The following is a 56,052-nucleotide window of genomic DNA, read 5'->3' as shown; positions in this document are numbered from 1 at the left end:
TCAAGGCGCTTTACAATATATAAGTGCCGTGCAAAAAGTGATACCAAAGAAATTGAAATGATAGTATCATGTGGTGTGGTGTTAACGCCGTAAAAAAGAAATAACAAGTAACAACATATCACACACACACACACACACACACACACACACACACACACACACACACACACACACACACACACACACACACACACACACACACACACACACACAGAAATTAAGACGTACGCGGTCAACATCATGCTGCCCTGGTGTCTCGATGCCCGCGGCAGTGCGGGTCTCCAGAGAGCGAATAGGGAGAATCGAGCGGTGAGAAAAGTCCTCCACATCTCAGAACGTTGTTGCCAGTCGCAACGTTAAGCCATCTCAGTTTCAGTTACAGTTTCAGTAGCTCAAGGAGGCGTCACTGCATTCGGACAAATCCATATACGCTACACCACATCTGCCAAGCAGATGCCTGACCAGCAGCGCAACCCAACGCGAGTTTGTCAGGCCTTGAGAAAAAAAAATATATATATATATATAATTAAATAAATAAATAAATAATAATAATAATGTAGCCGTGTTACCAAGTGGTTCTAATAGGGTACGGCACAAAAGACATAACTAAATATGATTGACTGTATTAAAGGATACTGAGAAGAATTCCCGTGCACAGGCAAGGAACATACAGAGGCCAGTCACAAATGGGTTTTTCTATTGTTTTATTTACAATAGTTATGAGAACATAACAAGAGAAAACTAAGAGGAGAAGATGACAAGAAGAGAAGATAAGAAAGAGAAGACTAGAAGAGAAGAACTAAGAGAAGAAGACAGTTTGGCAATACGTAGCGAGATGTTAGACGTTGTCGGAACACACACGACACACACTCACACTGCCCGCGACGCAGCAAAAGAGAGAGAGAGAGAGAGAGCAGGCTCCGGTCAGATGACTGACCAGGTATGAAATGACCACTCATCACTCACTGTGCCAACTTATGCAAGTTAAGCGGACTGCAAAGACCGTCACGTGTGCTGCAAACAGATCGTCACTAATGTGGCCAAATCCGATGACAACTGTGTTTGTTACAAGGTGTTCAGTGACAGATTTCTAATGATTCCTGAACCGATTTACGTCGGATAAGTTGCAAAAGAAAGAGCTCAATACCTACTTTATAATGAGTATAAAATGAAGTGTTGATTATTTAAGATGAATTTATAATCTTTTTTTTTTTTCTTTTTTCTTTTTTTTGCTGCCTCATCTGCACCGTTTCAGTGGCATTACTCCCACGCCGCTCATTTAGATTCCCCCATACACGGCCACACCCGGGTTTGTCCGTCGCAGTTCCAGCGTCGGCAGTCCACAGGGAACCATTGATGTTAGGTCGCCAGGAGGCCACACACCAGAGGAGACCCTGCACTGCTGCTGAGTCACTTCGGTGGTGTTCAGTGGTGCCTGTTCTGTTTTAACGTACTTAGGACACCACCTACTAAGCCCCCTACTAATGACAATTAGTCACAGAGCCAGATTGAGTGAGCGTCCCTCACAGAATGGAGACCGCCACCACATCCCTCAAACAACAGCCCCCCATGAATCTGCCGAAACTGACGACATTGACAGGACTCACCCCAAGCACGGAAGTGCAGGGGTATCAAAACTGAGGTCACCATGAGAGCAGGGCATGAAAGGCCACAGACTTTGAGACTATTTTGTTTATATTGATGACGATGAAGGAAGAGGAGGAGGAGGAGGATTTACGATGTTGCTATGGAGGTCCATTTTGGTTTGGGACTGTGTGACAAGGCTGTACTCTACGCTTCCTGTCATAATGATATCCCGGCATCAACCAGGCCCGAGAGATACAGACACTTGCAGTATTGGTTAGGTAATTAGAGCAACACACCCAAAGACGCATCCTTGAAGTAGATGACATTCGACTGTGTGGTCCCAGTCTCCCCATTTAAGCCCACAGCACACTCAACTCTGGGTAGGAGCCAGCCACGGGCCGAAAAACCCACCTCCGCTGGGATTCGAACCCGCGTCCTCCCAGCCGTCAGTCCGCGACGCTAACCACTTCGCCACGGCGGCTGGTGAATTTATAATCTTAATTTAAGTCACCTGAACAGGGTCAGTTTTAACGAGCTCGTCGCTGAAAATTACAAACTGCGTTAAATCATTTTGACGTAGGTAAACATAAATAGAATAGATTTAAAGATGGAATTGCGATGATTCTGCCAGTATATAATACTTGAAGTTTACTGATCTGACAAAAGAGTTATTAATTAATTAGGGTGGAACAGAAACACAAGTTTCCGCTCAGCCAATGACGCACCGCGATGCGACACTGGGCGAGCCATGAGTAGGTTGTCTGGCGAGGAGGACAAAATGATGTAAGCGGAGTGACGTCACACATTCTGCACGTAAGTTAGTTGGGAAAAACGTCGTCTGATGTAGCTCGTGTGTGAGCAGTTTTGGGAGCAAGCATAGAGCGCTTGGTCACACCTCCCCCCATCTTTTGAAATCCATCGTCCGCGATGGTTAATTAAAAGTAACTCTTGTAAGCATACTTAGCTGGGCAGCCAACAAGAATTATTGATCAAATAAAGGGAGATAATTTGGCTGATAACTGATAACTAAGCGAATGTGAAATGACTGCAACATTCTTAGGAACAATACCCTACTCCTGTATTCAAAGTAGCTTTAACCAGGTTAAGTTAAGAGTTTGGACTTTGTCAAATGCATCCTAACTTAACTTTGAAGAGTTTGATATAGAGAAGGGGTCCCAATTTGGTAAAATACACTATGAAGTTTGAGAGCATTCATTTGTGCCTATCAATCTATCATATCACTGTCAGACGCGCATGTAAACAAGCATACATGTATAAAAGCATAAATTATAACACAGTGAATTATGAGAGCATGGGATGGGGCGGGATCTTGGGGGGGGGGGGGGGGGGGGGCGGGGAGGAGGGGGGAGGGTAGTGGGAGAGTAGTGGGGTAGTGAGGCTATTGAAAGTAAAACTTCTTTATTTTCCTTCACTAATTGCAAATTAAACCTTCTGAAATCACTATTAAAAAGGTATGGGTTGTGCATGACCCACACGAGCTTTCGAGGGGTGACCATGTTTTTTCCTCTTTAAAAAGGCATGGGTCATACACGACCCACACGGCAAGCGTCACGGTGTGTAGTTAAAACGCCACCTTTAATTACTCATTAACCAATTAATGATTTTTTTTCAATTTTTGGCAAAAGTTGGACTTTTAGGTGTAGGAAGCATTTCTGAAATTTCGTAGAAAAATATTAAGAATTGGCTGAGATATTTGCGTTTTTGTACCCTTCTGGGTCGTGTACGACCCCACGATAGCCAGCGAAGGTTAATACCTGAAATGCGTTTTTTAATTCTAATTTTTGTCTGGTGGTTATCATGTAAACTAGTCTCTGTCGGTTAATCATTCAGTCGTGTGATGATTATGACCGAAATGACACGGTGACAAAGTGAGTAAACGGAGACTCCGTCGGAGAGAGAGAGAGAGAGAGAGAGAGAGAGAGAACGTCACTGAAAGGCGGGGGAAGAAAATAACAACAGCTTTGTCAACCGGCCGTTTGTCTTACAATCCGGCCGCGCCGTGCCCCTTTTTACATGCCTATACAAGCCGGAGTGAATTAAATAAGCGGCCAAGGCCTGCAAATGGTGATTTAACGTGACATTGAGCCGTCCCCCCCCCCCCCCCCCCCGGCCCCTCCCCATGCACGGCACACTGACATGCACGCACACTGACACTGACGCCGCCGCACGCATACAAGCTCGCAGGGCACACTGCACACACTGACAACAGACACACGCTGACTGACTACACATACTCTCTCTCTTTCTCTCGGGCACACACACACACACACACACACACACACACACACACACACACACACACTGACCGGCTGGCACACACACCGACACTGACCGGCTGGCACACACACACACACACCGCGGGCTGGCACACACTCACACACACTGACACACACACACACACACACACACACACACACACACACGGCAGAGAAACACACACACACACACACACACACACTGACACACACACACTGACACACACACACGCGCGCACGCACGCATGCACGCACACACACAACCGGCAAACACACACACACACACACACACACACACACACACACACACACACGGCACACACACACACACACACACACACACACACACACACACACAGAGTCAGTGCACGAACGCACGGCACAGCAAGCACAACCGACGCCATCGGCTCAGTGGCACGGCCCACGACATAATTCACGTCTAAACTGAAAAGTTAAAAGACCTACAGAAAAACAGACCCAAACTGAACACCAAAACAAGTATCAAATAAAATTCAGTCATACAAGTGACACAGACACGTCTTGTATGTTCCGACAATACACATCAAACAAATATGATAGATAATGCCAGGAACATTTAATTGACTCTGAAAAAAGGTGACGGAAAAAATAAAATATGTAAATGTGAGAAGTGGATGAGAAAGATGTTGACAGAGACAGGGACAGGGGCTGGGATATTTCGTGGTGTGGGAGGGATCACGAGTGGTTAAGTGCGATCTCCGTTCTTCAGTTAAGAAGGCGGTTTAAAAATAGGCCAAATCTTCATCAGTACGGGTCAAATAGACATTAAAAAGGAAAAGGAAGTGGCGCCGTAGACATACTTTCTTCATCGTCATATCTTTGTTGATATCTTGATACATCAATAAGTGTGGAATCTCGTTGACCCAACATCCCATCGTGATGGGATGATGACACACAAAGGAAATTGAAAAGTGATGACGAACAACGGATTTTCCCTCAATGATGGAACTCGCTGAGCCAAACTGGCACCATGCAGGTCTGAAAATGGTATACCAGGAACATGATAAGTCTGCATTTAAGCCTTCAGTTTCAGTTTCAGTAGCTCAAGGAGGCGTCACTGCGTTCGGACAAATCCATATACGCTACACCACATCTGCCAAGCAGATGCCCGACCAGCAGCGTAACCCAACGCGCTTAGTCAGGCCTTGAAAAAAAAAGGTGAATAAATAATAGATAAGCGTACATAAATAAATAAATAAATAATAATAATAATATAATAAAGGTAGTAGTAGTAGTAGTAGTAGTAGTAGTAGTAATAAATAAATAAATCAATAAATAAATAAATAAGACAACAATGATGATAAATAAGCAAATAAATGTAAAACATGAAGACACACATTCACACATAAACCCACACATGATTAACAGATATGCACCAAACATGCAGTTTCACAGATATGAAAGCACAGTCAAATACACATAAAAGTACATGAGCTCCAACACACACACACACACACACACACACACGCCACACACATGACCCTCCTCCACACACTCATTTCTAGGCTACGTATCGCAGCTTCCACGGCGCGCAAACACACACACACACACCACACACACACACACACACACACACACACACACACACACACACACACAGATGAACACTTACTTGTACAAGCACACACACATACGTCCATATCCCCCACCCCCAACCCCACACACATATATACAGTGATTGTTTAGAAGGTGCAGACATCCAATCTCCGAGGCGTACGACGACGGTTCTTTCCTGAAGCACTGCTGCTATCCATCTTGTCAGTGTCAAACTTACTCCATACCTTAGTAGCAGCTCCATGAGGTGCACAAACTGGACTTTATTGTAGGCATCTTCAAGGTCGATTGCTACTGGTAGTGTTTCTTCTTTTCTTTTAAATCCTTCATACTCCTCATATGCAAAAGCAGCTGCATTTTCCCATGTGGACTTGCCTGTTCTGTAACCACCTTGATTTGAAGGGAGAATGTGCCTGTGTTCAAGACCCCTTGCAAGTTTCCTGGCTATCATGCGTTCCATGAGCTTTCCAGCAATGTTTTGCATGGTTAGGATCCGGTAGCCGCTTACCTGATGATGGTCCTTTCCTGGTTTTGGTATGGGTTTTAAGAAGCTGTGTGTCCAGTTCTCCGGCACATGTCCATTGTGGAAACTGTTTTGAGATAGATTGAAAAGTTTGCTTCTGTCTTCTTCCGATAGTTCCTTGATGTCCGAGTAGCGAACTTTGTCTGGGCCAGGAACTGATTCTTTCTTGCATTTAGCTATTGCTTCGTTTTGATCATCTATTGTATCACTAACAGTATGATCACTAACAGTAGATCACTAACACTAGATCACTAACAGTATGCAATTATTGAATTGAGGTTTCATAATGTAATCAAGACGACATGCATATTACATGTTTGAGTTGACTGAACTTATTGAAATAATGAGAACTTTGCTCTGAATGTAAATCTGACGCTACCATCCAAAACGAAACACTAATTTGGATTGAATAAAAAGAGGGATAACAATTACAGCATATAACACATTCCGCTCAGAAGGGACTATTCACGGAAGTAAACATAAGTTGAGTAGGCGTCCGTGACCTAACTGGCCGAAAACAAGTCATTCGAAATGGATGGTCAAAGAGAGTGTGCCAAAACTGGTAGGCCATTCGCAGAATTTCCAATACCAGTTTTCACGGACAAATACCAGTTTGGGCTCGGTTGTACGTCACGTGACTTTATGCGGTTCTGAATGAACATGATGGAGCCGAACAACTTGTGAAACAGAATTTGAATGACACCGTGTCATCATTCTTAATTGTTATGCAGTTTGTTTAAACTCAACGCTTCCAACGAAGTTAGAGTAAAACACGACATTGCCCGAAAGTAAGTAATTCATAGAGAGGGAGAGAGAGACTGAGAAAGAGAGCGAGCAGGAATGACCCTTTCATTAACATGTGACGTTATGAAGCTGCCTATTTTGTTCGTTTGATTGTTTGCATGGTTAGGAACCTAAAGTTATGCACGTAGGAAATAAAATCCAGAAAACAAATACCATGCGAAAATAGAAGACACCACACAGGATATTGAGAAATGTCAAAGTGATGTAATCAGATGATTGGAGTAATGAAGAGAGTGTATACATATTTAGATAAAGACGTTTTTTTCTTTATCTATATAAAGATTTCTTTAGTTCACTCATAGAATATGGTAATCGACCATTGGAGAGTTCCGCGGCCATCTTGGATCTTGCGCATACGCATTTAACATTTACTCGAAATCGCGAGCAGTGCCAAAGGCGATCGACAAAGGCAAAAGCAGCAAACATGAGCTGTCCCCCATTTCTTCAGGTGATTGCCTCCATTGTTACAACCAAACTCTGTACAATATGTGCGCAATGAAAAAAGAACAAAATATGAGCAATTAATCGAAGAAAGAACCCTTCTGTTTCGCACGTTCTGCCTCTCTCGATCGCCTTGTTGCTCGAAATTTTGGAGAGCAATCAACTTATAGAGCACAGAGCATGTGACGTGCCTCTTTTTGTCATGTCAGCACGGAACTCTCCAGCGGTCTATTGTGTGGCACCAGTACCTCAAGAGACAATCTGTTGCAAAAGATTGCAAAGAGGAGCAACAGAATTATCAAAAGAATGTAGATTAATCTATGAGCTACCAACAGCGACTTGCGTTCATAAATCTGCATTCACTAAAGGGTGGAAGGTTAAGAGGAGACTAATCGAAACCAACAAAATATTAAATTGCTTTAACGATGTAATGTAAATCAGAATGTCAGATAATGAGAGTACAAGAAACTCAGTGATGAAAATTTTTAAGGAGCACTGTAATACCAACCTGAGGAAAAATTCTGTAGCTAACAGAATGGCACAGCTATGGAATGCACTACCAGTTGACACTAAACTTGCACAGAATACTAATGTGTTGAAAAATCTCCCTGATATGAACACCAAATAAAAAGAAAAATGTTTTGACACTGATGAATGAATTAAGAGTGAATGAATGAAGCAGCAACATAGTGTATGCATATCCCACAAATAAGGAAAAAGAGACAGATATTGAAGCAGACATAAAAAAAAGAAGAAAAAAAGGCGGTTGGGCCTAGGCAGACAACTACTACTACTATTAGTATTACCAATACTTCTTTAATCATTCCTGTGGAAAATGTTTCCTCTTTAGTTGAGCGCTCCTTCTCCACTCCTTATTATTTTGATTACAGTAAATTAAAGGACCTATGTAAAAGAAAAAATTAGTGCAGTACAGGCATATGAGAAATGTTTTACAGCTTTGAATTGTTTTATATTGACTTCACTACCATATTTGTTTGATACATTGTGCAAGTGTACAACAAAAATGGGTGTATGCATATGGGTGGGTGTGCACATGCGCTTGTGTGTGTGTGCATGTGCTTGTGTGTGTGTGTGTGTGTGTGTGTGTGTGTGTGTGTGTGTGTATGTGTGTGTGTTTCATATAGTGGATAGGTGATATTTGCTGTGATTCTGTTCAGTGTGTACATGTTGTATGCCAAATGTTACTGTTTTGTTTGTAATCTTTATGTATCAGACTTATTTTCTCTTAGATAGTACAGTTTCTTTCCCAGTAATTTTCCACTTAGAAGACAGAAAATTGTAAATTGGTTAATACCAGTGTATATTTATACTCTACATTTCTTCCTGTCCACTCTTTGACTGGCCTTTACGTCATTCGAGGAGGGAAGAAGTGTTGAGTATACAATGTTATTAACCAGATTACAACTTTTTCGGTCTCTGGGACAAAACTGAATGGAAAGAACACAGGGGAAAGAAATATGGATACTGCCAAAATTATGATTCTGATTTTATTATCAACCCTTCTGATCATGAATTAGGCATAATACTAATTGATAAGATGTGAAATGACCTTATATTAACATTATCATGATGTCATAAAACCACCTTTTTTGTTTGTTTGTTTACCTTTGCATGGTTAGGAGCGTAAAAATGAAAAGAGTGGCTCTCTGATTGGCACAGACTGAATGAATGTGTCTTTATAGATGATGTTCTGGTCCTTGCAAGATGGCTACACAATAGCAGTAACACTAACAAGTGACAAACAGGTGACAAATATGAGTTTGCATGATGTATATCATTGAATTAACACTAACAGGTGATATCAGGATGAGCATGATGCATATAAAATATTATGATTGAAGGCAACATCTATGCAGGTGACAGATTAGGGCATGCACACTGTGTACATGTATATGAAGTAACATTGATAATGTTGTATACATATATAGTAACAGTAACAGGTGACATATCAGGACGATGATGTTGTGTACATATGTAGTAACAGTAACAGGTGACATATCAGGGCAATGATGTTGTGTACATGTGTAGTAACAGTAACAGGTGACATATCTGGGCGATCATGTTGTCTGCATATGTTGTAATGGTAACAGTTGACATCAGGGCGATCATGTTGTGTACATTAATACATATGTAGTAACGGTAACAGTTGACATTAGGGCAGTCATGTTGTGTACATTAATACGTATGTAGTAACGGTAACAGTTGACATTAGGGCAGTCATGTTGTGTACATTAATACGTATGTAGTAATGGTAACAGTTGACATCAGGGCGATCATGTTGTGTACATATGTAATGACAGTAACAGGTGACACATCAGGGCGATGATGATGTTGTGTACATGTGTAGTAACAGTAACAGGTGACATATCAGGGCGATCATGTTGTCTGCATATGTTGTAACGGTAACAGTTGACATCAGGGCGATCATGTTGTGTACATTAATACATATGTAGTAACGGTAACAGTTGACATCAGGGCGATCATGTTGTGTACATTAATACATATGTAGTAATGGTAACAGTTGACATCAGGGCGATCATGTTGTGTACATATGTAATGACAGTAACAGGTGACACATCAGGGCGATGATGATGTTGTGTACATGTGTAGTAACAGTAACAGGTGACATATCAGGGCGATCATGTTGTCTGCATATGTTGTAACGGTAACAGTTGACATCAGGGCGATCATGTTGTGTACATTAATACATATGTAGTAACGGTAACAGTTGACATCAGGGCGATCATGTTGTGTACATTAATACATATGTAGTAATGGTAACAGTTGACATCAGGGCAATCATGTTGTGTACATATGTAGAAACAGTAACAGGTGACATATCAGGGCGATCGTGTTGTCTGCATATGTAGTAACAGTAGCAGGTGACATATCAGGGCCTTCATGTTGTGTACATTAATACATATGTAGTAACAGTAACATGTGACTTATCAGGGCAGTCATGTTGTGTACATTAATGCATATGTAATAACAATAACAGGTGACATATCAGGGAGTGCATGCTGTGTACATGTGTAGTAACACTATCAAGTTACATACCAGCGCATGCATGCTGTGTACATATGTAGTGACTCTAACAGGTGATGCATCAAGGTGTGCATGCTGTGTACATGTATAGCAACTCTAACAGGTGACATATCAGGACATGCATGCTGTGTACATGTGTAGTAACTCAAACAGGTGACATATCAAGGTGTGCATGCTTTGCACATGTGTCGTAACATAATAGGTGACATATCAGAGTGTGCATGCTGTGTACATGTGTACACACTAACATGTGACTTATCAGGGCGTGCATGCTGTGTACATGTGTAGTTAACACAACCACAACAGGTGACATATCAGGGTGTTCATGTGTAGCAGCAGTAATACTATCAGTATCAAGGTCTCAGTGGCTCATAAAAAGGACTTGGTCTTGATTCCAAGTAGGGTTTGATTACACACATTCGGTAAATATTGTCAGTTAGTATTTTAAAATGTTCTGCCAACAGGTTAGGGAACATTGTCCAGAAGATTTTAGTATTTGATGCAAAGTGCTTCTGGACATGACATCACTGTGTGTAGACTGCCCTTCAAACGGGTTACAACTACAACACCACAGGGAACAGGGGTTACAACATTTTAGAACTCTACTAGAGATAGAATTTATAACATCCTACAACACTACAGCAGATAGGGATTACAACACCTAAAACACTATAGGAGATAGGGGTTATAATAGCCACTTACAACACTGCAGGAGATATGGATTGCAACACCCAAACCACTACAGGAGGTAGGGGTTATAATAGCCACTTACAACTCTGCAGGATATAGGGGTTACAACACTGTATAACACTACAGGAGATGGGGTTCACAGCTTCCAATAACGCTACAAGAGATAGGGGTTACAGCTCTACAGGAGATAGGGGTTTCAACAACCTACAACACTTTAACTTGTATAAGAGATAGGGGTCATAACATCCTGTAGGAGATAGGGGTTACAACGTCCTGCAACACTATATGAGATAGGGGTTTCACCATCATACAGCTCTACAGGAGATAGGGGTTACAACACCCAAAACACTATAAGAGATAAGGGTTTTAATAACATCCTACAACACTATATGAGAAATGGGTTTCACCATCATACAACTCTGCAGGAGATAGGGGTTACAACATCCTACAACACTATCAGAGATAGGGGTTTCACCATCATACAACTCTGCAGGAGATAGGGGTTACAACATCCTACAACACTATCAAAGATAGGGGTTTCACCATCATACAACTCTGCAGGAGATAGGGGTTACAACATCCTACAACACTATCAGAGATAGGGGTTTCACCATCATACAACTCTGCAGGAGATAGGGGTTACAACATCCTACAACACTATCAGAGACAGGGGTTTCACCGTCATACAACTCTGCAGGAGATAGGGGTTACAACATCTACAACACTATCAAAGATAGGGGTTTCACCCTCATACAACTCTGCAGGAGATAGGGGTTACAACATCCTACAACACTATCAGAGATAGGGGTTTCACCCTCATACAACTCTGCAGGAGATAGGGGTTACAATATCCTACAACACTATCAAAGATAGGGGTTTCACCATCATACAACTCTGCAGGAGATAGGGGTTACAACATCCTACAACACTATCAAAGATAGGGGTTTCACCGTCATACAACTCTGCAGGAGATAGGGGTTACAACATCCTACAACACTATCAGAGACAGGGGTTTCACCGTCATACAACTCTGCAGGAGATAGGGGTTACAACATCCTACAACACTATCAGAGACAGGGGTTTCACCGTCATACAACTCTGCAGGAGATAGGGGTTACAACATCCTACAACACTATCAGAGACAGGGGTTTCACCGTCATACAACTCTGCAGGAGATAGGGGTTACAACATCCTACAACACTATCAGAGATAGGGGTTTCACCGTCATACAACTCTACAGGAGATAGGGGTTACAACATCCTACTACACTAGTCTGAGGAAAGGAAATTTTGTGTTTATTGTCAATATGTATAAAATGTTGTAACATTTCCTCTCAAGGTATTTGGTGCTGTCAGATTGCAAGTGTGACCCTTGAATTTTGAAAACAAGAGCATGGCTGTATATCATAATGATACAGTCAGATAAAAGCTTGTACCAGCCATAGATGACTGACATCAGAACTACAGTCCTGGAATGGAGAAAGAAAAAAAAACATGTCATGAATTGTTTGAAACAGAAACAATGTCTGTCATATGTCCAGTTCACATTAATGTCATAAATATCAGTGAAAATCTTGCACACCTGATTAACAAGGCCTCTGGACATCCATACTTGCTGAAAATGAAAATTCAAAGACAGGCACAATGGCTCAGTGGATATAGTGTTAGCCTTTCAGTCTAGAGTCCTGAGTTTGAAAGCAGGGTAAGGACCTGTTGAAGAAAGGGAGGAAATATTTTTTCGTATAATTTCACAGTTCAGTGTGTGTCTGTGTTTGTGAATCAGTGTCTGTGTGTACCAGTTGAAACAGGTCACCATTTGTCAGGCTGTGCTGCAAACATGACATGTATTTAGTAGGTGACGACTTCTGTTTGTTCTGCATTGTTCAGTTTGTTGATTACCTGTTCAATATAATTTGCATCAAAAGATTATTGTTGCCAAAATCTACAAACACAATTATTCCAAGTTGATGTCTTTTTTTCTTTTTGTTTTTTTCAGGAAAAGATAATCTGGTGCTTTGTCCATGTTTGTCAAGTAATGTTTAGTTGTGTGACATACCCTACATGTGACGTAAGGATTAAAACTAGTGACTAGTATGTGTGTGATATTGCTGTTATGTGTTGCAGACAAACTGAGGAGGAGGTTGATGGCATAAGACAGACTGCAGTGTCCATGATGAGTTCAGTGATGGGTAGTACCAGTGCTGTGAAAGTGCCCCCAGGATCTCAGGGCAGTATAGACAGTGCAGGCAATCTCATGGCGTACACCATCACGGATGACCAGCAGCTGATGAGGTTCCTCATCTTGGGCACAGAGGGCGGAAGCTACTATGCCAGAGAACAGGAACTGACGTCACACAGTGTGCAGTGTGTGAGCAGATTGTTGGAGGCTGGGGAGGGGGAGATGGTGGTGGACAGAGTGGTGGAAGTGGTGAGCAAAGGACGCTGCATCAGAATGAACACTCCGCTGCTGGTTCTGGCTCTGTGCTGTCGGTCAGAGGACAGCAAAACCAAGGCAGCTGCTTTCCGTGCCATCATGGACGTGTGCACCATCCCCACCCACCTCTTCCATTTTGTGGACTTGATCAAGTTGTGTCGTGACCCCAATCACACTGCGGGTTGGGGACGAGGGCTGCGTCGAGCAGTGGCCCGGTGGTACAACCAGTTTGCCAACAATCCCCAGAGACTGGCAATGCTGGTGACCAAGTACCGACAGCGGGGCGGGTGGTCCCATGCCGACATCTTACGCCTGGGCCATGTCAAGCCCATCAACGATGCCGTCGGTTTTATTCTGCGCTACATGTCCAAAGGTCTGCAGGAGGCCAGGGATTACTACCTGGAAGATGGGGTGGCAGGCTGCACGGGCCACCATCTCCCCCACCTCCTCACTTACCTGCAGGCCGTGGAGGAGGTGCGGCATCTCCAGGCCCCAAAGCGGCCAGCAGAGGGGGAAGGTATGGACTTGGGGGAGGAGGAGGATGTGGTGCAGAGAGTGATTTCCCTTGTGCAGCAGCACGATCTTGTGCGGGAGCATGTGCCAACAGGCATGCTGCGCTTTGCGGGGGTGTGGCAGAGTCTGCTGGACAAGATGCCTCTCATGGCCCTGATGCGCAACCTGAACAAGATCACCTTGACCGGACTGCTGGACACGACCTCCAACCTGGACAAGGTTGTCAGCAAACTGACCAACAAGGAGGCTGTCAGAATGTCCAAGGTACAGCGACCACTGGGCCACAGCCACACACTGCCTGACCTCTGTGTTGGAATAGCACTGTGTCTGTGTCACTGTTTGTGTCACTGTCACTTGTTTTAGAATAACAGTGTCTGTGTCACTGTGTGCCACTTTCTGTGTGTCACTGTGTGTGTATATCAGTGTTTGTGTGTCACTTTGTGTTTCACTGTCTGTATGCCAATGTCTGTGCTTCATTGTTTGTGTGTTTCACTGTGTCTTGTTTTGATGTGACAGCATCATCTGTGTCACTGTGTCATTGTGTACACATAACACCATGTCTGAGCGTGCCTGTTTGGATGTGACTATGTGTCACACTATCAGTGTACTGATCACTGAGTCCATGTGTCATTGTCTATCATTGTTTGTGTATCACTGTTTGTCACTGTATTTCTGTGTCTTTGTGTATGTCATGCGTGTTGCTGGGTCAATGTTCTTGTCACTGTGTGTTTGAGGCTGTATCTGTATGTCACTGTGTCTTATCTGTTACTGTCTATATATATCTGTGTGCATTTGACTGTGTGTGCAGACAGTATGTGTGTATGTGCTAGTGTGTTGATTCTCTTACTAGTCTCAGCAGTTACATTGTCCACTTCAGAAGAGAAATTGTCCTTTTTATTTCAACATATTTTTTGCTCAATAGACTTATATAGCAATCTGCTTTTGGCAGACAAGTGACGGTGCCATGTATGTGCGTGTTAGTTTTCCACAGTTGATGGTTTTTCTTGCAACCAGATAATGTCCAAGCTCTGGAAAAAAAAGATTAAGAATTTTGGGTTAACTCCATGTGTACCAGGACTTTATACTAATGTTTATTTCTGTTAGTTTTAGCTTCAGTACAAAACAAACTCCTTTATCAGTTATATCCCTTTCTTTTTAATCTGGTGTTTGGTTGTCTGTATGTGTGTCTGACTGTATGAATGTCTGTGTGTCCGTGATAAACTCTAACATTGACATTCTCTCTGGAAATACTTTGTCTGCGAAATACAAAATTTGGCTTAAACATAGTGAAAAAAACAATAACAAAACCTTCACAGTCATACCAATAACAGGTTGTAAGTCTCCCAAATTAAGCTGTCTTTCTAGATCATTAACGCTTTATTTCATTGAGGCACCTTCCGGAATCCAAAAACATTATTTACCTCTTCCCAGTTGCCAGAACGTAGACTATGTTTGGGAAGACAGCATGACAGGTTTTTTTTTGTTCGCAGTTACAAGAAATGAAATATAAATTCTGGACAGAACATATACAGTAACACTAACTACACCACTGTCGTGTTTACTGCATGTGAATATTTTAAAGTAGATACTTAATTAACTGGAATGAACATAAAAGAAAAATTGACATTTTCTTTCAGTTTCGGTCAGCCTCTTGTTGGAGTGGTTTGTGCAGGTCTAGAGATGTTTCAGTGTGCCTGTGGCAGTGTCAGCGTCTCCTTTATGGCTGAATTAAAAGAATTTCTTAAGATGTTAGAGATTTGTCAAGAAAACATGATTTGAATGGTGTTGTTACCTCAAATACAATAATATTTTTATAAGACAACTTCTGAATAGAACGTTCTTGGTTCGATCCTGCTAGCAGGCCTGTGTTTTTATATATGTATATACATATATATATATATATATATATATATATATATATATATATATATATATATATATATATATTAAAAACAAAAAAAATTTCCCAAAGCTTACTGATATTTGTTTATTTTTTTTAATACAGGACTCATTATAAAGATTTTCACACTTTTTTTTTTCTCTCTCATGGTTCCTTTACTGGATACAGTGTGTGTCACAAATGAGTCTTGAAGGCCTTGCCTCTCTTGTTTTAACTGTACTCTTCATGGCTCAGGATGCACAGCTCTTTACCAAATCCTTAACCCATTCTGTGCCTGAAAGATGGCTGCAGATGTCCTTGACAATGTGCTTCGCCAGTGTCACTGACGTTCTTCATCTGTTCTGATTTTTCCTCATCCAATTTTTTTTCAGTGATATCAAGACAAACACTGAAACAGTTAGCTTGAACAGATGTGTCTTGCAGTAAAAAAATCATTATTTATATGAGCATTGATCAGGAGGAAGACCACTTTCTTGTCAATAATGATTTGCTAACTGGAACCTGTGGAAGACCAGTGAAAAGGGGTTTGCCTTATAAAAGATCTGTGCAAAATAGAGAACCAGGGGAATGGTGTGAGATGAGAGTTTATAGGCTAGTCAGGTGTGGAAGATGGCATGACTGTGGATGTCAGAGAACTGTTGCTGTCTGAATACAGCCACTGCTTGGAGAACTGCCAATAATCCATGATTTTCATGAGGCAGAGGGTTGAAAAAGCAAAGAATGGGAACACACGTTTTTTTTCATGCTTTTTGTCACTGATCAGATTACCAACTTTCTTTCAGAGGAAGCAAACTTTTATGCACAGCGGATTCTTTATTCAGCCCAATTGTAACCCGAAAAATGAGTAGTGTTATGAAAGAGTTTCCCCCTCAGAAGAAGGAAGTTCTTTGGTGTCAGAAAGCTTTACTGTGCAGATTCTGATTATATGATTGACTTTTCTTGTTGTAGATTGAACCCATGTTTATCATTGTTGGGACAGTTATTCGTTTACATGTCTGCAAGAGTTGTGATTGTTATCATAAACTTATAACATGTTTTCCTCTCATCTTCGGGTATAAACAATAAGCATGTCATAAAATTTCCAGCTGGATGTCATTCTGTGGTGGTGGAAACATATTTTTTGTTTCACAAAAAATGATCATCCTCACTTTGATATGCTGGAACAGTTATAAATCTGCAGTAAAAGAATAACTGGGGGGAAGTCCAGATTCAGAATCCTCATTCATTTTCCTTCTCAAAAACATTTACTATTTATAGCTGTGTTTCATACCAGTTTTTGTGTTTTCAAAATTTGATTTTTTTTATTACCCCTGAATCCTCAACATTTACAAAATTCTCTGAATGAACTGTGAACAGGTTCAGTTCACTTTTCACCTTTTGAATGGTTTTTCATACTCAGTGACATACAATGATATATCATCGTAACATACAACATACTGTGGACATTGGCAGTGAGTCGAATGACACATTTACCTCGATAAGTGAAATACAGTGACTGTTTCCTGTGGTCAGTGATATACAATGACATTTTCTGTGGTCAGTGACACACAATGACGTTTTCTGTGGTGACATAGTGTCACATTTTCTGTGGTTAGTGACATACAATGCTTCATGTAATCAGTGACATACAATGATGCATATTTTCTGTGGTCAGTGACATACAATGACAATGTTCCTGTGGTTCCAGGTTCACCCCTACGCTATCCTGACGGCATGGTACACGTACCGTGCAGGTAAAGGTGCCAGGGGCCAGCTGCGTTGGCAGCCTGTCCCAGAAGTGTGCGAGGCGATGGAGCAAGCTTTCTACATGGCCTTTGGTAACGTGCTGCCCACCCACAAGCGTATCCTGATTGCGCTGGATGTCAGTTCCTCCATGGATTGGACCCCCATCACCGGTGGACGTGCGTCAGTCACCCCTCGCCTGGCCTCAGTGGCTATGAGTCTGGTGACCCTCCATGCGGAATCCTCTGTGGACATGGTGGCATTCACTGACTTTCTCCTTCCTTTGCAGCTGCAAAAGGATTGCAAGCTTGAAGAGGCTGTGGCGACAGTGGAGGGCATGCCATGTGGTGGCACTGACTGTTCGAAGCCAATGATGTGGGCCATCGACAACAACAAGCAGTATGACGTCTTTGTTGTCTACACTGACTCCGAAACCAGGTTCTCTTCAATCACGCCAGCAGCGGCCCTGAATAGGTACCGGAAACACAGTGGCATCCACAATGCCAGGTTGGCTGTGGTCGGCATGTCCAGTGGGGGGTTCACTATAGCTGACCCCAAGGACCTCAACATGATGGACGTAGTCGGATTCGACCCTGACACCCCCTCTGTGCTCCAGCAGTTCATTGCAGGCACTCTGTACGATGTCTGAGGTGGAAAAAGGTTATCAGGGTGCAGTTTTGTCAGGCAGCGTTGCAGGGGAAACAGCTCAAGTAGTTTGTTGCGGGGAAATAAATGATTTCCTATAGACATATTCACATAGTTCAGTTTGTTGTGGGAAAATAAACGATTAGCTGTAGACGTAGCTCAGGTTGTTTGTTGTGGGAAAATACAATCTGATTGATGCAGTCACTATTGTTTTTGGGGTGGGAAAACAAAATCTGATGTTGACACAATAGTGAAGCCAATACTTCATCCAAGACGATTATACATACATTATACATGTACTGATATTAATTGATTGTATTTATTGTTAAGCTTCTTTTGGCTGGTTTATGGGTCTTTTGTAAATTATATTCTTTCCTTTCATGTAATGTTGGTCCTGATTTTCACATCAGTTGGTTTTGGGTCGACATACGACACACATCTCTGCTTGTCCCTCCTTGTACTTGCAGTATCTCACTCCCTTGAGTTTTTTTGACAACATTGCTATTGTGTGTTGTCCGTACATGTTTGCCACTGAAACTCCAATGTGAACTGTAGTTGTTTTTACTGTAAATTTGTCAAATATTTAGAGAGAATAATTTCTTGTTGTTCTTAATGTAAATTGTTCTTCTTGTAAATTTGTCAGTAAATTATTTCTAATATAAGCCCACCTGTTTTGTCTGAAAGTGCCCTGTGTGAATGGCTGTGTGTATGATGTCAACCTTTGTGTTTGAGAGTATTTCTGGGAAAAAAGATGATTATATCCAGAGACAAACACCACAAAAGAAATTACTCATCTCTTGCAGTCTGTTGTCAACCCCATCTCCACAGACAACATAGACTGACAGTGTAACATGGAGTTATTGTGAAAAGTACTGTGACAGGAAACAACGCTTTGAAGTAGACATCGCCTTTCTTTCACATCCATCCTTTCCTTTTTCCACTGCCTGTCACTTTCACTGCCTGGTTTGAAACGTAAAGGGACTTGTGTGGTGGTGAGCACTTTACAGTCTGGGGACACATTGACAGTTTACATTGAGTGAAAACACCAACAGTTCACACAGTGTGAGGACACACTGACAGTTTACATTGTGAGGACACAGTGGCAGATTACAGTCAGTATGAGGACACAGTGACAGTTTACAGTGTGAGGACACACTGAGAGTTTACAGTGTAAGGATACACTGACAGTTACACAATGTGACAACACACTGACAGTTTACAGAGGACATACTGACAGGTTTTTTTTTTCATTTTTCTGGTATTCATTTATCTGTATTATCATTTTTTTTTCCTATTTTTAGTATATTTATTTGTTGTTTAAAAAATTTTTTTTAAAAATTTATTCATCTAATTTTTCTTCATTTTATTTTATTTTCCAAAGGCCTGACTGAACAAGTTACAAGTTCTAAATTAACCCTTTTGCTGCCAGGAAAATAAGATTTAAGTGAAATCTATTTGCCAGGGTTTTTTTTTTCCACAAAAAACAATTATAAATTTTCAAAAAATTCTGTGCTCTTTGTTATTGGAGAAAGACCCATAAAAGTAAAAAATTATTTTCTGAAAGGTAAATAAATAAAGAATACAAAACACATGATGTCTTCCCATTTTATATATTTTTTAGTGACATGCTGTTGTTTTGAAATCAGTGTTTTGTTTTTTGTCACATTTTCAACTTATTCATTACAAATATTAGTCAGGTAATTTGCACTAAAATATCATATTTTCTGGACAAATGGATATATGCACACAGAAAATCACACTAGAACAACCACCGTGACAATAAAAAAAATTAAAAAGAGATAGATACACAATGCATTGTGACTTCTCTAAGTGATAATGTGGATGACAGGCCACGCCCCCTCAGTCTCCATCCCCCTCCTATTCACCCCTCTCACAGGGTCACTTTATCCAGTTCTCATCAGACCACGTCGGCTGAGTGCCAAGAAAATCACTCACACTGTGTCGTGCAAATAATTCAGTCACTTTCTGTCGGCTGCTAAGGTTTGTTCAGCTGGCATCACTCACTAATAGTCATATCTTGGCCACTCTCTTGATTGATCCCTTTATTTTCTATCAAATCATCCTATACATGTTCATCACTGTCTTCTTCGAATTTATGCTTCAATTCTTTCTCAGCATCAGCTAAAGAAAGAAATCTTGGTTGATTTTGTTCGCCACGATCGCATGTCTTAAGCACCGCGTCAGTCCGACATTTTGTTGAGCGAGCGAGGAGAGGAGCCAGGCAAACACTGCGGCCAGTAACCCAACCAAAACGTTCAAATAAAGGACTGCCTCATGACGTTGATGGTGTTTCTAGCTATGAATAGAATCTAGAAAGATTCCCCAAACTAAAGCTACCAGCATTTTTGTCAACGAACTGAATGCAAAGCAGGGAAAAGTCAGAATATTTCGATGATGAGTGATCTCGTCATTGTGGCAGCGAAGCATACATGCTTGCCATGAAGAGTTATCTTGTCATATAGGCAGCCTAGGGGTTAATATACTGTAAAGTCTATCCTGGGTCACCCAAAATAATTCCCACAATTTGTAAGAAATCTCTTCAATTTGGACTCAACAGACCTGTCTACTTTTACTGTTAGCCTTTCTAAACCAGCACCAATTGCTTATCCAAGGGTTCAGTTCTGACATATTTGATTATTTACACCAACCCCACAACATTGCTTCACAAATGTGTGATAATGCACACTTCCCACTTCATCATTTTAATTATCAGGAAATTTGCCATATTTATAATAAATAAATAAACAGTCCAGTGTCCCCCCATTTCCTCTTCTTCTTTTCTTTTTGCTTGTGTGTGTGTTTAAAAAATATTTACAGAGAAAATGAATTAAGTTGACAACAGACAAAACACATACATAATTTTATATATATGTACACACAGACAAGTGAAACAGATTCATTAGACACTCACATGTGTAATAACACAAGTGAGTCAACTGGGAACAGTGTTCTTAACATCATCACACAACAAAGACAAGTCTGATACATTTGGTGCTTATTTTTTTTTTATTCTGATGCAGATCAAAAAAGCTCATTACACATTCACACACACAGTAATTAGATAAAAAGCACCTGGGTACTATGTTTCAGTGTAGTACTTGTATGTATTTGCTGTACCAGAGCACTTGTGGATGTAGATGCACAATTCAGTGTTGTCAAAATAATCCCACAATACACACACTGCGTTCAGTTTTCCTCTGGGTCAGGTCAGTGGTATCAGACAGGTGTAATGCTCTGCAAGTCAATTCTTCTTTCAGATATGAAATGTTATCTGCTGACTGAAGGTGTGGCACTGTCCCTTATCTGTGCTCACACTTCAGGAATCCCTGGGTTCAGATCTGAACGGGATTCACTTGTAGACAATGCAGACGGCCCATCCCCTCCCCTCCCCTACTGTGTCCAACAAAGTGGATGTTGCTGTGAACAGGCAGTGGATGTCTATCTGCTCACAGTGGACGTGGCCATGATCTGTTCCATGCGTTCCAGGTCTTTTGAGTCTTCTTTGATCACATCTATCAGGTGTTGCAGTCCTTCCTGCTGCTGTTTCAGAATCTGAAACACATGGCATTAACCCTTATTGCAATACTCAGTGACAGGGAAATTCCCCATACTCTGAAACATTCCCTTACTGGGAAATTCACCAGACTGTACATCACTTATTGACGGAAATTCACCTCACTGCACGCCCCTCAGTGAATGAAAAATTCACCTCACTCTACACTGCTCACTGACAGGGAAATTTCCCTCACTGCACCACTCAGACAATGGAAAATTCCTCTCACTTTACATCACCCAGTGAATGGAAAATTCCCATCACAACTTTGCTCCGCTCACTAACAGGGAAATTCCTGTCACTGCACCACTCAGTGAATGGGAAATTCCTGTCACTGCACCACTCAGTGAATGGGAAATCCCTGTCAATGCACCACTCAGTGAATGGGAAATTCCTGTCACAACACCACTCAGTGAGTGAAAAATTCCTGCCACTGCACAACTCAGTGAATGAAAAATTCCTGTCACTACACCACTCACGAACAGGGAAATTCCCCTCACTACACCACTCAGTGAATGGGAAATTCCTGTCACTGCACCACTCAGTGACTGGGAAATTCCCCTCACTTTAAATCACTCAGTGAATGGGAAAATCCACTCACTCTTTGCCATACTGTGAATGGGAAATTTCCATTCATCAATAATTATTCAACTGGAATATCTCAAGAACTAAACATGTGACTACATTATATATGATAACTTATATACTAACAAAAAGCACATTATGTGAGCTCAACATGACATTAAAACATTCCACTTTTAAGAAGAATTCCAACCCAGGCTGATATACATAGTGCTAAACACATGTTTGGAAAACAAAAAGCTGTCTTCTTTCAGCTGAAGAATGGAAGACAAAAAGCTGCAAGTTTACACTTCTTGGAAAAATTGAACTTTTTCACTTTTAGGTTTCAAACGCATTCACATTCTTAATTTGCAATACGCTCCACCATGTACTGTATTTTAAAAGACAGAACACCCTTGCAGGTTTCCAATACCTGTTTGATCTCTGCCTGCATGTTGGCATCCATCTGGTAAGTGGGTTCATCTCTCCCAAAGCCCACCTGTGTCTGCATGCGTATCTGTGACATGAGCTCATTGAGGCGCCCCTGCACACCCACAGCACATGTCACGCACACAATTCACATCACACACAGGCCACATCACACATCATCAAACACAGCCCACAACAAATGTAACACAAATACAGCCCACATCACACACACACAGCCCACAATGCACGTTAAAAAAAGACAGCCCACAACACACGCCATACACACAGTCAACAACACACGTCACACATAGAGCCCACAAGTCATTAACAACCCACACATGTCATACACAGAGACCAAATTACAAACAGTCAATAACAGACACCAAGACACACAGAGCCCACCACACCACAGACACACATGGTGCTGAAGAGGAAGGAGGGTACGTACCTTGAACTGTGTGGGGTGGTTCAGTTCCACCTGTTGATGCTCCAGCTGAACCTTTAGCATCTCCTCCTCCACCTGTACAGCGTAGCCTAGCTTTCTGCAGATCTCCTGCTTCACTATCACCTGTTATCAGAATACAGTGCTATCAGTACTACACAGACACACTGCTGTCAGCTGGGATGTTCATCCATATGGACAATAACAAAACAAACCTGCCAAACATAATAGGACATTTGTCCCCTTCACACCAAGACAAACCGGACTTTGTGTAATTAAACGGGACTTTTACATCAACTGGTCAACACTAAACTCATTCAGCCCTGCACCTGAGCATTGCCCTGGTGTCAAAATTTGTATCATATGCATAAACTGCAAACAAAGGGAACTAACTTCTACAGTATTTCCGCCTGTGTCAATTTGGAAGAAAACCAATTGATTTCAGTATATTTTCTTCGTTTTTCCACATCAATATTGCAGGGGAACCTGGCGAGGCTGTAAACTCCTTTGGCTTGAATGGGTTAAGTCTAAAGTTGTTAATAAGCTATGATAAAAATTAACAAATCATCACTCAGTATCAGTATGTTAAGAGACTTCACTGGATGGAAATAGTCTTGAAAATGAAAAATGTGAGAAAGAAGTGCTGAAATGAAGAATATGAATATGAAGTCATGAAAAGAAAGAATGTGAAAATGTAGGCTTAAAAATGAAAAACATAAACAATTGAGTCTTTCTCAAGGTTTTCACGCCATCTGTCCTCTTCATCTCTAGATCATTCTATTTAAAGCTATTTTGGGAAAACAACCCCCCACCCCAACCCCCCACCCCCAAGTATTTTCTAAGTGGTTCTGTTCATTTCCATTACTTTGCATTGAGGAGCATTCTTTTCCCATTTGAGGACTTTCCATGAGCTGAAAGATTTCATATACAGATTGCCAACAAACAATTCTAAAAATCTTGAAGGTACGTGAAGAAGTGGATAACAGTAAGTGTAATACCTTCAGGAGGCGGTGACTCAGCTCCAGGTGTTTCCTCTTGTAGTCGTCCAGTTTGGCCAGCGTCTGGCTGTGCTGGGTCTGTAGTTGACTGAGGTCCCCCGCCATCACCTGTCACATCATCATCACTATCTGAAGTGGGTATATGGTGTGGTGTGGTGGTATGGAGTAGGGCATGAGGTGTGTGTGGGGGTGTGGCGTGTGATGGTGTGGAATAGAATGTTGTGTGGTGTGGTATGAGGTGTGGGGTGTGAGGTGTGTGTGGGGGTGTGGTGTGTGATGGTGTGGAACAGAATGTGTGTGGTGTGGTATGAGGTGTGGGGTGTGAGGTGTGTGTGGGGCTGTAGTGTGTGATGGTGTGGAACAGAATGTTGTGTAGTGTGGTATGGGGTGTGGTGTGCTATGATACAGGACATGGTGTAGGGTGGTGTGGGGTGTTTAGTGGGGTGGTGTGGTGGTGTGGGTGTTGGTATGTGTCGTGGTGTACTAACACTTACATCCAGTCGTTGCTGATGCAGCCTGGTTTCCTCCTGCTGATGTTTGAGGCGTGTCTGTAACTGCCGGAAACCCACCATGGCCACTGGCACCAGACTGTCAGGGTCAGGGTTGTCCAGTTTGGCCTGTCTCCACAGTAGGGGGTCCAGGCCTGTACACAGATAGTGTGCACATCATGTACATACTTAGCACAAATGTACATGGATCACAATGACATGTACACATATCACAGACACCTGCAAACACAAACATACAGACACACATAGACAAGTGGTGAAGTCATCAGCAGACAGACCCATAGTGGGTGTGTAACACACACATGCATACAACAGGCACCTAACATAGACACACATACAAGACAGCCATAAAGAAAAGTGATGTTGGCAGCAGACAGCAGGGGGCATGTCACACACAGAGAACAGACACACACACAGTTTTTCATTTTCAGCTTCTAAAGGAGATGTCATTTTATTTGGAAAAATCCATCTACGCTACACATCTGCCAGGCTAGAATGTGTATCTATCAGAGTGGATTTCTTCAACAGAATTTTGCCAGAGGACAACATTTATGTTGCCATGCCTTCTTTTTCCGTGCACCAAGTGTGTGCAGTTTATCATCTCATCCAATAACTTGACACTAAGTTTGATTGTCCATTCAAACTTGGTAGACTGGGATTCCAACCATGACCCTCAAGGATACTGCACTGACAGATGGGCATCTTAACCATTCTGCCACCTTCCACACACACAACACACACACACATGGACATAAGACAGTCATATAGACAAGCAACGAATTCATCAGCAGACACACCTGCAGGGGGTGTGTCAAGGTATTCCTTCAGCTGTTCTGGAGTCCAGCCCATCTTGGGGGCAATGGTGTCTGCAGCCAGGTTAGTTGTCAGCTGGGACCACTGGGCTGGCTGCTGTAGGAAGGTGCACAACTCCTTGGCAGGGATACGCTTGGCGGGACCTTGGGGCGGTCGCTCCAACACATAGATCACCAGCTCTGTTCTGAAAACAACGCATATCACAGAACAGGTGAAAAAGGCAACACACACACACAACTTACTTATCCTCAGACACAGGCCGGATACAATCCACACAAAGGTAAGGTATATGCAGCAGTCTGGTAATATATACTGGCATTCACACACACACATACAGAAACACACACACAGGTACACACCCACACACACAACTCACTTATCCTCAGGCACAGGCCTGACGCCCTCCACACAGACAGACAGGTGAGGTTTGTTCAGTAGTCTGGTGATGGTGTCCACAATCTGCTGTTGGGCGCCTGCCACCTCCTCCTGTTTCTTCTTCACCACTACCACCACTAGCCCCTCCTCCCCCCGCCCCTTGGGCATTGCTGAGTAGCCAACCGCCTGCACACACAAACATAACACACATCGATATACATAGAGTGAAGGTTCTGTTCAGCATGTTTCGTGTTGATGGCTTGGACATGGCTTCTGTTGCTGACTGGGCTTTCAGCACTCTGATTTATATATTGATCACTGATATCATCAGTCTCCACAGGGTAATACTCTGTGACTGAAAGCCACAGTCAGTCTATTCCAGTGTACTGAGTCATGAATACAACATACTGTTGTCATTATTCTCCACAGGGTAAGACCGACTGAAAACCACAGCCATTCTATTCCAATGTACTGAGTCATATAATATCATATGTATGTCATCAATCCCCGTACAGCAATACTTTGTGACTGAAAACCACTGTCACTACATTCCAATGTACATCAACCACGAAAGCTGTGACAGACAAAAGCAGCACACTGAAGTCAGAACAAAGTGGAAGAGGGGGAACAGACAGACAGGGGAAGATCACTGTGAAGACTACCTTGAATCGACAGAATGGATTATCTGGCTTGAAGTCAACGACGCCGTTCTGACTGAAGTAGCCCTTGCCTGTCCCCCAGCATGCCTGCAGCTGGTTCCAACGGGCGATGATGGCGTCCCGCTCATCCCCAAAGATTTGGGGCACCGACACGGCCATGGCCAGGTTGGCCAGGCCATTTTGTTGGGCATCCTGCTGCTGAGGCTGGGCCTGGGCCTGGGGCTGACCTGTGGGACATCATCTTTCTTGTTCTTTAAACATGACAGTGATGGAAAACAACACACACACACACACCCACATTTACCTCACAGACAACAGCCATCTTCAAGTTTAAATGATGCAATGAAACATACTCATACACACTGACCTGAAGAGAGAACATCTGTCTAATTCTTAAATGCAACATTGAAACACAAGCACACATGTATGTATACACACACTGACCTCAAGGACAACAGCTACCTTTCAGTTTAACACTATATGCACACAAAAACAGACTAAACATGGTCTTATCTCACAGACTGATGTAAGCTTTCAATTAGGCAAGCCACAGAGTGAGAGCTGCATGATCAATGGTTTCTCCACTGCAACAGGAATTCATTTACAGCAGCTATCAGTATGGCAATGTCTTTTGTAAACCCTAAAGGACTATGATTCTAAATGTGGAGGCAATACTGCACTGGCTCTTAAAGTTGCAGCCTTGTGGGCTAGTTAGTCTTTGGGGACCATCCCAATGCTGATTGTCCTATAGCTGTATAGGTAAAGCCCTCTTGCTTGAGAGAGTGGGGAAGTAACTTGGGCAAGACACTCTCCAGTCCACTGTGGTCAAATTTTAGCCCAAATATTAAGGACAGCAGTTGCCTCTTCTGCTGTTCTGATGGTCACAGATGGACATGACTGTCATACAGTATACATGTGGAGTGATGGCCTAGAGGTAACGCGTCCGCCTAGGAAGCGAGAGAATCTGAGCGCGCTGGTTCGAATCACGGCTCAGCCGCCGATATTTTCTCCCCCTCCACTAGACCTTGAGTGGTGGTCTGGACGCTAGTCATTCGGATGAGACGATAAACTGAGGTCCCGTGTGCAGCACACACTTAGCGCATGTAAAAGAATCCACGGCAACAAAAGGGTTGTTCCTGGCAAATTCTGTAGAAAAATCCACGTCTATAGGAAAAAACAAATAAAACTGCACGCAGGAAAAATTTTTAAAAAATGGGTGGCGCTGTAGTATAGCGACGTGCTCTCCTTGGGAGAGCAGCCCGAATTTCACACAGAGAAATCTGTTGTGATAAAAAGAAATACAAATACAAATACAAGTACAAATACATGCAGTTACCAAACAATGACACACAGATGCATGCAGACATAAAAAAAATGACACACAGAATGAAATATCACTGGGCAATGTAGTTCACAACAAAATACCACACTTTCAATTGATAAAGAATGAATGATGATCTTTGTCCAATGTTCACAACAAAACACCATGCAAACAAGAAAAACAAACAAACAAACAAACAAACAAAAACAACAACCCCAAAGCATGAAAGATTAAACAATTCCTCCTTCTCTTCATACAGTATTTTAAATTGTTTATGACTTGGTTTAGATTTAATCAAAACAAAACTAAACAACAACAAGAACTAAAAACACATATATCTCACCAAAACTGAATGAAGGTTTTGTGGCACCAAATCCTGTGCTGGTATTTCCAAATCCTGTAGAACCAAAGCCACCAAACCCTGCAAACAGAGTTTAAGTGAATCAGTTTATTGAATAACATGACTTGTCAACCATAAGTGATAACAGATAAGGTAAAGAAATAACATGACTTGCCAATTACAAACATATTTAGAGGAATAAGAAGACTTACTGATCATAAGCCAGAAAGGTAAAGAATTAAAAATTGCTGATCATAACGTAAAGAAATGACTTGCTGATCAAAATGCAAGAAAATAATTTAATTAGCTGTTGATAATGTAAAGAGATCCTTAACTTGCTCAACATACATAATTCAAGGAAAATATCAATTAACATCATAACATGACTTGCCAATTATAATGTAAGAAAATAACTGTAACTGAGTTAAGTTTTAACAAGATGAATACTAGTCATAACATAAAAGAAATAACATGACTTTCTGATAACATAAAGAAATACCATGTCCTGCTGATAAAAAGTACAACAAACAAACATACGGGTAAAGAAATGACTGCACTCTGAGTCTAAGTAGCGTAAGCTACTTGTTACCAAAATGCACACAAAACTTTCCCTTCCAAACTTTACAGATGATATCAGATAATCTGCATTATGTTGTGAGGACTGTATTTTCCTTTGAAATATTACACTATCTGCATCTACTGCAAATCAGTCTTATATAACACAATAAAGTCTGTTGACAGAATTCAGTCTTGAACCTAAATGGCAAGGTGAATTGGATAAAATACATGTATAATATGTATGTCTCAAAGATCTGCAAGAAGGGGGTTAGATCTTCACGTATTTAAGGCACAATCTTGTGAACTGTCCCTAAAGTACTGCCACCTTGCTAGTTATTTACAGGTGTTGAATACCAAGTGATTGGAGTCCAAACATTAATTGTTTATCTCATAAAAAAAAGTGATATGTAAACTTCAATACCCTTGGTTACTGCCAGATGACTGTGCAAGATTTAAACAAGAACAAAAGAACACAATAATCTGAGTTGAAAACCACTGATATTGTGTTGCAAAATCAACATAGGTTGAGAGGCCATAAACAAGGAACACTCATCATAAAATTGCTTTGATTCAGTCACATCAGATGTGTATTTTTCAGAAAGAATTACCAGACCCTCTTTTCAACTATCAATTATCATTGTCTAATGAAAAAATAATGGCAATATTCACATTTTTTTCTCCTGTCCTCTTCTGTTTACAAGAGAAAAAAGTTGTAAATTGGTTAAAAACATTGTAATATGTAATATATACTCTACAATTCTTTCCCTCCACTCTTTGGTTGGCCCTCTTTACATCTCTTGACACCGTATGAAATGTAGAGTATATATTATTATATACTATATTACAATGTTAATAACCAATTTACAATTTTTTCCATCTTTGGAACAAAACCGAATGGAAAGAACACGGGGGAAGAAACATGGATATTGCCAAAATAATTATACTGTTGTTTGAACCATGCATAAAAATAGCAGTTAAAATATATCCCTGAATTAAATGAGCAAACCCTTGGAGATTTCTGCGGCCTTCTTGGATCTTCATCTTGCGCTTGCACATCTAACTTTCATCCCAGATGTAAGCAGAGCCAAAGGCAATCGACACAGTCAAAACAAGCAAACATGAGCTTCTCAACGCTTTGTCTTTTCAGTTCCTGAATTTGTGGACCCTAGAGACATTGAAATCATTCTTACACATGAGGAAAAAGACAGTGGACTGGAGGGTTCATTTGATGAACTTGTCACCATGTAAGATATTTTTTGTGTGTTTTGTTCAATTGTTGTCAGTGATGAACATAAAGAATGATTTTTGATTTGCGTTTGATCACACAACTTTCATTGTCTCACTGGTCAACAGGATAAGACTTGTTAAAAAAAAAAAAAAGAAGAAAAAAAAGAGAAGAATATGCTAGAGCTTTTTATGCTCAAGTATCAGAATCACCAACATTTCATTTCATAGAACTGAACACTATTCATCATCATGATTTGTTTGTTTGACTACAACTGGTGCATGATGCCGAGCACACCAGTACAAAAGATGTACATGTGGTATCTACAGTTTTTGTAAGACTTTCATGAGTGTCATGGAGAGAGGAAAAGCAACATTCACCATCATCGTTTCCTCCAAAAAACAAATATTAACTTGTTAATTTTTTACTGTTTTACAATGATTATCTGAAAAGTGCTTTGCAGAAGAACATTGATCTCTAAGTGGAACACATCATGGATTTCAGTTTGCTGTCTCCCCTTTTCTTCAGTTGATAGCCTCTATTGCAACAACCAAACACTGTACAATTAAGTGCTATCATATGTACAATAAGAAAATTAAAATATGAAACAAAAAGTTAAAAACCCCTAAGATTGCTGTCCACATGTTCTGCCACTTTCGATTGCCTTCATTGCTCGCAAATTCGGACAACTAATCAACTTCAAGAGTACAGACCGTGTAAGCATGGAGCTCTCCAGGGGTCTATTGAAAAAATTTTTTTTTTTTTTTCCTTTTCTGAAGGACTAAGCGCGTTGGCTTATGCTGCTGGTCAGGCATCTTCTTAGGAGATGTGGTGTAGCGATATGGATCTGTAATAACGCAGTAACGACTCCATGAGTAAATGAACTGAACTGAACCATTGACTAAAGTAGAACTGCCAGGGTATTGTGATCATTATGTGTGTGAGTGTGTGTGTAGAGCAGTGGATTTGACCAACCTGTTGTTGATCCAAGTCCACTGAAACCTGTTGCACCAAATGTGGGAGCTGATGTTGTGGTGGTGGTGGTGCCAAACCCAAATCCCCCAGTGCTGGCTGGGGTAGGTCCCCCAAAGTTGAAACTGAAACCAGCCGGGGCAGCGGAAGTGCTGGCGGGAACACCGAACGACAGTCCTGTGGCGGTGGTTGTCGCTGTGGGAGCGCCAAAGGAAAATCCCGTGGAAGGCTGAGTCGTCGTTGCACCCCCAAAATTAAATCCTCCTGCAGTGCTAGTTCCCTGCCCAAATCCACCGAAGCCTGATGACGCTGTAGTGGTGGCGGTCCCCCCAAACAGCGAGGGCTGTGAGGTTGTGCTCCCGAAATTGAACGCCATGTTTTTGGTCTGCTCCGTGAGTGATTTCCCCTGCCTATGTCAACGGAAATGATCAAGCCACGTGAATATTAACTAACCCCAGCTGTACAGTTGATAAATTCAGTCAGTTTGGCACCACAACGGACTCTAGCTATTACTACATTATACATACTTTTTATACAGTTATAAAGTTTTCCTCTGATACCATTCCTTAGTAAAACAGGCCAAAGAAGATTTCGGTTAATAGAGTCAAACGCCTTTTCAAAATCAATGAAAGCGACATACAATTTTCGATTAAAGGAGAACTGTTTCTGAACAAGTGAAAGCAACGTAAACATGTGGTCTACTGTAGAATATCTTTTTTTAAAATCCGGCTTGATGATCCCCAGTGATGTTATTTTCGTCAACCCATTCCTGTAATCTTTTATTGATAATTATCCCATACAATTTACTACTTATATCACCTAAAGAAATACCTCTATAATTATTGGGATTATTTACATCACCTTTCTTGTAAATGGGCAAAATAATAGATTCTATCCAGTTATTAGGGTATACACCATTGTCAAACAGTTTATTAAACAACTTAACGAAGAAAAGAACTACTTGATCAGAAGAATATTTATACAGTTCACTAACAATTCCATCAGGACCAGCTGCCTTACCATTTTAAAGTTTTCTCAATGCCAGTAGTACCTCTTCTTTAGAAATTGGTCGATTCATGTAAAGATCTGCTTCATCATCATTTATAGCATCATCGTTAAAAATAACTTCATTTTGCTCGTTATCAGCATTTGATTGTAACAAAGATTGAAAATGTTGAAACCAAACGTCACAATTAATAGTATGTCTCGGTTGTTTTCTTTTCTGCGAAACTCTATTAATATTATTCCTTAATTCCTTTTGGCTATGTATAGATCTTACAAGCTTATCCATTAAAGATTTATTGAAGTCCTTCTCTTTTCTCTTTAATAAATGTTTATACTCTCGTCTTGCAACTACATATGTGTTTTTATCTTCCATTTGTAATGTCCGTCGACTAATCCGTAATAACCTTCTTACCTCTCTCTTACTCACAGCACATTCATGGTCAAAGCAGTCATCACGTACCTTGTTGTTATTGACACGCACACGTCTTTTCATACACTCCGCACTTTCCTTCATACATTCATTCAACAATGTTAGTGCATCATTCACATCAACATCTATTAAACTTATTGCATTGTCAATTTTTGTGCTAATCTGCTCATTCCGTAGAGTATCACGAAATATCTGAACATATTCTTCATTCCATATGATTTTTTCAATGACAATGTCCTGTTTTTGTTCAGCTGCATCAAAATTCTTACCTTTAGGAAAAACAACGTGGAGTGTTACAGGTAGGTGGTCAGAGTCAATACGTTCTGATACAATTAATTCACATGAATCAAACACAATATGAAAGAGATCTTTTGAAAGTATGAAATAATCGTTGACACTGCATCCAGCATCCGAAATGTATGTATAGCCACCTTGGAGGTCGCCCTCACATACTCCATTTAAAATACATAAATCTAAGGCAGTGCGCAAATTCAACAACAATTTAACATAATTGTTCAAGAGATTATCTTCTGAATATCGTGAATTATTGATAGAATGACTTTCATGCTGCTTGTAGAAATCAGAAAAATATTGACATATGTTTGAGGTTCTACTATTCAAATCACCATTTAGGACAATATGAGCATCATGTAATAATAAACAGTCAGTCAAGCACGAGAGAGAGAGAGAGAGAGAGAGAGAGAGAGAGAGAGAGAGAGAGAGAGAGATAGATAGATAGATAGATAGATAGAGAGAGAGAGAGAGAGAGAGAGAGAGAGAGAGAGAGAGAGAGAGAGAGAGAGAACAATATATGCTAATGAAGGGGGAAAAATTCAAATTTGTCAATAAAACAGAGGTTCTGATACAACATCGTTGTAGCCTTTTAGCTCTAGATGGTAGTTATGATCGTACAATTACATCTTTCGAGAAACGATTACAATTTCTTTGTAATTCAAAAATTTGATGCATAACAGTTCAAGTTTACATTATATATGTTAAAGCATTTACCTCTTCTAGGGTCCTGTATATGACTTCCTGATTCATGACAATTTGAAAGCTTAAACGAAAATTAGTATGCTTGGTATTCCTATACTTCCTTGTCAAATATTTTGCACTGACTACTGCCTTTTGATATTGTCTGCCACATAAAAAAAACGTGCTAGTGCTGGTTGATACATCCATCTAAATCCATTGAAATATACTATGGTTCCATTCTCGTTGAAATTTTAAACGTTTTGTATATAGAAAACAACAACCCACCTCAATCACGGTTTTGAATGTTATTACTATTCATGTCATCAGTACCAATAACTATGTTTCAAAACACTCTAAGAAACTAAGTCTTCAACTCCTTAGTTATCCCAGACACTCGAAAAACCATCTTGACTTAAAACACAAAGTTTTGATGACCACGAGCATTTACCTTTTACAGTCGATAATAATAATAATAATAATAATAATGGTATTTATAAAGCGCTGAATCTTGTGCAGAGACAAATCAAAGCGCTTTCGCACCAGTCATTCACACGCATGCATAACTGTAGAAGCTAAAGACAAGGAAGGGCAGGCAAGGGAGGCTATTTTGGGAAGAGGTGGGTTTTAAGGCCAGACTTGAAAGAGCTGAGTGTGGAGACTTGACGAAGCGAAAGAGGAAGTTCATTCCAATCGCAACATGCCATCATTCATATCAGCTATCGTTAGTCAGTACGAAATACATCTCACGAAAGAATTCACAAATTATTGGAATCTTCACAGTTCTCCATAAACCTTATCATTTGGAGTCACGGTGCTCCAGTTTACACCAATAAATCTTTTCAAAACGAACAAATGTAATTTTCGATTGGTAAATCTTTCTCAAGTCCGCATATTCCTGCTGCACATCACTTGTTGAAAAAAACAACAACAACCCCCCCAAAAAAAACAACAACAACAAAAAACAACAAACAAACAAAAAACAAAAACAAAACAACAACAACAACAAAAAAAACCCCCAAAAAACCCCACAAAAAACAACAACAACCAAAACTATATCGAGAGAGAGAGAGATAACTGGTGATGAACACGAACACGTATACATAAGTAACATACACACCAACACAAACATTGAGAAGAAGAATGTCAATAAATAAACTGCCAATACTTACTTTCCCCCCTTCTTTTCCTTTTTTGTCATTTGTACATCTTGGCCATCCGTACCGAATAGCTGCCGCTGGGGTTTTTTTTGGTTCAGCATAGTGCACCGTGTGTGTAGTCTTGATCACTCGACAACCGGTAACTTGTCACATGTGACAGCCCACTGCGCACACACCACGGCGATTGACACTGATATGGGCCAGAATGAGGTCAAAAGCTGTTGGCACTATCAGGGTTGCCGCAAATGACAAAGTGCCACAGAACATTGTCAGGGTAAAAATTTCTTTTACTTTTCTTTCCAACATCACTTTATGAATTCCTCACACTGAGGAATTTGTGTGCTGTTGATGCATGTGTGTCTGTGCGTGCGTGCATGCGAGCGAGCGTGTGAGTGTGCGTACGTGCGTGCATGTGTGTGTGTGTGTGTGTGTGTGTGTGAAAATCTCAAAGGAAAATGTCTTGACAAACGAACCGAATCTGGAAAGAGTAGAACAAAGCCTGGAAGGGGTACGAAAGGAAGTATTCCCTAGTTCTGCACCCAGTCTTGAATGCTTTACAATCGCATCCTTGATCTACAGTCTTGTATGGCCGTTCCTTTCAAAGTCACCTGACGGGTGAACCTCGCCGGATGAAGGTGAATGTATTCGGTGAAAAGACCAACAGGTCACACAGAAAATGCTTCCTCAGGGCCACTCACTGTGGACCCGTTTCTGAAAAAGTTCCGGGACTGTTTCGGATGCGAAGTGTTGTTAACCAGTTTTACTTTTTTTCCACACTGACATGATGGAAAGATGCCGAATTTCAGCTAACCGCGAGCCCAACTCCAGAAGATGTGTGTGGAATGCGGGATGGTATACACCTGTTTCAGGATGGTATATATCTGTTTCAGGTGTGGGTTGAGCCATGGAAACAGACATTCCCGCCACGCACCAACCACCACAAGAAGCATGGATGTCGGCCGTAAAGAAGACAAATGTCGTGTATTTTGCCAACAAGGCACGGAAACAAAAAGGCACACCTACATAGAAAGAATAAAAAATGATTCTTAATTGATATTGTACACGTTTTAAGATAGCTTATCGAAAGGTGCATGCAGTGGATGCCATGATAGAATGTCTGCCTGTGTGTAACATGTGCATGGTGCTGAATTACAACAAAATATAAAATCTCTTTCTCTCTCTCTCTCTCTCTCTCTCTCTCTCTCACACGATAATGTAGCTTGAAGGAGAAGAATGAAAAATGTCCTTGCTCACAACCGGGCAAGTTGAAGCCTCTTCTGTCGTCAGACTCCGGGCGTAAAAGTGAGGAAGATATTGGGGTGGAGGTGGGGACCTGGCACACTATTGCTGAGCAAATCTCACACCCAGTGCTACATCTCCGCTGTTTGCCAGGCAAAAATCGAATTTTATTACGGGAAATTATAGCAAGAGCCTTTCGAATAAAGACGGAATGAGTAGTGTTCACAACAAGGCGTGGACGTTCACTCTGCTGTCCACACAGGGGAGTGGAGGGAAAGAAATGTAGATATGACCGAAATCATTCATTTGGGGAAGGAGTGGGGGTAATTTTTCAGCTTTTTTGTTTTGTATTTTGAAGCTGATTTTGTTGAACTCGACCAAGTTCTTTATACATTTGAACGATTTACTTCGCCTGATTCGGCCTGGGCCAAACTGACCTGAATGATCAGTCCCGTCCAGTCTAGTTCTTCAAATTTACAGCCATTGTCTGAGTAAAAGGGATGGGGGAGGGTGGGTAGGTGCGGGGAGAAGGCAAAGTGACCGGATGCCAACTTCATCGGACAGCGATCCAGCGAGGAAGCAGGGCAGCATGGCTGGCAAAGAAATAAATACTTGGGAACCAGAAATGTCCTCACATAACAAAGGAGAAAGATGCATGCAGCAGGATGTCATTATAGAACATAATTAATGCAGAAGTGTATAACAGACTTGAAGTCTTGGATGACCTTCAACAAACCACAGCTAAATGATCTAAAGACTGAACTGTTGCTTGCTTACCCCAAGATATTTATGAACCACCCGTCAGTCTCCCTCATTGTCTTCTGGTAAACAACACTGTTATTCCTGTCTCCCAATCAGTGCGGAGCCTCGGTGTCAGTCTTGACCACATTTTGTCATTTCAGCAACATATTTCAAACACTTGCAAATAAGCTTAACTTGAGTTGCAAAGAATTAGTTATATTCGTCATTACCTGTTTATAGAAGCAACCAAAACATAAGTCTGTGCGTTTGTTTTGTCTAGGATAGATTACAGCAACTCTGTTCTTGTCGGCACCCCAATAACTTCACTTGATAAAGTTCAAAGAGTTCAGAACAATGCTGCTCGACTTATTTTCAGATCTTCCAGATTTGAACATGTTACTCTTCTCTTCCACTCTCTTCAGTGGCTACCAGTTTAATAAAGAATTGAATACAAGCTTTCTGCTCTGACGTTTTCTGCCCTCTCAAGCTCTGGTCCTCGTTACCTCTCTGACCTCCTTGAAGTGTACATTCCAACTCGTCACCTTCATTCTGCTTCTGATGCCAGGCTTTTAAAACGACCTATTGTGAAAAAAAAAGAAGAAGCAACAGGGTCAAAGATCTTTTTCTTTCCAGGCTCCGTCATTGTGGAACAAATTTCCAGAAACTTTGCGTCATTCTGTTTCGCTGAAATCTTTTAAGTCTGCGCTGAAAAAACATCTTTTCCAGCAGCAGTAACGTATTAAAAAAAGAAAAGAAAATCTAATCTTGGTGCAATCTGGTTTGGGGTGCATGTTTTGTTGTGGAGAGGCTGTTTGCCGTGTGTGTGGCAGGGTGCTGATGAGTGTCCGTGCGTTCGTGTGCCCGAGTGCGTGTTGCAGGGATGCTTTTTCTGGAGGACGTCATAGGTGGGTGGGTGGTTTCTAATGTTCAGTTGCGTGAGTGTGTGTGTGGGTGGAGAGGAGTATTGATGGGGAGGCGGGGGATTGGGGAACGAAATGTAAAGCGCTTTGAGCAGTATTTCTGGAGAAATGCGCTATATAAATGTCCATTATTGTTACTGATTATTATTATTATTATTATTGACAGGCCAAAATAGTCCCCATTCTGTGTGTGTGTTTGCGCGCGCGCGCGCGTGTGTGTCTGTGTGTGTGCGCACGCTCGTTAATGTGTGTCGTACATTTCTCTCTCTCTCTCACACACACACTCGCGCTCGCACGTTTGGCATACACGCACGCAGGCAAGCAAGCACGTCGCACACATTCACAAACGTACGCACACATATACGTGTGCACGAGGACACACACACACACACACACACACACACACACACCGAGAAACATATTCTTTATTGATGCAAAAGTTTTAAACATACAAGCTCCAGTGAAACAAATAAGATCATGAACATTGGTTCCAAATGTACACATTTTATGTGTGAGTGATTCTCTGTATGCTTGTGCGCGGGCGTGAAAACGCACATACGTGTGTGTGTATGCGCGCGCGCGTGTGTGTATGTATGTGTGTGTTTGCGGAGGGGACGTGGGGAAGGGAGTTTGGGCCGGCACATGAGTGGAAAAGAGTGTGTGTGTGTGTGTGTGTGTGTGTGTGTGTGTGTGTGTTTGTAAACAAGTCGAAAATACGCATTTGCTTTGCCTGAGATAGTTATATGATTGAAAAGGCCTCTCTCTCTCTCTCTTTCTCTCTTTTTTAAATTTTATTTTATGAAACAATAAGTCCAAACGTAAGTATAGTAGCATGTATAATAGTGTACTCCTTCCTTGTATGATATAGCCACATATACACACATCTCCTTCGGTACATCATTTTGCCTTTCTTGTGGGACACAGTTATCCACACATACACACCGGTGTATTGGTACATCAAATAGTAAAGAGTGGTAACTCTCTCCATTACACAAGGTGCACAATTTCAAGATGTACTGATACATCATTTTGCCTATCTTGCTGGATATAGCAGCACGTGCACACCTGTGTCATTTTGTCTTTCGTGTAGGACATACCCACACAAACACACCTGTGTACTGGTACATCATTTTGCCTTTCCTGTAGGATATAGCAACATCTGTACACATGTGTCCTGGTACACCATTTTTATCTTAGATTTTAAACACTCATCTAACGGGGCATGTGTATATTAGAACATCATGCTTTGTAACCACACACATACACACGTGTACTGGTACACAATTTTGCCTTTTTGTTCAGGGTTTTGCCAAACATGAATACATGTTATATGTTCAAGAGTTTTCCATGGCAGCTGAAGTTCTACTGGCTGATTTTTCTGTGAACATCTCTGCGAATTCAGCGTCATTTTGTTTGTCATTGTGACATATACTTATAGGCCAATAAAATTTATTAAAAAACAACAAAAAAACAACACACGCATAAAAAAAGCAGACAAAAACCAAACCAAAACAAAACAACAACAAAAAACAAACAAAAAAACAAAAAAAACAAAAAAACAAAAAAAACAGGACGGTCGGAAATGAACGATAGATGTTGATAAAAAAAAAAAACCAGCCTGAAATGATGACCTCATTTTTCGGTTACATACACCTTCACAATTGGCAGAACGGATGTAAGCTCACATTCCCAGTGATACACACATCATAGCAGGTTACAAGGTGCATATAAAGCTGTTGCTTTCAAACCTCAAAAGCAAAACCGTGAGACGGTAAATCCATGCTCACAAACGAACACACAACACCCAACATTCCATCACTGTTCAAAACTTAGGCTTTCACACACCCACTCACAACCTGAACTTCCGCAATGATAGCTGAAATGATTACAAACAGCTTTTATTTTCATGCACACAACATGGCATCTGCATCTGCAGCCAATCAGAGCTCGTCCTTGGGCATTTGGAAATCCAAACCATAATGTTTCTTTAGACCTAGCATGACTTTGAAGGGGCGGCTGGTAAAGTGCACCTGCATGTTGCGGATGATGTCTTTGCGGGGGATGTGGTAGTAGGGGTTGACCATGGCCTTTTCGTAGAAAGCCACAGTTTCCGTAACAGCCGTGTGCAGGGGTGTGGGGACAAAGCCTAGAAGGGCCTGCGCTTTGGTGATGTCCACCGGCCCGTTCTTCACGGAGGGGAACAAATGTACCGCCTGGCTGGAGTTGTCCGTCTGGATCGGCAGATTGGTGATGTTCAGCTCCGCCTGCCACAGATAACCAACAGTAATTGAGGTCATCCCTCCCCGTACCCGAAACAAAGAAATCAACCAAGACAACAAAACGTGCACACCAATGTCCAGTTAAAAAAGTCCAACAAAAGAGGGAAGCATGGAAAGATGAATGGACGGAAAGGAAAACGACTGGGAGAGACGGGCTGAGACAGAAACAGAGAGAGACAGACTGACAGAGGTATAAAGAGACAGACTGACAGACAGAGACAGACAGTTATGGGCTGAAAAAAGGAGAACCAAGAGAAAAGAATGAAGACAAACACACAGACATAGATAAATTATGGGAGGGAAACACAGACAGAAAAACAAACAAACACATAGACAAACTGACAGACAGATAGACAAACATTGTAACACAAAACAGTGAACTCAGCAAATAACCAAACAAGCCAGCTATGTAACAAAGCAAGGGATCCACAACACCCAACAACCCACAGCTGGCCATGTAACAAATCACACGACCCACAACACAACATTTAGCCCTCCGACAAACCAACTCGCCAGCTACACAGTCAACCACAGACCACCATCCACAATCCAAGCAACCAGCTAAGCGATCGGCCAGAGCCTAGAGCGGACCTTGATGAGGTCTAGCAGCTGCAGCAGTGTGGGGGTCTCCGTGAAGGCCAGGTTGAAGGCCTGGTCCAGCAGTTCAGGCCGTGGTGTCAGCAGCTGCATCAGCACGTTCGCCACGTCCCGGGAGTACACCAGACTGAGGGGCGTGTTCAGCAGGTAGCCAGGGATGGCAGGGGCCTGCACAACACTCTGTGCTCATAACTCAAAGCTCACTTCACAGTGCTCATAACTCAAAGCTCATATCACAGTGCTCATAACTCAAAGCTCATATATCTCAGTGCTCATTTTCTGTCTGTGTGGAATCATCAGCGTTACATCCCTGTCTACAGCATGCCTTGGGTTGTACACACAGTGTTCACCTGTTCAATGATAACCTTTCAATAATATAGCTTAGCAAACGCTCATGGCCAAGAATATAACGCAAGAAACGTTGACAACCAACAATATACCTTAGCAAATGTTGATAACTAAGAATATAGTCAAGCAAACGCTGATAACATAAAATATATAATTTGACAATTGACAAACGTTGACAACCAACCAACAACATGATTTGATAATTATTGAAAAACAAGTTCATAGCTTACCAGATGTTGATAACCAAGACTGTAGCAGAGCAAACGATGATCACAAATAATATAGCTTGGTAAATATTGGCGATCAAGACTATAGTTCAGTAAATGCTTACTAACTGTTGATAGCAGAGGGTATAATTTGACAACTACAGATAACCAAGACAATAGCTCGCCAAATATTGATAACCAAGGCAAGGCAAAGCAAGGAGTTTATTTCGTGTGGCCCCTGGGGGCATTGACACATTACATACATTCATTTTTTGCACATATCCTGTAAATAAAAAGAGTAATGCCAAAAAACTAGAAATAGGCTCATTCATTCAATCACTCAATATACACATTGACAAGTACTATTTCACTCATGATAGCCCCCCTCCCCCCCTCTCCCAACTGCTTCGAAAATGTTGATAAACAAAAAGTTAGCTAAGCAACATTATTGCTAATATCCAAGACTGTAACTTGGCAAACGTTTATAATGACCAAGAATATGACAGACTGACCATCCTATCATTTGGGGGTATGTTTTGCTACAGATTGACCAGACTGTCATTTTGGGTGTGTACTGCTACACAGTCCACCCTAGTCATTTTGGGGTGTGGTTTGCTACAGACAGTCCATCCTAGTCACTTTGGGGTGTGGTTTGCTACAGACAGTCCATCCTAGTCACTTTGGGGTGTGGTTTGCTACAGACAGTCCATCCTAGTCACTCTGAGGTGTGTTTTGCTACAGACAGTCCATCCTAGTCATTTTGGGGTGTGGTTTGCTACATACAGTCCATCCTAGTCACTTTGGGGTGTGGTTTTCAACAGACTGTCCATCCTAGTCATTTTGGGGTGTGTTTTGCTACAGACTGTCCATCCTAGTCCTTTTGGGGTGTGGTTTGCTACAGACAGTCCATCCTAGTCACTCTGGGGTGTGTTTTGCTACAGACTGTCTGTCCTAGTCACGTTGGGGTGTGTTTTGCTACAGACAGTTCACCCTAGTCATTTTAGGGTGTGGTTTGCCACAGACTGTCCATCCTAGTCATTTGGGGTGTACTTTGAAACATCTTTGCCGTAATCAAAGTTGTCAACAATGTCTTCATCTCACAGTGTCTGATAAAACCAAACTGAAATAACTGTTGGTTTCGTCTGTGATGACGATGATGATGATGACGACGACGATGAATATTATTATGACGATGACAACGATGATGATGACGAAGGCAATGATGCTGCGGATGATAAACACACACCTTTTCCAGGTGGTCAGCCAGCCTCAGCCACAGCTGGTAGATCCACCAGCGGTACGTGTTGTCCTTGGGGCCCACCACGTCAGGCAGCCGCAGGGACAGGTAGGGCACCCCCTCTCCCCCCTCCCTCTGGCGCGCCAGTTCCTCTTCGATCTGCAGCTTGCGGTGCCCATACGTCTCCACAGACTCCAGTTCCTGCACCACACACACACGGCGTAAGGTGTGGAGTGATGCTACCTGGAGTTGATGCTACCTGGAGTTGATACTACCTGGAGTGATGCTACCTGGAGTTGATGCTACCTGAAGTGATGCTACCTGAACGCTTCAGCTTTTAGGATAACCGTTCATGATGCTTTTAGTTATCGACGTGTTATCATTATACATTCATGAAATCATTGTTGGTTTATCAGCCAAACAAACACCACGCATTTGAAAGCACGTGAAAACCCTCGCCAGTTCCCAAAGCACCACCCAGTCACAGACAGTTCCCTGGCGCAGACAGTTCACTGACACAGACAGATATAGTTCCCTGACTCAGTTCACTGACACAGACAGTTCACTGACACACACACAGAGATAGTTCACTGACACAGTTCACTGACACAGACACAGATAGCTCACTGACACAGTTCACTGACACAGACACAGATAGCTCACTGCCACAGTTCACTGACACGGCAGATAGTTCTCAGACACAGTTAGTTCACTGACACAGACACAAACAGTTCACTGACACAGATAACTCACTGACACAGTTCACTGACACGGCAGATAGTTCTCTGACACCGACAGTTCACTGATACAGACAGTTCACTGACACAAACGGTCCTCTGACACAGACAGTTCACTGACACAGTTCACTGACACAGATAGTTCTCTGACACCGACAGTTCACTGACACAGATAGTTCACTTACACAGTTCACTGACACAGACGGTCCTTTGACACAGACAGTTTCTGGCACACACAGTTCACTGACAAAGATAGTTCACTGACACAGTTTACTGACACAGACACAGATAGTTCACTGACATTTCACTGACGCAGACAGTTCTCTGGCATAGACAGTTCCCTGACACAGACACAACTAGTTCCTACACACACACACACACACACACACACACACACACACACACACACACACACACAGAGTTTCCTGACACAGACACAGACTGTTCCATGACACAGACAGTTCTCTGACAACAGACAGATGGCACTCAATCTAAAATGACTGACTGACTGACGACTGACAGACAGATAAGATAGACAGACAGACAGACGAGATAGACAGATTAGGTTAAAGCACAGTGATGCGACCTGTCGTCGCTGCTCAGACTGAGGACGAACGGCATCGGTCTCTGCCGAGGGCTGACTGTGGTTCTTGTCGCACACGTCGTACACACTGTCAGTACTGATGTACACATAGAGCTTGATCCGGCCCTTCAGCACCTGCAGCACGCGGTACGGGGGAGGGAGCAGGGATAAATCATGGTGTGAATCAGAATCAGAATCAGAATCAGAATCAATTTTAATGTCAATTAAACCTGAACAAGGTTTATAAGACAAAGTTACATGAAACCACGCACAAAAAAAGCAAAAAAGCAACAAAAAAAAAGCAAAGCAAAATAGATAAATATTGAACAAGAGATTGAATCACTCCTGCACGCTGTGGCGTTTTTGACAGCAGTTACTGACCAATTTCCCCAACAACCCCACAAGTTTGTCTTCCAGTATTAGCTGACTGGGTTTAATAATATTTGGAATGTAATTTTGAATTTTTTGTATGAATTCTATCCTAATTTCTTTGTATAATTCGCAGTCATCTAAGAAATGATATTCATCCTCTGTTGTTTGACATTATAAACATAGTCTCCTTTCTTTTGGGATGTTGAAATATCGGCCTTTTTCTATTGCTAAATCATGACAGGATATTCTTAATTTACACAATGTTTTTTATTTTTATTTTAATTTTATTTTATTTTTTTAATAATTAAGATATCCTTCAAGCAAATAAGATTCGGTTCTGTATTCACGGGTAATTTTATTATAGAATAGTAGTTTAGATTTATTTTCAGATTTGTTTCTCTTCCAGTGTGTGTTAATGGAGGATGGGAGTGGGGACTGAGGGGCGGTCCTTTTAGACACTGACCTGCATCAGTTTCCCCACTGCACATCGTCCGTCTCTCTGTCAGCCTGTCTATCAGTCTGTCCGTCAGTGGGTGTGTAGTAGTCAGTTTTACGCCTTCAGTTCCACTTTAAGTGATGTTCAACAAACAAACAAACGATCAACCATCCCACCAATCCATCCCCCACCACCGAAAAAGGAGTGATTTGGGGATGGGGGTTGGAGGTGTGTGTGTGTGTGTGTGTGTGTGTGTGTGTGTGTGTGTGTGTGTGTGTAGGAGGGGGGGGGGGGGCGGGAGGGATACAATGGCGTGAAAGTGAAGGGTGGTTAAGGAGGAGGTGCATGCGAAGCCGTGTGTGTGTGTGTGTGTGTGTGTGTGTGTGTGTGTGTGTGTGTGTGCGTGCGCGTGTCTGTGTGTGTGTGTGTGTGTGTGTGTGCGCGTGTGTCTGTGTGTGTATGTGTGTGTGTGTACGTGTGCATGGATGTGTGTGTGTGTGTGTGTGTGTGTGTGTGTGTGTGTGTGTGTGTGTTTATGTGGGAGTGAGGGCGGTGGGGTGATGGTAGTGCGTGGTGTTGTGTGTTATGTGTATGTGTGGGCGGGGGCCGGAGGGGGAGTGGTGTGTGTGTGGGGGAAGGGGGGGTGAGAGGTCTGTATCTGTGTGTGTGTGTGTGTGTGTGTGTGTGTGTGGTTTGTGTGTGTGAGTATGTGTACGTTATACGTGATTGTGTTATGTGTATGTTATGTGCATGCGTGCGTGCGTGCGTGTATGTATGTGTGTGCACGCGCACTCGCACGCGCTCTCACAGTGTCCCTTACCCTCAGAACCTCAGTGACGGCAAACACGTGGTAGGCACTGAAGTCAATGAGGACGTCAAAGGTCGTGCCGTTACTGACCAGGTCCAGCAGTCCCGTGCACTTGTCCAGGGAGTAGAGCCGGTCACAGGTGAAGGACGTCACGTAGGGCTTGACCAGGAAGGCTGAGTCCCAGTACCAGTTCCCACGACTCACTGTCACCACCTGTACAAGTCAAGTCAAATCCATGGTTATTTTCCAGTGTAACAGATACCTAAAAAGTATGATGCTTTTAAAAAAATTATTATTTTTTTTTATATTCATTTTTAACCCTTTCACCGCCAAGCTCGCATTTGTGCACAGGCGTGGTAGGGAACCCATTTCACCGAAAGGTGACCATTCATTGGTCTGTTATCCATGAACCTACTGCTCTTAATGTTCGGTGGAGGGATAGGCCATATTTTCTATACATCGCAGGGAGAATCCCCAGCTATTCTCAGCCATTGTCTTTTCTGTGTTGAGACCACACAACTCTAAATTGACTGGCGGTGAAAGGGTTAAGAATCTTTAATCAAACATCCGTCTTCTCCCTAAAGAGTGACTTTGGAGAAGAAACCAATGATAAATAAACGACGAGAAAAAAGCACAAAACACACACACACACACACACACACACACACACACACACACACACACACACACACACGACTTTGTACACACATACACAACTTTGTACAGACACAAACATACATACATACAACGTGTACAGACCCTAGCGAGCGCGCACAGACACAGACACAGACATAGACACACCTTGTGACCAGCAGCCAGCAGTTTCTCCGCAGTCAGACCCCCCATGAAGCCGTTCCCTCCCAGCACCAGCACAGACAGTGGCCCCGAGGGCGTGCTGGTCAAACTGGTTGGTGGAGCCGAGGCTTGAACCCCAAACCCCTGCACCGAGGACAGGGAGAAGGAGCCACCGGGCCTCGGCAGCGTCCACATGACGGTCAGCAAGGGCAGCACTAACATCCCCCACCATCCCACCCGCCCACACGACCCTCCACCCCTACACGGCACCCCCATCACTCACAGGACGCAGAGTGACACAGCAGACATCCAGGGCAGACCCCTCTGCTCCCCACTGCTTCACAAACACTTCCCCAATAGCTCACAAACACTTCCCCAATAGCTCACAAACACTTCCCCAATAGCTCACAAACACTTCTACCCTAGTGGTTCACCACCACGTCCTCAATGGTTTACCGAAGCTTCTTTCCAGTGGGGTCACCAGCACTTCGCAAATGGTTCACCACCAACAACGTGTACACTCTGTGGATTCCAGGTTGGGGTGGGTCCTCACACACTGCAGCACACTACGCACACTACACGCTACATCCAGGGTAGATCTCTTGTCTGTGCCGCACTGTTTCACCAACACAATGAACTCTTTGTTGCTGTATATTCATCGGCAAATTGTACAACGTGAAACCCTGTAAGTTAGGGGTTGGATTACAGGTTCACGTGTGTGTGGCACAGTGCGTTGTGCTGGATGTCTGGAACAGTGGTGAGACGTTAAACGATGTAACTCAGTAAGTCTCTGTGTGTAGAACTAGGTGGTAAGAATTGTGCCAGTGCACTGAGTACGTAGACCTCCGTTCCACAACCAGTACAGTGTGATGCGGTACCACCTCACACCACACAGCACAACACATACATAGAACTGAACAGCCCTGCCTGACGTGTTGAGAAAGACGGCAGTGATTCACACACATACACACACACAGCACACCGCCACATACCGCACAACCCCCTTTTCTCAGTGTCAGTCCGTGTGGCACAGTTCCAGTGTTGGAAGCTGCTGTTCATGCTACACGTCTGCTGGTGGTGGGATGCACACGGCGGCGTGCCCTTGTTGAAGATGGGCCGGTGCCACACCAGTTTTACTGACCGTGAAAAATGTTCCTCGAAGTTCATTCCTCGCGCGTGAATTCTTGTCTCTCTCTCTCCGTGTGTGTGTGTGTGTGTGTGTGTGTATCTATTTCTCTGTTTTTGCATATTTATCTATCAAAGAAGGAATGACACAGATTGGCCTGGGAGTAAAACATTCACAATAGGATTTTACTGCAGAGCAAAAGCCTGCGGGTCATTTTGATTTGAATTCATTATTTATTTTTGGGAGTCGTGTGGAAAACCGTGGTTCGCGTGCCAGCCAATCAATGGTCAGTTGTCAAGTTTGCGACAGTACCAGAGGTCTACAGGTTTGTGCGCCAGAGGTGTAAAGGTCTGCGCGCCAGTGGAGTAAAATTCCCGGAAGATTTATACGCCGGAGAAAAAAAACACAACCTTCTAGAATGAGAAGTGTATATGTGGTCTGTAATCAATTTCTTGTACCATAAATTTACTCTGGAGTAAATTTCTCGGTGAGTGAAATTGTCGTGGTACACCGGCTGCAACTCCACAGCTTAAGGGGAGAGGGGAGTGGGGGCGGGGATGAGGGGAAGGTAGGGGAGGGGGGGGGGGAAGGAAATGGCTTCCGCGGTGCATTTTTGAACAACCGCAGTGTTATGTGTGTTACTTACCACCCCCAAGGTTTGCAAGCAGGTCAATGACAGCACATTAGTACAGTTTCAGCTTCAGTTTCAAGGTGATGTCGAAGAGTGCTGACTCATCGATACAACCTACAGTGTGTGTGTGTGTGTGTGTGTGTGCCGTGAGTGTGTTGCTCAAATTAAGTTGCCGCACTCTGGCTTTTCAATGATTGTTTCTTTTTAGTTTTTGTATCTGTATATTTGTGTGTGTGCCGTGCGTGGCGCTGTGTACACACATCTTCAGTTTTGTAGCACGCGCTAGCATACACAGACACACACACACACACACACACACACACACACACACACACACACACACACACACACATCGACACAGTGAGCACAACAGACACAAAAGTTTTAAGTTTTCTGACCCAGCCAAGTGTTGGAGATAACACGATGGCAAAGATATAAGCGCCAGATAATACAGGGTGCGATCGCCGCCGTGCGCGCACTCACGCAAGCACCCACTTACACACACACACACACACACACACACACACAACTCAGTTGGGAGGGAGAGTAGGACATGGGGGAGATGGTGGAAGTGAGAGTAGGACATGGGGGAGATGGTGGAAGTGAGAGTAGGACAAGGCGGAGATGGTGGGAGTGAGAGTAGGACAAGGCGGAGATGGTGGGAGTGAGAGTAGGACATGGGGGAGATGGTGGAAGTGAGAGTACGATAGAGGGGAGATGGAGTGAGATTAGGATATGGGGAGATGGTGGGAGTAAGAATAGGACAAGGGGGACGATAGTGGGAGTGAGAGTAGGACAGGGGGGAGATGGTGAGAGTGAGAGTAGGACAGGGGGGAGATGGTGGGAGTGAGAGTAGGACAGGTAGGACACACACACCTAGAGAGTGGTGAGGGAGTGATGTAGATAGATTTATATTTATTTGCTCATGTGTGCGTGTCTTTTTAACACACTGTTTATTAGATATATCATATTCCATGCATGATAAGACGATATCCTAAAGACTGAACAGAGATTTTGATCTTGATGAAGAATTAGACAAACCCACACGGGGAAGGGGAGATAAAAGGATCCCTAAACAAACCTAACAGGAAACCGCACCTACTTGGACATCCAACACTAGCGGTCGAAAACAACAGAAGAAAAGGACCAGGAGTCATGCCCTGACTCTGGGTGCCTGGAATATTCGCACCTTTTGGGACAGAGACGACAGACCATAAAGGCGCACAGCGCTCATTGCTTGAATGCTAGATCGCTACCAGGTGGGCATAGCAGCCCTGAGCGAAACCAGGTTTGCCGGTGAAACCCAGCTGGAGGAAGTTGGAGGGGGCTACACCTTCTACTGCATTGGGAAGCCAGAAGGCACCCCAAGAACCTCAGGTGTGGGTTTTGCCATACAAACCAAACTTGCACGACAGCTTGACAGCCTTCCACGTGGGATAAACGATAGGCTGATGACCCTGCGTCTGAAGCTGTCCGAGGATCGCTTCGCCAGAGTTATCAGCTGCTATGTCCTGACGATGACCAACTCTGATGACATCAAAGAAGCCTTCTATGAGGAGCTCAGCCGCATCATTTCAGCGGTAGACAGAAAGGACAGGCTAATTATCTTTGGGGATTTCAATACCCGCGTCGGCGTGGACTTCTCCTCGTGGCCAAAAGTCCGAGGACAGCACGGCACTGGCAAGTGCAACTCCAACGGACTGCTTTTGCTTTCGCTCTGCGCGCAGCATGGACTGACCATCACCAACACCCTCTTCCAGCAAGCGGACAAGTACAAGAACATATGGATGCACTCCCGCTCCAAGCAGTGGCACATGCTGGACTATGTGATTGTCCGGCAGAGGGACAGAGGTGATGTTTCCAGTACACGCTGCATGAGAGGAGCAGTCTGTTGGTCGGACCATCGCCTTGCACGCAGTAACATCAGACTTGCACGCAAGCTCCAACCAGTCAGGCAGAAACCCCCTAGGAAGCTGAACATCCACCGCCTCCCCATCACCAAAGACGTGCCGGCAAATTCTTCGCCCCCATCATACTGAACAGACTGGTTGATCATGTTTCCAACACTGTCATCCCTGAAGCACAGTGCGGCTTCCGCTCAGGCAGGGGAACATGTGACATGGTGTTTGCCGTACGCCAGATGCAAGAGAAGTGCCGTGAGCAGAACAAGGAGCTCCACGTGGTCTTTGTAGACCTGACTAAGGCCTTCGACACGGTCAACCGCCGTGGTCTGTGGAAGATCCTCCTAAAGTTCGGCTGCCCAGAGACCCTAATCCAGCTGATTGCGTCATATAATTAGGCTTCATTTTTTATTTTTTTTGTGCCCATCCCAGAGGTGCAATATTGTTTTAAACAAGATGACTGGAAAGAACGGAATTTTTCCTATTTTTATGCCTAATTTGGTGTCAACTGACAAAGTATTTGCAGAGAAAATGTCAATGTTAAAGTTTACCACGGACAAACAGACACACAGGCACAGACACACACACACACACACACACACACACACACACACACACACACAGACAACCGAACACCGGGTTAAAACATAGACTCACTTTGTTTACACAAGTGAGTCAAAAAGAAACTTCATTTAGTAACTGTGATTCAGTATGAGTGATTGAATCTTCAAGGTGGTCCGTTGTCCTTTTGTGTGTGCACGCTTAAGTGTGTGTATGTGTGCGTGAGTTGTTGGGGAGCGGGGGGATCGGGGGATTGAGGGGTGGGGGGGTGGGGGGGGGGGTGAGAAAGAGGGATGGAGGGAAAAAGGGTGAGTGCGTTGCATGAGCTTGCGGGTACGTGCATGTTTTACTTGCGGATACGTACATGTTTTGCTTGTGGGTACGTACATGTTTTGCTTGCCTGCACAGTACTGCGTGCATGTTTTACTTGCGGGTACGTGCATGTTTTGCTTGTGGGTACGTACATGTTTTGCTTGCGTGCACAGTATGTGTATGTTTTACTTGCCGGTACGTACATGTTTTGCTTGCGAGTACGTGCATGTTTTGCTTGCGGGTACGTGCGTGTTTTGCTTACGAGTACGTGCATGTTTTGCTCATGGGTATGTGTATGTTGTGCTTAGGAATACATGTATGTTTTGCTTGCAGGTCAATGCATGTTTATGTGTGGTGAGAAGGCCGAGAGGTGAGATGGTGGTGAGAGATGCTGCCCGGTGTGCCATGAGTTTCCCGCGGCAGAATGGTGCTCGCGATTGTTTGTACTGCCCCCATGTCCGAAGGGCTTCATTGCTGAATGGACATTAAAATAATTTTCATTGTCATCGTCATTGTCATTCGATCTCTCTCCCTCTCTCTCTCAACTTCTTCATTGCTTCTACAATTACTTAAACGGTGTTATTTCTACTGCTTTTCCTTAATATGTGCATGTTTTTTTCAAATTCAAATTTTATAGCTTGATCATTTTCATGTCATTTATTCTCTCTCTCTCTCTCTCTCTCTCTCTCTCTCTCTCTCTCTCTCTCTCCGAGTCTCTCTTTCTGTGTTCTCTCACTTAATCTGTCTGTCTCTCCGAGTCCAGTCTCTCCCTCTCCGACTGAGTCTTTCTCTCTCTCTTTCTGTGTTCTCTCACTTAATCTGTCCGTCACTCACTTCATTAATCACTCACACAGACGAATAACCAGAATATCAAACATTGCAGTGGTTTATTGGCTTGGAATGTTCTTTGACATCGATTTCATACTTCAAAATTATAACTCAGTTGTGTGGCGGCAGCACCCGGGACCGGCACCGTGATAAGCCAATCAGTATCTTTGATATTTCCATCTGCGAACACTTTGACGAAACGCTGAACTCCAGACACTAAAGTTAGTTTGTGGGCAGATATAAAGATCCATTCAACGCATCCACAATATAACTCACAGCACATCACAGAGTGATCTCTCATATTTTTTACTTGGCAAACGTCAAGTCGATGAGCGAAAGCAAGGGAAGCCACTCTTCGATTATAAGCATTGGGATGAATATCGGGTTGCTTCCCCCTACGACGACCCAAAGTCTGAACACGCGCACACACACACACACACACACACACACACACACATTTTCTTCTTCAGCGCAGTTGTCTTTATGTTTGCAAAGTTCTTATCAATTCTGTGACACGTCCGAAACCGAACACTTCAGTAAAAGAAAAGTACAAGTGCCTGTCAAAAATAGCAGTGTAGCTGACACACGAGGAAAAAATTCAGCTTTCAGGTCACAAACCCTTTGTCAATTTGTAGTTAATTTCAAGGGAGCGGGTGCAGAATAAAGGGATGAGAGGGACTCACTCAGCAAACAAAGGGGTGAGAGGGACAGCATCACAATTATCACGAAAGGGAGGGGAATGAGTGGGGTGTGTTGGCGTGTAAAAAACAACAAAAAACAGAGAGAGAGAGAGAGAGAGAGAGAGAGAGAGAGAGAGAGAGAGAGAGAGATGGACTGATAGATAATTTCAACAATAGTTGTTTCTCAAAAAGGCGTCATTGTGTTCGGACAAATCCTTATACGCTATACCACATCTGTTGATGGTGCTGCCATAATGTACTGTGTCCAGCAGTCGTCCATTATGTTTTACAGCAATGTGCCGTTTTAGTTTTTAATGCCCTGTGCCTTTTCAATGGTCTTTTGTTCATGTTGCTAGATCAACCAATAATGCAAACATCTTCAGTGCACCAAACAAACACGGCTATTTTGCCACCTTCTTTTTGTTAAAAGGAGGATGGTGAGTCAAAATATGTTTCTTTCTTTAACTAAAATAGAAAAAGAAAGAAAGAAAGAAAGAAGAAGAAGAAGAAGAAACAAAACCAGGGAGAACGACAGGAATAGGGTGCAAACCATGCCCCTCACCCCCGCTCCCCCTCCCTCCCCAAAAAAGTTTTTAGAAATTATACTCGAAAATATTCTCCGGTCACGTCCGAGGGAAAAAAATGAAACGAAAACGAAACGAAACGAATTTTCATTTCACCAGGGTAGTGGAGAAAGCACATCTGCTTAGTAACACCCAGCCCTCAAGGGCAAAACAACAAACGAGTATTCAAAAACACACACCCTGAAAACAGGAACAAAAATAAGACATATACGAAAAGAAAAAACGTAAATGAAAGGAATGGTAAGACCTATTTATGTACAAAAACTGACACACTTCACGTTAAAATAAAGGAAGGCACAGAAGAACTTGAAGAGGAAGAAATGGACTCTGGCACAACATGTACATGGACGAAGAAAACAATATAACTAGGTAACAACTGAAGACGGCGAAAAGAAACAGAAGGAAGGTGAACAGGAGAAAGAGTACAAGACCACGAGGAGTCTGATGACCATGATGTAAAAACTGTGTTCTGAAAGTGTTGGTTGGTTCGGTTCTATTCCAAGAGAGAGGGGAGCAGACAGGGGGATATAGGATCAACTAATGATGCACACACTCACTTGCTCTCCTCACACCAATAGCAGGGCCACATGGAGTGGTACAATACACACTAAGCAGTTCACCCTACTTAGCAAAAGCAACACACACTAAGGCAGCACACACTGCCTACTTCAAGTACTTCCTACAAGCAGCACACAGTGAAAACTTCACCCTACACCTAAAGCAGCACCTACAAGCAGCATCTACAAGCAGCACACCTGGAACACAAAACACAAAACCAAAACCCAGGTCAGGTAAAATCTCAAAATATCCTGACATCACTGACATGAAAGGCCTATACCCTCTCAGCACCTTTCATCACATGCCCACCAGTATGCACTCTTCTCACACATAGATCTACGTGTGGTAAAATAAGCTTCATTAAGCTTACCTGCCACCAACAGTGACATACCATACTGTGCACTATACCTATGACTGACCAATACAACCCAGAGTGTTCAACTCATGTTACCCATCACACAATAAAACTGTGTGTTATCATGACCAAACAAATCTCCTCTTTGCCTTCATAAAGTGTCCCACTGACACAAGTACATGTAAGGAAATCATTACTTCCAACATATCTCTGGTAAACAGCAATCAATGTGCAACAACATAGCACTGACCCTCAGTGCTGTCATAGTTTACCAACTCATTAATCACATTAAAATGTGCTTTCCCACTTTGTCTGAACAAAGTAAACCACTGACACATAGCACAACACCTACACATGTTACCACAACAACCAACAAATCAAACATGTGTTCCACAACACTTGCTGTTACCCCCATGTGCACACACATGAAAAACCCTCATTACACATTGACAGTGTGTTAGCCTATAGATCTGTTCATTTCACATTTAAGTGACGCAAACTACTATATACAAAACAAAAGTAATACATCAAAAATACAGAACAAGATATCTGTAACAAAACAGAAGAGGGGGAGGGAGGGGGGGGGGGTGACTCAAAAGATATAGGCCAGTACTTCCCTCCACACATTAACCCCTTTACTTTCCACAAGCCATAAGATCAACTTAAACTGGCTGTTCACTGACACAATACATAGTTTCCCAACACAACTAAATTATCAACACAACATAAAACTATTACAAGTCATGTACTCACAGCCCAACAGGGATTTCCTTATTCCTCACATCACTGATCAGTCAGTCACCCTGTGTCAGTGTTCAGTTCTTCTGGGAGACAGCTAAGAACTGGGTGTGCTGACTGGTTTTATCCCTTCCCACAACATACTGTGCATACCAATGCAAGCTACAACACTCACTCCCCCAACTTGTTGAACTGAAATAACCAGTCTTTGCTTGTCCTAATGACGCTACGTGAATGACTGAGAGATTCACTGCTTAATCCCGATTCATCCAATTCAACAGATTGATCTGATTTGCTACAATTCAGCCCACTTGTTTCTACACACATTCTGTGACAACAAGTTCACCCGTTTACGTCGTAAAGAGATTGGGGAGACAGAAGGGGAGGTATGACTTGAAAGACAGACCGCCTTACTGGGATTTCCGACATGCCGACACTAGCATGTTTTGAACACCCCAACACGGGGATTGCGGCAGACATCACATAACCGCACGTGTTTCAACGGCTAGGATCGGTGACGCGGTGTCACGGACCAAAGGCGCTGACTAGGGAGTAGGAGTGAGGAGGGGGGTGGAAGGAAGGAGGGTTGTGCGGTGTTGGCGCGACCTCAAAGACTGGACTTTGGACGGGAGCGGGAAGGGAGATAAGAAGGGGTTGGGGGCAGGGGGGCTGGGGGGGGGGGGGGGGGGGGGGGGGGCGGTGTAGAGATGGGGTGGGAAGGGAGACAGAGTGTGGGTGGTGGGGGTCACACTGCCGGCACACTATAACAATGATGATGGCAGAAGAATCTGATGATGATGATGATGATGACGATAACGATAATGAAAAAGGAAGAAAACGCAGAAGAAGAAGAAGATGAAGATGATGATGATGATGATGACATCAGCCTGGCCTGGTTGGCTGACCAGCACAGATGACTTTTTTTTTTAGTGAGGAGGAGTTGTGCAGTCCTTTCCCCACTCTCTCACCTACCGACGCTCACAGTCCCACAGATGATCCAGAACAAAAAACAAACAGAAAAATGCAAAAAAAAAAAAACCCAACAAAAAAACTCAACCAATTCTGACGCAATAGGCGTCAGTCAGACTATTACCCGAAAGCTAAGATGGTAATGAAAATGAGGGAAGACACGGTCAGAAAGATGGACAGGGAGTAAAACAGGAACCGATCGAAAGTGACGGCAACTTCCTTCCATGACATCTTTTCCTGTACTGACAAGGAGGCATCGTGCTCTTCGGGGTCCGACAGTCTGGTGTGCAGGCTTGGGTTGGAAGATTTCACCTTGGGGTTGAAGATTTCGTTGTGCGCTACATCACTGGAGAGGGAAGTCGAGATGGTGGTGGTGGAAACGGCTTGGCTGCGCTCTCTTGCAGAGAAGGGAGGGTGAACCGGCATTATCTGCACAAGTTGGTTTGATAAGTCAACTCGAGCAGCATGTGATGATGATGACGATTATGATGACGGCGACGATGACGATGACGATGATGTAATAATAATAATAATCCGATGAAGAAGAGGAAGAAGAAGAAGAAACAACTTGAAAGCATCAGCTGATGTGAGGAAGTGGTAACTGTTACATACTGATGACTGTGAAGATTGTGGCACTTATCTGCTGGTGGCAGCTCCTGTCGGAGTATTTGGGGACAACTTGTTAACTACTACCCCACATTGCCCTCTTTACCCACATATTCGATGCTTTTATAGGCATTATTCAAAACAATGAATTGGTTGGATGGAAAGTGAGTTACTCCAAAAGTGCATGTTTGATACTTGTTTTCTTTCTGTGCTGGTTTTAACAGTGGACATCAATCTAAGAGAAAGTGAAACAAAACAAAGTGCTTTAATCTGTAAAGGTAACACGTTAAAAAATAAAACCCGTTAGTCTGATAGACAGACAGACAGACAAATTGATGTAGAATATCGAGCTCGTCTTGATGATATAAG

At 42.7% G+C, this 56,052-nt stretch overlaps 4 protein-coding genes across 4 annotated transcripts in view; 1 reads left to right on the top strand and 3 right to left on the bottom strand.

Annotated features, from left to right (window-relative positions):
- The first annotated feature begins 6,608 nt into the window (after positions 1-6,608).
- Positions 6,609-20,955, top strand: LOC143298494 (RNA-binding protein RO60-like). Its single transcript, XM_076611309.1, has 3 exons — positions 6,609-6,767; positions 13,104-14,190; positions 17,514-20,955. Exons 2-3 carry the CDS (start codon positions 13,150-13,152, stop codon positions 18,195-18,197), a joined length of 1,725 nt encoding a protein of 574 aa, XP_076467424.1. The 5' UTR covers positions 6,609-6,767; positions 13,104-13,149; the 3' UTR covers positions 18,198-20,955.
- Positions 20,956-21,189: 234 nt separating this feature from the next.
- Positions 21,190-31,362, bottom strand: LOC143298495 (nuclear pore complex protein Nup54-like). The gene is made up of 10 exons (XM_076611310.1): positions 30,973-31,362; positions 28,218-28,295; positions 26,557-26,780; positions 25,896-26,080; positions 25,504-25,703; positions 24,692-24,840; positions 24,198-24,305; positions 23,206-23,325; positions 22,762-22,872; positions 21,190-21,766 (listed from the first exon to the last, which is right to left on the bottom strand). The coding sequence occupies exons 1-10, from the start codon at positions 31,343-31,345 to the stop codon at positions 21,653-21,655; spliced, it is 1,662 nt and encodes a 553-aa protein (XP_076467425.1). The 5' UTR covers positions 31,346-31,362; the 3' UTR covers positions 21,190-21,652.
- Positions 31,363-39,011: 7,649 nt separating this feature from the next.
- On the bottom strand, positions 39,012-46,884 carry LOC143298702 (uncharacterized). Its single transcript, XM_076611598.1, has 6 exons — positions 45,841-46,884; positions 45,052-45,252; positions 43,427-43,558; positions 42,113-42,304; positions 40,307-40,480; positions 39,012-39,700 (listed from the first exon to the last, which is right to left on the bottom strand). Exons 1-6 carry the CDS (start codon positions 46,108-46,110, stop codon positions 39,377-39,379), a joined length of 1,293 nt encoding a protein of 430 aa, XP_076467713.1. The 5' UTR covers positions 46,111-46,884; the 3' UTR covers positions 39,012-39,376.
- An 8,313-nt stretch (positions 46,885-55,197) lies between these two features.
- LOC143298618 (uncharacterized) overlaps positions 55,198-56,052 on the bottom strand; it is a 37,010-nt gene continuing 36,155 nt past the window's right edge. Inside the window, exon 16 of the mRNA XM_076611499.1 lies at positions 55,198-55,506. Within this exon, the coding sequence (XP_076467614.1) occupies positions 55,198-55,506 (309 nt within the window). The remainder of the gene's footprint in view (positions 55,507-56,052) is intronic.

The sequence above is a fragment of the Babylonia areolata genome, chromosome 24 (genome assembly GCF_041734735.1).
Source record: "Babylonia areolata isolate BAREFJ2019XMU chromosome 24, ASM4173473v1, whole genome shotgun sequence".
Taxonomy (NCBI): Eukaryota; Metazoa; Mollusca; class Gastropoda; order Neogastropoda; family Buccinidae; genus Babylonia; species Babylonia areolata.
The sequence above is the reverse complement of the archived record's forward strand: the minus strand, read 5'-3'. Positions and strand labels throughout refer to the sequence as shown.

Coding starts and splice junctions, on each gene's coding strand:
- LOC143298494 (XM_076611309.1), top strand. CDS start 13,150: ATGATGAGTTCAGTGATGGGTAGTACCAGTGCTGTGAAAGTGCCCCCA. Junction 14,191..17,513: donor AGGCTGTCAGAATGTCCAAG/GTACAGCGACCA, acceptor CTGTGGTTCCAG/GTTCACCCCTACGCTATCCT.
- LOC143298495 (XM_076611310.1), bottom strand. CDS start 31,345: ATGGCGTTCAATTTCGGGAGCACAACCTCACAGCCCTCGCTGTTTGGG. Junction 26,781..28,217: donor AAAACCTTCATTCAGTTTTG/GTGAGATATATG, acceptor GATGTCCCACAG/GTCAGCCCCAGGCCCAGGCC. Junction 24,306..24,691: donor TGCATCAGCAACGACTGGAT/GTAAGTGTTAGT, acceptor ATGATGTGACAG/GTGATGGCGGGGGACCTCAG.
- LOC143298702 (XM_076611598.1), bottom strand. CDS start 46,110: ATGGGGGTGCCGTGTAGGGGTGGAGGGTCGTGTGGGCGGGTGGGATGG. Junction 45,253..45,840: donor TGCTGGCTGCTGGTCACAAG/GTGTGTCTATGT, acceptor TGACTTGTACAG/GTGGTGACAGTGAGTCGTGG. Junction 39,701..40,306: donor AGCTGCTAGACCTCATCAAG/GTCCGCTCTAGG, acceptor TATCTGTGGCAG/GCGGAGCTGAACATCACCAA.